This window comes from Eubalaena glacialis, chromosome 20, assembly GCF_028564815.1.
Source record: "Eubalaena glacialis isolate mEubGla1 chromosome 20, mEubGla1.1.hap2.+ XY, whole genome shotgun sequence".
Lineage (NCBI taxonomy): Eukaryota > Metazoa > Chordata > Mammalia > Artiodactyla > Balaenidae > Eubalaena > Eubalaena glacialis.
The window spans coordinates 48,845,218-48,917,306 of NC_083735.1; the positions used below are offsets into that span (position 1 = coordinate 48,845,218).

Here is a 72,089-nt window from a genome sequence, read left to right on the forward strand (position 1 = left end):
AGAGCCCGTGCTCTGCAACAAGAGAAGCCACCACAGCGAGAAGCCCGCGCACCGCAACAAAGAGTAGCCCCCGCTCGCTGCAACTAGAAAAAGCCCACACACAGCAACGAAGACCCAACACAGCCAAAACTAATAAATAAATTTTTAAAAAAATGTTGTGTTGATTTCTCCTATACAGCAAAGTGACTCAGATATATATATATATATATATATATATATATAGATATATAGTTTTCATGTTCTTTTCCATTATGGTTTGTCACAGGATGCTGAATATAGTTCCCTGTGCTATACCGTAGGACCTTGTTGTTTATCCATCTTATATATAATAATTTGTCTCTGCTAACCCCAAGCTCCCAATCCTTCCTTCCCCCACCATTCCCTTGGCAATTACAAGTCTGTTCTCTATATCTGTAAATACGTTTTTGTTTTGTAGATATGTTGATTTGCATCATATTTTAGATTCCACATATAAGTGATATCATATAGTATTTATCTTTCTCTTTCTGACTTACTTCGCTTAGTATGATAATCTCTAGGTCCATCCATGTTGCTGCAAATGGCATTATTTCATTCTTTTTTATGGCTGAGTAGTATTCCATTGTATATATGTGCCACATCTTCTTTATCCATTCATCTGTCCATGGACATTTATGTTGCTTCCATGTCTTGACTGTTGTAAATAGTGCTGCTGTGAACATAGGGGTGGCTGTGTCTTTTCAAATTATAGTTTTCTCTGGGGATATGCCCAGGAGTGGGATTGGTGGATCGTATGGCAACTCTATTTTTAGTTTTTTGAGGAACCTCCACACTTCTCTCCATAGTAGCTGCACCAATTTACATTCCCACCAACAGTGCACAAGGGTTCCCTTTTCTCCACACCCTCGCCAGCATTTGTTATTTGGAGACTTTTCAATGATAGCCATTGCGACTGGTGTGAGGTGGTACCACATTGTATCAATAGTTTCGATTTGCATTTCTCTAACAGTATTAAATGTTAGTCATCCAAAACACACCTTCACAGAAACATCTAGAATAATGTTTGACCAAATACTTGGGTACCATGGCCTAGGGAAATTGACATACAGAATTAACCATCACAACACATATCAGCTGGATTCACCTAGAAATAAACTATAATGGAGAAAAGAGTTTGTTCTCAACAACGTCAAGATTCTTCTGAGCTCTTAGATACAGGCCAGGTAGAATGTACAGTTGACCCTTGGACAACATCGGTTTGAACTGTTGTGGGTCCACTTACACTTGAATTTTTTTCACTAAATGCTTCCTACAGCACTGCACAATCCACAGTTGGTTGAATCTATGGACGTGGAACCTCGGATATGGAGGACCGACTGTAAAATTATTGTGGTTTTTGACTGGGTGTGGGGGAGTTCCTAACCTTGCATTGTTCAAGGATCAACTGTATAAAAGGCAAGAACAGCAATGCCCATTTAGGAATGCCTCCCAGACGACAGGACCTATACCTGTTTTGTTTATTACAGCATCCTAGGGTCTAATCCAGTGCCTGCTGTGCACAACTTATGTTCTATCTGTATCTGTTAACTGATGGAATTAGAAGATATACAAGACCTTTTTGTAATGGGAACCAGAGCTGGGAGAAATAAGCTTTACTGAAGTAATATTCTATAAGTCAGGAAGGTGGGACCTGGTTTTATTCATTCTTAGAAGCTGAATTTTTAAACATACCTTTTCTTTACTCTGTTAAAATAAACATAACATAAAATTTACCATCTTAGCTATTTTAAAGTGTACGGTTTAGTGGTATAAAATACATTCACCTTGTTATGCAACCATTACCACCATCCATCCCAGAACTCTCTTCATCTTGTAAATCTGAAGCTTGTACCTATTAAAAAATAACTCCCCATCTCCCCTCCTCACAGCCCCTGGCAACCATAATTATACTTTCTGTCTTTATGATTTTGGCTAGTCTAAGACCCTTCTATAAGTGGAATAGTATAGTATTTGTCTTTTTTTGTGACTGACATTTCACTTAGCATAATGTCCTCAAGTTTCATACATGCTGTGGCATTTATCAGAACTTCCTTCCTTTTTAAGGCTGAAAAATGTTCTGTTGCATAAATATACCACATTTTAGTAACCCACCCATCAGTTGATGGACACTGGTTGCTCCCATATTTTAGGAACTGTAAATAATGCTGCTATGAACATGGGTGTACAAATATCTCTTCAAGACCCTGCTTTCAATTCTTTTTGGTATGCACCCAGAAGTGGAATTGCTGGGTCATATGGTAATTCTGTTTTTAATTTTTTGAGGAACCTCCACACTGTTTTCCATAATTGCTGCACCATTTTACACTCCCACCAACAATGTACAAGGGTTCCAGTTCTCCACTCCCTCACCAATACTTGTTGTTTTCTATACTTTAATAGTAGTCATCCTAATGAGTGTGAGGTGGTATCTCATTGTAGTTTTGATTTGCATTCTCCTAATGATTAGTGACTTTGAGCATCTTTTCATGTGTTTATTGGCCATTGGTATATCTTCTTTGAAGAAATATCTATTTAAGTCCTTTGCCCATTTTTGAATCGGGTTTTTTCTTGTTGTTGTTGTTGAGTTTTAGTAGTTCTCTATATATTCTGGATATTAATCCCTTATCAAATATATGATTTGCAAATATTTTCTCCCATTCTGTGGGTTGTCTTTTTTACTCTGTGGATAGTGTCTTTTGATGCACAAAATTGTTTTGTTTTCATGAATACCATTGGTCTATTGTTTCATTTGTTATCCATGCTTTTGATGTCATATGCAAGAAATCATTACCAGTGTTGCCAAACTTTTGTCTATGTTTTATTCCAGTAGTTTGTTTTAGAACTTACATTTAGGTCCTTGATCCATTTTGAGTTAATTTTTGTATATGGTGTTAGGTAAGGGTCCAATTTCATTCTTTTGCATGTGGATATCCAATTTTCCCAGCACCATTTGTTGAAAAGACTGCCCTTCCCCCATTGAATGATCTTGGCCCCCCTGTCAAACATCATTTGACTGTAGATGCAAGAGTTTATTTCTGTGCTGTATTCTATTCCACTGGTCTATATGTCTGTCTTTATGCCAATATCACACTGTTTTGATTACTGTAGCTTCATAGTAAGTTTTTTTTTTTAATTGAAGTAAAGTTGATTTTGTAGTAAGGTTTGAAATCAGGAAATGTGAGTCCTTCAGTTTTGTCCTTTTTCAGGATTATTTTGGCTATTCAAGGTTCCTTGAGAGTCCATATCAATTTTAGGATGGGTTTTTCTATTTTTGAAAAACAAAGTCATTAGGATTTCAATAGGGATTGCAGTGAATCTGTAGCTTACTTTGGGTAATATTGACGTTTTAACAATTTAAAGTCTTTCAGTTCATGAACATGGGATGTGTTTCCACTTATTTATGTTTTTAAAAAATTTCTTTCAGCAATATTTTGTAGTTTTCATTGTACAAGTTTTTCACCTTCATAGTTAATTCGTAAGTTTTTATTCTTTTTAATGCTATTGTAAATGTAATTATTTTTGTAATTTACTTTACAGATTGTTCATTGTGTATAGAAATGCAACCAATTTTTGTGTGTTGACTTTGTATTCTGCTACTTTGCTGAATTCATTTATTAGTTCTAACAGCTTTTTTTGTGTGTGGAGTCTTTAGGATTTTCTATGTATAAGATTATATCATCTGCAAACAGATAATTTTACTTCTTCCTTTCCAACTTGAATGCCTTTTATTTATTTTCATTTCTTGCCTAACTGCTCTGGCTAGAACTTTCAGTACTATGTTGAATAGAAGTGGTGAAATCAGGCATCCTTGCCTTGCTCCTGATCTTAGAGGAAAAGCTTTCAGTCTTTCACCATTGAACATTATGTTTGCTGTGGGTTTTTCATATACAACTTTTATGTGGAGGTAGTTTTTTCTATTCCTATTTTCTTGAATGTTTTTATCATGAAACGGTGTTAAGTTTTGTCAAATGATTTTTCTGCATCAATTGAATGATCATGTAGGGTTTTCCCCTCGTTTTGTTGATGTAGTATATTACATTGATTGATTTTCATATGTTGAATGATCCTTAAATTCAAGGAATAAATCCCACTTGGTCATGATGGGATTATAATACTCCTAATATGCTGCTGAAATTTGTTTGTTAGTATTTTATTGAGGACTTTTGCATCAAGATTCATTAGGGATATTGGTCTGTAGTTTTATTTTCTTCTATTGTCTTTGTCTGGCTTTGGTATGAGGGTTATGCTGGCCTCATAAGAATGAGTTAGGAAGTATTCCTTCCTCTGTAATTTTTTCGAAAAATTTTAGAAGGATTGGTATTAGTTGTTTATTTTAATGTTTTGGTAGAATTCACAAGTGAAGCCATCAGGTCCAGGGCTTTTTTTGGTTGGGAGATTTTTTTGTTTATTACTGATTCAATCTCATTACTAAATATAAGTCTACTCAGATTGTCTATTTCTTAGTCTCAGATTTAGTCTTGGTAGGTTTTCTGTTTCTAGAAATTTGTTCATTTCATCTAAGTTATCAAATGTGTTGGCAAACAATTGTTTATGGTACTGTCTTATAGTCCTTTTTATTTCTGTGGGATCAGTAGTAATGTCCCCACTTTCATTTCTTATTTTAGTCCTTTGAGTCTTCTCTCTTTTTCTCTTAGTCCATCTAGCTAAAGGTTTGTCAATTTTGTTGATCTTTTCAAAGAACCAAATTTTGGTTTCATTGATTTTTCTCTATTGTTTTTCTTTTTTTTTTTAACATCTTTATTGGAGTATAATTGCTTTACAATGTTGTGTTAGTTTCTGCTGTATAACAAAGTGAATCAGCTATATGTATACATATATCCCCATATCCCCCTCGCCTTGTGTATCCTTCCCACCCTCCCTATCCCACCCCTCTAGGTGGTCACAAAGCACCAAGTTGATCTCCCTGTGCTATGTGGCTGCTTCCCACTAGCTATCTATTTTACATTTGGTAGTGTATATATGTCCACGCCACTCTCTCACTTTGTCCCAGCTTACCCTTCCCCCTCCCCGTGTCCTCAACTCCATTCTCTACGTCTGCATCTTTACTCCTGTCCTGCCCCTGGGTTCATCAGAACCATTTTTTTTTATTCCATATATATGTAAGCATACGGTATTTGTTTTTCTCTTTCTGACTTCACTCTGTATGACAGACTCTAGGTCCATCCACCTCACTACAAATAACTCAATTTCGTTTCTTTTTATGGCTGAGTAATATTACATTGCATATATGTGCCCCATCTTCTTTATCCATTCATCTGTCGATGGACACTTAGGTTGCTTCCATGTCCTGACTATTGTAAATAGAGCTGCAATGAACATTGTGGTACATGACTCTTTTTGAATTATGGTTTTCTCAGGGTATATGCCCAGTAGTGGGATTGCTGGGTCGTATGGTAGTTCTGTTTTCAGTTTTTTAAGGAACCTCCATACTGTTCTCTATAGTGGCTGTATCAATTTACATTCCCACCAACAGTGCAAGAGGGTTCTCTTTTCTCCACACCCTCTCCAGCACTTATTGTTTGTAGATTTTTTGATGATGGCCATTCTGACCAGTGTGAGGTGATACCTCATTGTAGTTTTGATTTGCATTTCTCTAATGATTAGTCATGTTGAGCATCTTTTCATGTGTTTGTTGGCAATCTGTATATCTTCTTTGGAGAAATGTCTATTTAGGTCTTCTGCCCATTTTTGGGTTGGGTTGTTTGTTTTTTTTCATATTGAGCTGCATGAGGTGCTTGTGTATTTTGGAGATTAATCCTTTGTCAGTTGCTTCGTTTGCAAATATTTTCTCCCATTCTGAGGGTTTTCTTTTCGTCTTGTTTATGGTTTCCTTTGCTGTGCAAAAGCTTTTAAGTTTCATTAGGTTCCATTTGTTTATGTTTGTTTTTATTTCCCTTTCTCTAGGAGGTGGGTCAAAAAGGATCTTGCTGTGATTTATGTCAGAGTGTTCTGCCTATGTTTTTCTCTAAGAGTTTTATAGTGTCTGGCCTTACATTTAGGTCTTTAGTCCATTTTTAGTTTATTTTTGTGTATAGTGTTAGGAAGTGTTCTAATTTCAAAAATATGGAATGCTTCACGAATTTGCGTGTCATCCTCACGCAGGGGCCACTCTAATCTTCTCTGTATCATTCCAATTTTAGTATATATGCTGCCGAATTGAGCCCCTCTGCTGTTTTTCTACTATTTTATCTACCTCTACTCTAATGTTTATTTTCTTCCTTCTGCTAGCTTTGGGTTTAGTTTGTTCTTCTTTTTCTCATTCCTTAAGTTGTAGAGTTAGGTCGTTGATCTGAGTTCTTTCTTGTTATAGCTATAAATTTCCACCTTCGCATCATGTTTACTGTGTCGTGTAAGTTTTGGTATGTCATATTTTCACTTTTACACATCTCTAAGTAGTTTCTAATTTTCCTTGTGATTTCTTCTTTGATCTGTTGATTGTTTAAAAGTGTGTTGTTTAGTTTCCACAGTATTGTGAATTTTTCAGCTTTCTTTATGTGTTTTTTTTTTCTAACTTCATCCTGTTGTGGTCAGAGAAGATATCTGTCATAACTTTGTATGATATCATTTTTTAAGTCTATTGAGACTTAGTTTGTGTCCTAACATATGGTCTACCTGGAAAATGTTCCATGTGCACTTGAGAAAAATGTCTATGCTGTTGTCATTGGGTGGAATGTTCGGTATATTCTTGTTAGATCTAGTTGGTTTATTGGGAGTGAGGCATTGACGTCTCTATTATTGTAGAACTCTCTATTTCTCCCTTCAAATTCTGCCCATTTTTGCTTCATGTATTTTGATAGTCTGTCATTGGGTGTGCAAATGTTTATGATTGTTGTATCTTCTTGCTCTACTGAGCCTTTTATTAATATATAATGTCCTTCTTTGTCTTTTGTAACCTTATATGATTTAATGTCTACTTTGTCTGATATTAGTATAGCCAGTCCTGCTCTCTTTTGGTTACTATTTGCATGGAATATGTTTTTCCATCCTTCCCATTTCAACCTATTTGTGTTTTAGGGTTTCAGATGAGACTCTTGTAGACAGCATATAGCTGGGTCATGTGTTTTTATCCATTCTACCAACCTCTGTCTTTGTTGATAATAAGGAACTTACTTCTGTCATTGTGCTGTTTGTTTTCTATATGCCCTATAGCCATTTTTTCCCTCATTTCCTGCATTACTGTCTTCTTTTGTGTTCTGTGGATTTTTGTAGTGAAATGTTTAAATTGCTTCTTAATTTCCTTTTGTGTATACTCTATAAACTATTTTATTTGTGGTTATCATGGAGATTACATTTAACATCCTAAAGTTATAACATTAATTTGAATTTATTACAGCTTAATTTCAATAACATACAAAAACTGTTCTTTTACAGCTCTGTCCCCACCCCTTTTGGTTATTGTTATCACAAAATTACATCTGTATACATTGTATGCCGAAAAACATAAACTAATAATTCTTTTAAATGTACTGGCCTCCTAAATTATGCAGAAAACAAAATTTGGAGTTACAAACCAAAGTTACAGTAATACTAGCTATTACACGAATAATTGTTGTTTTCTTTAAATGTATTAGTCTCTCAAATCATGTAGAAGACAAAAAGTACAGTTACAAACCATTGTTACAATAATACTAGCTTCTACAATTGCCCATGTAGTTGCCTTTAATGAGATCGTTATTTCTCCATATGGCTTCAGTTTACTGTCTAGTATTCTTTCATTTCACTCCACAGGACTCTCTTGAGCATTTCTTGTAGGGAAGGTCTAGTGGTCATGAACTCCTTCAGCTTTTTTTAATCTGGGAATGCCTTGATTTCTCCTTCACTCTAAAGGACGGTTTTGCCAGATATAAGATTCTTGGTTGACAGTTTTTTTCTTTGAGCACTTTGAATAAATCTGCCCACAGTCTTCTGGCCTCCAAACTTTTTGATGAGAAATCTGCAGATAATCTTATTGAGGATCCCCTTGTATGTGACTATTCACTTACTTTGCTGCTTTCCAGATTTTCCCTTTGTCTTTTGAAAGTTTGATTATAATGAGACTGTGTGGGTCTCTTGGACTTCATCTTACTTGGAATTCATTGAGCTTTTTGGATGTTTATATTCATGTCTTTTATCAAATTTGGGAAATTTTAAGTCATTATTTCTTCAGATATTCTCTCTGCCCCTTTCTCTTTCTCTTCTTTTACTGGGATTCCCACAATGTGTATGTTGGTCCTCTTGATGGTGTTGTGTCACACTTTTCTTTAATCTTCTTTCTTTCTGTTCTTCAGCCTTGATAATTTCCATTGTCTTATCTTCAAGTTCACTGATTCTTCCTTCTGCCTGCTCAGATCTGCCTTTGTACCTCTCTAGTGAATTTTTCACTTCAGTTATTGTACTTTTCAGCTCCAGAATTTCTTTTTGGTTTCTTTTTGTGTTTCCTATCTCTTTATTGATGTTTTCATTTTGTTCACACATTATTTTCTTGACTTTCTCCACATCTTCCTTTAGTTCTTTGAGCATCTTTAAGATGGTTGTTTTAAAGTCTTTGTCTAGTATATCTGCCATTAGGTCTTTTTCAAGGACAGTTTCTGTTGATTTTTTTCCCCTTTGTTTGAATGGGCCTTGTGATTTTGTATTAAACACTGGACATTTTAATCTAATGATGTGGTAACTCTGGAAACTCTCAGATTCTCCCCCTCCCCCAGGGTTTGATGTTTTTTGTTGTCGTTTTTTGACTGTTATAAGCTGTCTCTGTGCCAAGGATCAGCCTGAGTTGTAAACTTAATGTCTTCTCAGGTCTTTTCTGAGCCTTTCCCTGAGCATGCACAGTCACTTTAAAATTTTCTCTGTATATTCAGCTGTTTTTGAATGTCCTAGTCTTTAAGTTCAGGCTCCCAAAAGAGGAAAAGCAAAAAATGATGGGAGGGGGAAAGCGCACTGGCCCTTTAAATATTCTGGCATTCACTTCAACCTGAAGGGGGAGGGATATGAACCAATGAGGGGAGGTGCAACAGCAATGGCTTCACTCTCTTTGTCTGCACCTCTGTGGTCAGCAGTCAGAGCACAGGTCCCCAGTATTTGGGGGACAGGGTCCTTTTGCCCACTCTAGCTCCCACAAGTTGTGTGCAAGCTGCACAGCCTCTTGCCATGTGTCTGGGAGTGGGGATGGGTAACTGCTAATGAGTCAGGAGCTGAAGTTGGCTGCAATTGACTGCAATTTGCCTCCAAGCCTTCTGCCAGAAGTTGCAAGCCTTCAACAGACTCCAGAGTTCCAAAATAGCTACATCAGGTTGATTCTGCCATTGTAGTTGTTGTCTGGGTGGAGAGACAGATTCCTGGTGCTTCCTCCTCCACCATCTTCCCAGAATCCTCCCTTCAGAAGCTGCATTCTGACGGGGGAAGTCAAAGCTTCAACAGAACCTGGCCAGATTCTTTGAAACTGCCTTAAAGTAACAAAAGTATTGCTGAAAGTGAACTTCCACACACTCTGCTATTGAATGCACTGCGTGGATTTTCCCTGCACACACTCAGGTATTCTCATATACGAGATAAAAAGAGTATGCCACGAAGCTTTGTTGTGACCTTCCAGGCCTCCTCACTGAGCGAATGATGAGAGCCTTAGTCCTTAAGCAAAGAGCCCTGGTTCCAATTTGACCTGATTCTCAGCTTCCCACACTGTCCATCTGCTGCCAATGTGGCTCCTTATTGCCTGTCCTGGGAAGGGTTTCTCCCTCTGTGCAGGACCATAGCTCTGCTCCTCCCCAGAGGAGGGACTATTACAACCTTCTTTTGGATGATGGACTTTCTGAGTGAAATGCAAGCTGAAAGTAGTGCCCTCCCCTCATGCCCCCTATGTACTTACCTTTGACCTGGTCGGGGTCCAACACACTATAGTGTCGTTCTATGGTTAAATGTCTTTATTCTGCTCCCCAATGACACTGTACAAAGGCTGTGTCCTCCAGCATCATCTCCTAATAAAGCACAAGCCCATGTCCCAGTAATTCTCCAAAGAGCACCAATCTCACAGCACCTATGTAAACAACTGCTCAACACAGTTAAAAAAGATTTTTTCAATCAGAAAAGAAAAACATGCTCATTAGAAGAAATGTGAGAAATACATAAAAGGAGAAAAAGGGTATCACTATTTATTTCACCACTGTTAACAGTTGAAATACTGTATTAAGTTTAAAGATTCAGAAAAATATGGAGTAATTAAGTCACTCCCTAAAATATCACATGGTAATATTTTGTCATAAAAAGTTTGCAGGGACCTTTAATTTTATAAAAGAAATGGAAGATGGCAAATAAAGTTGAGGTGGCTTTTTTCCTTCCCAGGTCATGTTCCCGGCCCTCCCCAGAGGTAACTACTCTCATGAGGGCAGGGGAGGGGTGGGGAGGGAGGACAGAAGGAGAAAGGTAAGCACAGGCGTCCTACACAGACAGCCAACGAGGAAGCCAAGCTTTGGGCAGCCTCTTGGCAGCCCGCTCAGCCAAGTCTGCTCCAAAAGGAGCCCAGGTACCTTGACACTGGGCTCAGGGTGTCCATCCTGAAGGCCAGGCCTTGAGTCAAAGCGTGGAGTTCCATTTCCCATTTAGCAGTGCTTACGGTTGTTTCCCAGAGCTTGGGATACAAGCCATTTGGGGAACAAAAGGGAGATTTGGGTCAGGGCTCGGACCACCAGGGAGCTCCCGAGCTGGCTCTGCTCCTGGTTCAAGGGTAGCTCGCATCCAGGACCCATGCCAGGTCTCTGTGGGGTGGTTTCCATGGGCCTCAATAGGCCCACATCAGAATTCCAGAGCAGAGACGCGATCCCCTGAGCAGAAAGTGACCTTCTGAACAGAGCGTGTCCACTTCTGTGTGGCCGTTCCCACGTCTTCCCCCATCCCCTTCCGCATGGACGCTCCTCCCTGACTCCATCACCTTGCTCCCTGATGGGGGGCGCACCTGGGAGCCTGGTCTCTCCTGTAGGCATCAGAGGGGAGGGGCGTTGCCTGGAAACCTGGTGGCGCCTGCTCCTCCTTGGAGGAAACAGACTGTGAGGGACCATGGGGCCACCGCATTCTTTTTCTGGGCCGTCTTGTCCGGCTCCAATTCGTGACGCTTCCACTTATGAAATAGGGCAGAGCAGCCCCCGCACTCGGCCTCCACGGAGCGCCGTGGTGAGTGGCTCAGCACTGCCTTTGCCAAATGCCCGGTGTTTTGAAAAAAATCAAGTTCCTTGTAGCTGGCAGCTGGTATATTATCCCCCAGGGAGGGTGTCAAAAGGCCACATTTCTTAGTATGGCATTATCTTCTCATTAAAATTTAAACCAGTTTAGTGAGAAAGACACCTGAAGCCTCAGACTCTCCAAAGCTTAAGAACCCATATTTTACTCCAGACCATGTGACTTGCCCAGGATCATGAGATGAATAAAAGTCACAATGTCTATGGGGCGGCCAATGAATTCCTTTACATTTTGGTCTTTTCAAGTGAAAAACTGAAATGTAAAATATATTACTATTAAAATGTATCGTTTTCATGGATGAGGCACTAAAGATTGCTTATATGATAAACAATATTTTTATAATAATTTTAGATAGCGCTGTACTGTTTTCAAATTAAATACACGTAATCCATTTACTTGTTTTGATTTTCGGCCTCTGCTGCCTGCTTATAATAGAAGGGAACTCCCTGGCAGCCCCTAGTTTAATCTCCAATGTCCTGTCCTTTGTGGACCTGCTTCTGGAGCTGCTCTTCTTTTCCAAAAGAGAAGAGAGCTTTCTTTCACAGCTCTGAAGCATAGTTTCCAGGGGTAGTAGATTGAACCATGTGAAATTGCCATTTTTGTAAGTCAGAAATAGTGGGTTACTGGTAACTTCATATGGTCCGACCTAATATTTTGGTCTAAATGAAATCTGTGAGCAAAAATGCATGCCATTCACTAAAAGTTCACCTTGTTTGAATCCTCCTTTGATGGATTTCAAGAAAGTGAAAACTGTTCCAAATGCTTTAAAAGTATTAGCTCTTTTAGTCCCCCCCACCCTTAAACTCATGAAATGTAGCCCTCTTATTAGCCACCTTTCACAAATGAGGAAACCAAGGCCTAGCAGATTCAATAAATTGCCTTCTCTCACCAGTTAGGATGTGACCAAGCCAGCTTTGGGCCTGGGCAGTCTGGGTCTAAAGCTTGTGCCTTTTGCTCTTCTAGAATGTCTTCTCACCGAAGGAAACCGGAGAGTGGAGAGCTAATGGGAGTGGGCAGAGGCAAGAGAAAAAATTTGCATGAATGTCCAGAGGGGTCTGGATATTTTCAGCTAAAGAAAAGGTAAATTCTCAATAGGAAATATAAGAGCTCCTAGTTAGAGCTCTAGAGACTGGGCAGTGGCAGGGCTCGTTTATAGAACAGCAATGTCATCAAGGGCCAAATTGCCTCTATCTTTACGTTCAGTCACCCTCCACACACGGGCTTGTTTGCTAGGCTGATTCTCCTCATGGGCCCCAAATGGCTGCAGTGGTTCTGGGCTTCATATATCAACAACAATATCCAGGCAGAAGGAGGGAATCAACCCTGTCTTATGTCCCATTTTAAGACTGAGGAAACCTTCCCAGGGTCCTCAGAAGATTTCTCACATCTCACGGTCTCACAGCCACGCTTAAACCAATGATTTTGCAAAGGGAATGAGACAGCCATATTGGGTTAGACGAAACTAAGGTGCCCCCTTGGGGCTGGAGAGGGCCCTGGACTGCTCTGAAGGTCAAGGCCACTCAGAGGAGGGGGAAACAAAACTGGGTTCTGTTAGATGGAGGGAGGTGGGGGGTGGCTGCCACAGGTGTGTTCAGAGTTAGGCGGTAGAAAATGGGGCCAAAAGTTTGGAATCAGCTAGAGGTGGAGGCAGAATAAGGACTAGTGTGAGTAAATGAGGAAAGCTTAGGCAATTCAAACAGCCTTGAGTATTCATGACCAATTTTATTGGATTGGTAGGTATGTGATAAGTGCTGTGCAGAGGAATAGAGTAGCACAGTAATTCTCCAATGTTTGGTATGTATTTATTCCTTAATAAAATAATAATCCCATTATATTATAAGACAAGGACATTTCTTAAGCTATACTTTAAACTATATTTTCCAAAACAAAATTTAGTTGTTCTACATTTTTTACAAATCTCTTTAATGTCTGAGTTAATAAAAGACAGCTCTCATATCTGCTTCTGCATTCAATCTGTTGTGTTGTGTTGGTTGAAGTATATGAAGAAAATCTAGCTTCATACAGATAAACAAGAAAGGGAGGAGCATTTTAATAGTTTTTTCAGATAATTATGGATATTCTTTGATGCTACACCAAAACTCGACAAGTGATAGCATTTAAAGGTTACTTACAATGTGGAATCAGAAACTAAACTAATGAAACTTTTATAACATCTTTTTTTTTAATTTTTTTAATTTTATTTATTTTTTTATACAGCAGGTTCTTATTAGTTATCCATTTTATACATATTAGTGTATATATGTCAATCCCAGTCTCCCAATTCATCACACCATACCATCTTAATGGTTACATTAAAATCCATCAGTCTATTTGACACTTTGAGTGGATATTTTACTCATGAATATTTTTGTAACTTCACACATTTTTTTCATTTGGAAAATATTGGTTTACTGAATTATGAAGATCTTCTCAATGTTGACATACTTCAAACAATACAAAATAATTCATTAATGTCATCACATAACATATAAAGAAAGTATCCGGAAGCTGTCAAACATATGGTGGTGAATTCAAGGTTTACAGTATTCTAATTTTCCCCTAAACGTTCAGTCTTATCATTGGCAAGAAAAAAAGTGTCAATGTTTTCCTTGAAATAAAGGGCTCACTCTTTATTTCCAACACAATGTCAGCCAAATACCCAAGTCTGAATAATCATGATTTGTCCTCCTGCTGTTCTTTCAAGTAAAAATGGTGTTCCATGACAAAAGTAGCTTGCTCAGATCACAAATGAAGCAGTTGACAGGAGCTTTTCTTTGAGACAAACGCCATACTTCACTTTGCAACACAAGTGCTCCCCATTTTGTTGGGGAGAAATACGAAAACGATGTGTATTCAAGGAGTTGAGGTCTGATGAGATTAACAAGTTTTACAGGTTTATCAAGGACTTTCCTAAGTGAAACTGTTTTGTTTTGTTTTTTAACTGCATGGTGAAGAATACAAAGACAGTACAATTTAATGCCACTGCCTCGATTCGTGCTAAGGTGCCAGTAGTTTTACTCACCTTGGCTTTTGTGTCATCGGTGCAAATGTCAACAGACTTGTTCCAGGATAAACCATGAGCCTCAAAAAAGGTATTCAACGTTTCGTGTTTCTTGCCAAGCAACAAGTTTGTTGTCATAAAAGTTCTTCAGCTCTTTGTGTTTGTTGCCACGTGTTCCCATGAAAGATCTTCAGTGTTTATTAGCTGGGGCTGATAATGGATTAAAACATGCAAAACAGCAAACCCAGCCACATCTATAGATTTGTCCCATTGATAAAGCAAAAGTACAATTTCTGCACATGAGAATTCATTTATCACATCGGTAGCCCAAACTTTAATGTAACTAGTTACTGTGTCATTGGAAAGTGGCACTACCACGATTTCGCAATGGACTTCATCCCGCAGGCATTCAGCATTGTCAACTGTAAACGTTTTGTAAGCCTTTCAGCTACGGTGTGCACTTCTTCAGCCAACATAGTAAGATAACTTACCCTGTAGGTTGTTTTGGAGGTTTTCTCATTTCCAATGTGAAAATCTGTAACAAATAACTTTTCACTTTTAAAGAGCTCATCACACCTACATTTAAAATGTTCAATTCCTTTTTCTGTAAATGTTGAGTGACTGGTCTCCAAGTGATACTACAACTTAATTGGCATCATAATACTCTTTCCTTTAATTAATAAACTTTATTTTTTAGAGCGATTTTAGGTCCACAGCAAACTTGAGCAGAAATTATAGAGAGTTCCTATATACACCACATCCACACACACTCAACCTCCTCCACTATCTACATCTTGAACTAGAGTGGATGTGCGTTACAACCAATGAACCTATGTAGACACATCATTATCACCCAAGGTCCATAATTTACATTAGGGTTTACTCTTGGTGCTGTACATCGTATGGATCTTGATAAATGTAAATGACATGCATCCACCATTGTAGTAACATACAGAATAGTTTCTCTGTCCTAAAAATCCTCTGTGCTCCGCTAATTCATTCCTCTGCTCCCCTTCACTCCTGGCAACCACTGATCTTTTTACTGTCTCCATAGTTTTGCCTTTTCCAGAATGTCATATAGTTGGAATCATACAGTTTGTAGACTTTTCAGATTGGCTTCTTTCACTTAGTAATATGCAGTTAAGTTTCCTGCATGTCTTTTCATGACTTGACAGCTCATTTCTTTTTAGCCCTGAATAATACTCCATTGTCTGGGTGTACCACAGTTTGTTTATCCAGTCCCCTACTGAAGGACATCTTGGTTGCTTCCAAGTTTTGGCACTTATGAATAAAGCTGCTATAAACATCCATGTGGAGGTTTTCATGTGGACATAAGTTTTCAATCCACTAGGATAAATACCAAGGGGTGCCACTGTTGGATTATGTGGTAAGAGTATGTTTAGTTTTATAAGAAACTGCCAAACTGTCCTCCAAAGTGGCTGTACCATGTTGCATTTCCACCAGCAGTGAACGGGAGTTCCTGTTGCTCAACGTCTTTGCCAGCATTTGGTGTCTTTTGGATTTTGGCCATTATAACAGGTTTATAGTGGTAACTCACTGTTGTTTTAATTTGTAATTCCCTAATAACATATGATGTTGAACATCTTTTTATGTGCTTACTTGCCATCTGTATATCTTCTTTAGTGGAGGTGTCTGTTCAGGTCTTTTGCCCATTTTTAAATCGGGTTGTTTGTTTTCTTATTGTTGAGTGTTAAGAGTTCTTTGTATATTTTGGAGAACAGTCCTTTATCAGATGTGTCATTTGTATATATTTTCTTTTAGTTTGTGGCTTGTCTTATTCTCTTAACAGTGTCTTTCACAGAGCAGAAGTTTTTAACTTTAATGAAGTCCAGCTTATCAATTACTTCTTTCATAAATCATGTCTTTGGTGTTGTCTCTAAAAAGTCATCACCATACCCAAGGTCATTGGGTTTTCTCCTATGGTATGTCTACGAGTTTTACAGTTTTGTATGATACATTTAGGACTATGCTCCATTATGAGTTAATTTTTGTGAAGGGTGTGAGGTCTGTATCTAGATTCTTTTTTTTTTTTTTGCATGTGGGTGTCCATTTGTTCCAGCACCATTTGTTGAAGAGACTATATTTGCTTCATTGTAATGCCTTGCTTCTTCACCAGACCAGTTGACCATATTTATGCGAGTCTGCTTCTGGGCTGCTGTTCTATGCTATTGATTTATTTGCTTATTCTTTCACCAATAATCACACTGTCTTGAATACTGAAGCTTTATAGTAAAACTTAAAATAATGTAATGTCAGTCTGACTTTGTTGTTCTTCTTCAATATTGAGTTGGCTCTTCTGGGACTTTTGTCTCTCTATATAAACTTTAGAATCAGTTTGTCAATATCCACAAAATAACTTGCTGGAACTTTGATTGGGGTTGCACTGAATCTGTAGATCAAATTGGGAAGATATCTTGACAACATTGAGTTTTCCTATCCATGAACACAGAATATCTCTCTGTTTTTTTCTAGTTCATTTTTGATATCTTTCATCAGAGTTTTGTAGTTTTCCTCAAATAGATCTTGAATATATTTTGTTAGATTTATACCTAAAATTTTATTTTTGGGGTGCTAATGTAAATGGTAATGTGCTTTAATTTCAAATTCCACTTGTTCGTTGTTGGTATGTAGGAAAGCACTTGGCTTTTGTACAGTTACCCTGTATCCTGCAACCTTACTATAATCACTTATTAGTTCCAGGAGTTTTTTATTGATTCTTTCACATTGTTTATGTAGACGATCATGTCATCTGTTAACAAAGACACTTTAATTTCTTCCTTCTCAATCAGCATACCTTTTATTTTCCATTTCTTGTCTTATTGCTTAGCTAGGATTTCCAGTATGATGTTTAAAAAGCAGTGATAAGAGGCGATGTTTTGCCTTATTCCTGATCTTAGTGGGAAAGCTTTGAGTTTCTCACCATCAAGTATGATGTTAGCTGTAGGTTCTTTGTAGATATTTTTTCATCAAGCCAAGGCAGTTCCCCTCTATTCCTAGTTTACTGAGAGTTTTTTTTTTATCATGAATGGGAATGGATTTTGTTAAATGCTTTTTGCATTTATTGATATGATCTTGTGATTTTTCTTTTTTAGCCATGTGATGGTTTTGGTATTAGGGTAATTCTGGCTTCATAGAATACATTAGGAAATATTTCCTCCACTTCTGTCCTCTGAAAGAGATTGTAAGCAATTAGTATAATTTATTCCTTAAATGTGTGGTAGAATTCACCAGTGAACCCATCTAGACCTGGTGCTTTCTGTTTTGGAAGATCATTAATTATTGATTTGATTTCCTTAATAGACATAGGCCTATCAGGTGGCCTATTTCTTCTGTGTGAGTTTTGGCAGATTGTGTCTTTTAAGGAATTGGTCCATTTCATCTAGATTATCAAATTTGTAGGCACAGAGTTATTCATAATATTCCTTTATTATTCTTTTTAATGTCCATGAAATCTTTAGTAATGTCTCCTCTTTTCTTTCAGTTATTAATAATTTGTGTCCTCACTTTTTTTCTTAGTTAGCCTGGCAAGAAGTTTATCCACTTTATTGATCTTTCCAAAGAACCAGCTTTATGTTTTATTGATTTTCTCTCTTGAGTTCCTGTTTTGAATTTCATTAATTTCTGTTCTAATTTTTATTATTTCTTTTCTTCTGCTTACCTTGGATTTAATTTGCTCTTCTTTTTCTAGTTTCCTAAAAGAGAAGCTTAAATGACTGGTTTTAGAAATCTCTTCTTTTCTAATATATGTGTTCAATGCTATAATGTTCCCTTTAAGCACTGCTTTCACCGTATATTAAAATTTTAATGTTTTATTTTTTATTTAGTTCAAATTTATAATTTTCTCTTGAGATTTCTTCTTTGACCCGTGTGTTGTTTAATCTCCAAGAGTTTGGGGATTTTTTCATCTAACTTCCTGCTACTGATTTCTAGCTTAATTCCACTGTGGTCTGAGAGTACACATTGTATGATTTCTGTTCTTTTAAATTTGTTAAGGTGTGTTTTATGGCCCAGAATGTGGTTTATCTTGCTGAATGTTTCATGTGAACTTGAGAAAAATGTGTAACTTGCTGTTGTTGGGTGAAACAGTCTATAGATGTCAGTTATATCCAGTTGATTGATGGTGCTGAGTTCAACTGTATCCTTAGTGATTTTCTCCCTGCTGGAGTCCATTTCTGACAAAGGAGTGTTATATTATGCATATAAGCATACATAACTGAATACATTTTGGTACTGTTATTTTGAACAAACTGTCATCCGTTAGATCAATTAAGAAAAATAAAGTTTTAATTGTGCTTTCACTTATTCCTTCTCCAATGCTCTTCTTTGTCTAGATCTGAGTTTTTGATCTATATCAATTTCCTTCTACATTAAGAACTTCTTTTAACATTTCTTGCAAGGCAGGTCTACTGGAAACAAATTTCCCCAATTTTTATCAGAGAAAGTCTTTATTTCTCTCTTACTTTTGAAGGATAATTTCACAGGGTACAGTATTCTTGGTTGGTGGGTTTTCTTTTCTCGCAACACTTTAATATTTTACTCCACTCTCTTCTTGTTTGCATGGTTCCTGAGGTGAAGCCAGATGTAATTCCTATTTTTGTTCCTCTATAGGTAAGCTTTTTTATCTTCTACCTTCTTTCAAGATTTTTTCTTTATCTTTGATTTTCTGCAGTTTGAATATGATATGCCTATGTGTAGTTTGGGGGCATTTATTCCGCTTGGTGTTCTCTGAGCTTCCTGGATTTGTGTTTTGGTGTCTGGCGTTAATTTGAAGTAATTCTCAGTCATTATTACTTCAAATATTGGTTCTGTTCCTTTCTCTCTTTCTTCTCCTTCTGGCATTCCCACGATACATACATATGTTATGCCTTTTGTAGTTGTCTCACAGTTCTTGGATATTCTGTTTTTTTCAGTCTTTTTTCTCTTTGTTGTTCATTTTTGGAAGTTTCTATTGTAATATCCTCAAGTGTAGAGATTCTTTCCTAGCCGTGTCTAGTCTACTAAAGAGCCTATCAATGGCATCCTGCACGTCTATTACAGCGGTTTTGATCTTGGGCTTTTTTTTAGAATTTTCATCTCTCTTTTTACATTATCCACCATGTCTTGCATGTTGTCTGCTTTTTCCATTAAAGTTCCTAGCATTTTAATCACAGTTTAAAAAAATTCTTGGTAATTCCAACATTCCTCCCATATCTGACTCTGGTTCTGGTCCCTTCAAACTGTGTTTTTTGCCTTTTAGTACACATTGTAATTTTTTGTTGAAAGGTGGACATGATGTACTGAATAAAAGGTATCGCGGTAAACACGGCTTTAGTAAAGGAACGGTAAGTGTGGCGGCGGGGTAGCATTCTATAGCCCTATGATTAGGTCTCAGTCTTTTGAGCCTCTGTGAACAACCCCAGTGCTTCTCAGTTCCTCTCCTTGTCTTTGGTGGGAGAGGATGGGTAGAGGGGGCTGGAGTTGGAAGTTTTTCTTCCCCATGTGGAAAGCTAGAGGGGGCTGCAGTCGGGTATTTCCCTTCCCCACGGTCAGTTAGGCTCTGATAAAGCCCTAGCAGGTTAGGCTCTGGATAAATAGTTTCTCCCAAGGGCAGACCATGTTAAAAAGAACAGAATTCTCTGGGTTTGTCAAAATGGTTACTTTTCCCTTCCCCCTGGTGGAAGCACAAGGGAATTTTTTCTGATATTCCCTGTGAGCTCCTAGAGGTAAAACTCACAAAATCGTGGGGACCCCCTACGACTGGATCCTCCTGCAGTTTTTAACTCTCAGACTGTCCCCTCTGAGTCTCCAGCAATTCATCAATTACAGTTCAGGTTTCCCTACCTGGGCACTGGTTCCCACGGAGTTTTCTGCCAGGGGGTTTCAAATCTGGTAAATCGTGATTCTCTCCATTTACCTGTTTGTCTCTTTAAATTTCTGGACAGCCGTTTGCCCTGTGACTTCACTGCTCTGACGACAGATCTAAGAAGAGTTGTTGATTTTTCAGTTTGTTCAGCTTTGTTCTTGTTGTTAGGATGGCGTGATCACTTCTAAGATCCTGCTGGACCAGAAACCAGAAGTCACACACCGTAATACTTTCAGAAATAATAATGAATTATTAACATGTATACAACCAAGGAAAAGGTAATATTCACCATATTTTTATTTCTTATTCACAATTTCACCCTTTTTCTTTGAAAGTTCCTGCCTTCTGAGCCAGAGAAATGACTATATGCAGATGGTGAAGCTGTGGGCTGAGAAAGTAACCATTCACCTTTAAAAATAAGAAAGATATATTATAAATACATTTTCTTTTATTTTAGAATAAAATTTTATTAAATTTCAAAATAGTTTTACAAAATGTTTAAAATTTTAGAAAAGTTTTTAGTATTTAAAAATATGATTGCAATAGAGCCAATATTTTACAGTAACTATAAATGGAGTCTAACCTTTAAAAGTTATGAATCACTACATTGTTCACCTGTAACTTTTGTAATATTGTACATTAATTATACTTCGATTTTTAAAAATCTCAAAAAAAAAATGATTGCAAATCAAGACAACAAAATGTGCTTACTTCGTTTCCACGTAGGCTGGAGACAAACTTCAGGATTTCAAAATAACAATTGTTTTGACAATAATGAGATTAAAGACATTGTAGCAAGTATAACTGAAGTAGTAAGAGCTCAGCAAAAGTACTGAGAACAAACTTAGTTAATGTCTGAAAATGCACATATTTATATCCTAAGTATACTTTCTTGGAAAATTCTGGAAAACGTTCCTGAGCAAATGAGAGCAAAAGGCAAATAATGTTGTAATATTATTATAAGAATAGTTTCAACCTTGAAAACTTCCTGAAAGGGTCTTGCAATCTCACAGGGGTCCCCAGACCACATTCTAAGAACTGCTGGATTAGCACAAAGGTCTGGAGATGGACAAACAGGGTCAAACACAGCTCCTGGCCTGAATATCAGTGAAGGTGGGATGTCTTGACCAGGTGTTTTCACTCTGGTGCTTATGGTGGAAACAGTGGCTATTGCAGGTGCTCCTCTGAAGTGTTGAGACATTTTAAGTTAAAGGAGAAAAGACAGTGTAAGTTGGAAGAGGCGGCACCCACTCTGGCATCCAAAGTCTGCAATTTTAATTCATCACTTTTCGACTACTTTGGCCTTCTTCATCTATAAAATGAAAGCTTTAGACTACGTGCCTGATCTCAAAAATCCCTTGCTGTTCTAACCATTTCTAATGAATTAATATGCTGAAAGCATAGTGATTTTTATACTCCCAGCACTGCAGAGTTGTATCAATTCACAAGAGGGCATGAAAATATGGCCTTAGCAATTTCTACAGACATACAATCATCCACACCAGTGGGGTCCTCGGAACAGATAACAGCGCTGCTGGCCTGCTTCCTGAGTGCTTGGCCTGGAGACTTGATGAGATCAAACTCCAGTTTTACCAAAAATATTTCCACTATTTGGCTTGAAGAAAAAAAGCATAAACAAAAACCTTGATTTGACTAAAATACCAGCAAAGAGGGACACCATCTGTGACCTTGCTGAGGAATTTTGAAACTGAGTGGCTAAGAGAGAAATTTGCAAGAGAGCTGTAGTATTAACTTACTGTTCTCAAGGCTGCCTAGGAAACTTACCAAGAAAAAAAAAAAAAAAAGCAACGATTACTAGGCTGGAACACTTCAGGTGGGTCCTGCCTAAGAGCCCAACTGGGGAAAAAAAAAACGTATAAATTATAGCCAATTGGAGGAAAATATAATGAAAGAAAAGACAGACATTTCAATTGTCCCACAAAAAGATAAAGTAGCTAGAAATAAACTTACCAATAAATGTGCAGTTTCTACAAAGAAAATTTTTAAATTTACTTTTGGACACAAAGGAAAAGCTGACCAAGTGAAAAGTGTACTGTTCTTAGCTGGGAAGACTCAATATCATACAGATATCAAGTCTCTATAAATTTAACATAATTCCAATAAAATTTTTAAATGAATTTTTAAATTCGAGAAGTTGAGTCTAAACCTTGTATAAAAGACAGAGAAAAACAAATACCGTTATGATTTCACCTATATGTGGCATCTAAAAAGCAAAACAAATGAACAAACAGAAGCAGAGTAATAGATACAGAGAGCAAACAGGTGGTTGCCAGAGGGGAAGGGGGAGGAAAGAAATCGATGAGGGTTCAAACTTCAGTTACAAAGTAAAGGAGTGAAGGGTATGAAGTGTACAGTGTGGGGAATAGAGCCAACAACTATGTGATATCTTTGTGTGGTGACAGATGGTAACTAGACTTATGGTGATCATTTGAAATGTATAGAAATATTGAATCACTATGTTGTACAACAGGAACTAACATAGTGTCATAGGTCAATTACACATCAAAACAAACAGACTCATAGAAAAAGAGATCAGATTTCTGGCTACTAGTTGGGGGAGGGGAAATTGGATGAAGGCAGTCAAAAGTACAGACTTCCAGTTATAAGATAAATAAGTACTAGGGGTGTAATGAAACACATGATAAATATAATTAGCATTGCTGTATGTTATATATGAAAGTCATTAGGAAAGTAAATCCTAAGAGTTCTCATCACAAGGAAAAAATTTTTTTCTTTTTCTTTTATTTTGTATCTATATGAGATGATAGACGTTCACTAAACTTACTGTGGTCATCATTGCATGATGTATATGAGTCGAATCATTATGCTGTACATAAATATACAGCTGCATGTCAATTACATCCCAATAAAACTGGAAGGAAAAAACAAGATTTGCCACTAACATTTTGAAAAACAAGTAATTAAGGGGGATTGGACCACTTAGATATTTTTTAATGTTGTAAATTTCAATAAATAAATTGTTATATACAAATCAGTAGAAAGGATGAGAAAGTTTAGAAACAGACCCAAATACATATAGGAATGTATAGTATAATATGTATAATATGGTGAAGATGGCATTAAAATCAATGGGGAAAATACAGAGTATTCAATAAATGGCCTTGGAACTACTGGGTAAACAAATGGACAAATTCCAAAGGGGCTACATATTTAAATACAGAAAAGCAAGCTGTAAAAGCAGATGAGAAAACATGACAGAATTTTTTCTAAGCTGAGAGTGGCTACAGCCCACCTCTTCACTCCAAGGAGGTCAGCCCACAGACGAGCCACAAGTCTTGTGAGCTACAAAAGCACACGGTGGTCCTGCCCTCACCTTCCAAGGTCAAAACAAGCAGCTGCATCTGTACATCTGTCCTCCAATCTCATGTGACCAAAATGTCTTCTGTGATCCACCCTGCAGGAAACATACATGACAGGGAATTGTGAAGCCCGCGGTTCAGCCTAATCAAGGTGACACATTTCAAAACCACCACCGTCGGATGACATGCAATCAAAATTCTCTATTCCGGCATTGTTAGTGAAAGCAAAATATTGTAAATAACTTTTATAGCTATCACAAAGGGTCTGGTTAAACAAATTATGGTAATCTAGAGATGGAAATACTGTACAGTCATAAAAAGAATGAAAAAACTCTTGATTTATTGACATGACACAATCTCTGAAATATTGTGTCAATTGAAAAAAGGAGTTGAAACCAGAGAGTTTATATACATATGTGTGTGTGTGCATATATATATATATTTTTTTGCTCGCATACGCATAAACTATCTCTGAAATGATATGCAAGAAAGTGTTGATTTTCATTGATTCCAGGGAGGAAAAATAGTGGCTGAGGGACAGGGATACCAAGAAGATATCCTTTCACACTCATTGAATTTTGAATCATATGAATTGACCTATTTTTAAATGAATTAAATTTAAGAAACAAACGGAAACAATCAAAAGGGTGTGTGTAGAAGTGAGAGAGTGGCATGGACATATATACACTACCAAATGTAAAATAGATAGCTAGTGGGAAGCAGCCGCATAGCACAGGGAGATCAGCTCAGTGCTTTGTGACCACCTAGAGGGGTGGGATAGGGAGGATGGGAGGGAGACGCAAGAGGGAGGAGATATATATGGGGATATATGTATATGTATAGCTGATTCACTTTGTTATAAAACAGAAACTAACACACAATTGTAAAGCAATTGTACTCCAATAAAGATGTTTAAAAAAAAGAAAAAAAAGGGTGTGTATAGAATATCCAATATGTACCTGGCACGGTGCTAGGTAATATCCGGGCCACAAGGATAACTCAGACCTGGAGCATCTCCTGCCCTGAAGGACCTAAGAATCCTCCTGGGTTTTAAATGTCAGTGTCCTGCCAGGTTCTGGGGACCACTTCTTTTCTCACTCTGGGGTAATCCCAGCCACTCTAGTAGATTTAACTATCATCTGTATGCTGAATTGTCCCAAACACATGTCTCTAACCTTGGGGTCACCCTCAGTTTTAGACACGTGTGTCTATTTCCAGTTCATTTTGACAGAGCGGTTCCCACAAATACCAACACTCCCCAAATCAAATCAATCATCTTCCCCTCCCCCAAAGACGGCCCCTGGAAGCCCTAACCCTGATCCTCCTCCCAAATTCCCTATCTTAATTGATTTTTCATTCTGTGCTTTATTGTTATTAAAACGGAAGAGTTAATTTTTACAAGTCTGTCTTTTTTGTCTTCTGCTTTGGTTTGAATGGTAAGAAAGGCTTTTCCTATTCCCAAATCAGATAAAAATGTATCCATATTTTCTTCTATTTCTTTTATGGGTTAATTACATCTTTTTTTTCTTTCTGAAATGTATTTTGCTGTGAAGTAGGGATCTAACATCCCAACACCACTTATTGAATTAAAAAATTCATCCTTACTCTTATTTGCTTGAATAAGTTTTCAGCTGATTCTCTGGGGTTTTCCAGGTAGTTAATGTAACGAGTGAAAATTTTTCTCTCCTTTCTTACATTTACACCACCTGTATTAGTGAGAATGTTTTGGTGACCCACAAGAGAAATCCTCCTGAAACTTTCTTAAGCAAGAAATGAAAGTACCAGAATGGACAGAAGTTGCTTCCGTCATGGTTGAATTTGGGGATACGTATGATGTCTTAATTTGTCTCTCTGGCCCTCCGCTCTTCTTCTTTCTGTGTGGTTCTCATCTTCAGATGGGTGCGCTAGAGCAGAGGCAGGGTGCTCAGTCACCCATGGGCCCTCACTTAACAGACTTTTCTTGGCCTGGTGACATAACTACACGGAGCCTTAGTAGGCTGCCTGACAATGTTATTTTATTTTATTTTTTTAATTTTTATTTATTTATTTATTTATATTTATTTTTGGCTGTGTTGGGTCTTCGTTTCTGTGCGAGGGCTTTCTCTAGTTGTGGCAAGCGGGGGCCACTCTTCATCGCGGTGCACGGGCCTCTCAAGACCTCACCTTCCAGACAGGATTGGAGGAAAATGACTCTGTTCTTAAATCTCTATGGACTTATTTATTTATTTATTTATTTATTTTTGGCTGTGTTGGGTCTTCGTTTCTGTGCGAGGGCTTTCTCCAGTTGCGGCGAGTGGGGGTCACTCTTCATCACGGTGCGCGGGCCTCTCACTGTCACGGCCTCTCCCGTTGCGGAGCACAGGCTCCAGATGCGCAGGCTCAGTAGTTGTGTCTCACGGGCTTAGTTGCTCCGTGGCATGTGGGATCTTCCCAGACCAGGGCTCGAACCCGTGTCCCCTGCATTGGCAGGCAGATTCTTAACCACTGCGCCACCAGGGAAGCCCTATGTACTTTTTTTTAAGTAATGCTTTTAATTTAGACTACAGAGTTCTAAACGGTATTCTGTACAATTAAAAAAATCATAAACAAGCTGCTGCATGGGAAAAGAGAAACCTATGAATGTTAAATATGACACGCTCGATTCCAGATTCACTCCTGATTTTTAGTAAATGTACTCCGCATTCTTATGTAGTACACCTTCGCATTCTGCTTTACTCACTGTGTCATTTTATGTATCCATGCCCCTAACTCATTTTCTAAGCTGCCATTCCCCCACCCCCCTCCGTTTTTAACTTCACACTCCATCGGGTCTGTTCTGGCCATGTCCCTGGACTGCTTAGATTCTCTTGGTTCTCCATTGTCTTTAAAATCAAAGCCAAGCTCACAGAACACCTTCTGAGCTGGCCTCTCTGCTTTGTCTCCCTCCCCCTGCACTGGATGCAGAGCATTAATGCAGACTTGATAAGCACTGCTGAGCTCTCTCCAGGATGGATACCCTGATTAGTACTCCCACGCCAGAGCTGACAGCCCACAGCCCCTGCCCACACCTGGCACTATCCAGCTTGCTGATTTTGCTGGTCTAACTGGTATAAAATGTTTAGGAATGAGTGATGCTTAATGCTATGGTTTCCTCCTCTGGTCATTGCTTGCTTACAAACTTTACCATCCTCACTTAGAGCACCCATCATTTTCTTCCTGAGTTGCCTTAGATCCTTGTCAGTTTTAGATATTGCAAAAATCTTCTCAAGGGATTAATCTCCAAAATATACAAACAGCTCATGCAGCTCAATCTCAAAAAAAAAACAACCCAATCAAAAAATGGGCAGAAGACTTAAATAGACGTTTATCTAAAGAAGACATACAGATGGCCAAGAAACACATGAAAAAATGCTCAACATCACTAATTATTAGAGAGATGCAAATCAAAACCACAGTGAGGTATCACCTCACACCGGTCAGAATGGCCATCATCAAAAAGTCTACAAATAAATGCTGGAGAGGGTGTGGAGAAAAGGGAACCCACACTGTTGGTGGGAATGTAAATTGATACAGCCACTATGGAGAACAGTATGGAGGTTCCTTAGAAAACTAAAAATAGAACTACCATGTGACCCAAAAATCCCACTCCTGGGCATATACCAAAAGAAAACCATAATTCAAAAAGATACACGCACCCCAATGTTCATTGCAGCACTATTTACAATAACCAGTACATGGAAGCAACCTAAATGTCCATCGACAGATGAATGGATAAAGAAGATGTGGTACATATATACAATGGAATATTACTCAGCCATATAAAAGAACGAAGTTGTGCCATTTGCAGACACATAGATGGACCTAGAGGCTGTTATACAGAGTGAAGTGTAAGTCAGAAAGAGAAAAACAAATATATTAATGCACATATGTGGAATCTAGAAAAATGGTATAGATGAACTTATTTGCAAAGCAGAAATAGAGACAGACATAGAGAACAAACATATGGATACCAAGTGGGGGAAGAGGGGGTGGGATGGATTGGGAGATAGGGATTGACATATATACACTACTATGTATAAAATAGATAACTAATGAGAATAGATTGCATAGCACAGGGAACGCTACTCAATGCTCTGTGGTGACTTAAATGGGAAGGAAATCCAAGGAAGAGGGGATATATGTATACATGTGGCTGATTCACTTTGCTGTACAGCAGAAACTAACGTTGTAAAGCAAATATACTCCAATTTTTAAAAAAAATCTCCTCTTGGACCCGTCAAGACTTAATCCATAGTGTCCTTCACTGAAAAGATATTCCCAATTTTGATGAAAGTAAATTAACATATCTTTTGCTGGAGTCTGTTTGTGAGTTTTAATACTCATTCTTCAAGATTATTCTACTATAATCTGCTCCATGAAATTAGTCGTCACCTCCTCTAGGTTCTTGAAAGACTTTATTTATACTTCCTTTATTTTATCTGCTTTAAGGAATTTCTTGTGATGTTCTGTTTTGCTTTCTGAAGTCTGACCTCCTCAAGGGTAAGGACTGAGTGTTGTTCATCTCTGAATCCCCAGTGCATTCTGACTCATGGTAGTTCCATGTTGGTGGAATGAATAAATGACTCATGGTAGTGGCCGTGTCATTATCTATGTGGAATTCCAGCAAGTCATTTCCTCTCGCCCCTACAATGCATTAGCAGAGAACCTTCCGCTCCCATGGTCTCTTCTGTCCACAGTTACTTGGAATTGGAACTCAGACAGAGTGAGTAAAAGACAGCATCAGATGCTGGCTCCAAGAGATCTTGAAGCAGGGCAGCCCTTTGGGGCACGTGTGCTGCTCTTCAAGGAGGGGAGGTGGTCTGCAGGGAGAAGAGAGCAAACGTCCAAGGAGCCAAGGGAGGGAGATCAGGTTTTCCTTGGTTCTTGCCAGGTTTTCTGCTTCTGATCCCTCATGAAGCTTTGGTCATAAGGTACCTCTCTATTCCTTTACCTTGAGAAAGCTCCAGTAAGTATCCCAAAGATACCTAGTCACATGTTTTCTACTTAGTAACAGAATAATTGCAACTTTCACATTTTCATTAGAGGTAATAGTAACCTACTCAATATTATGGCTAAGGCATCTTTTTTTTTCAATATCTTTATTGGAGTGTAATTGCTTTACAATGGTTAGTTTCTGCCGTATAACAAAGTGAATCAGCTATACATATACATGTATCCCCATATCTCCTCCCTCTTGCGTCTCCGTCCCACCCTCCCTATCCACCCGAAGTGAGAGAGTGGTAAGGCATCTTTTTATTCTTTTAATAACCATACAAAAGTGAACTCACATTCAACTTGTCTTCCACTGATCTCTTTTTAACTGGCTACACTTTTTGTTCTTTAGTTGGGCACACAATACTTATTGCATCCAAAATTTTTCACATGCAAGTGGAAAACTCAGATAACAATTTGGTGTGTTGGTGGAAGGACCAAATAAAAAGGTAGGAATCAATATCACTCATTTATTTGTGTGTTAATTCTATTTTATATGTTTTTAAAACATAATTAAACCTGAATCAGTCTTCTTTGATTTCACGTTTGTAGTAGTTCATACAGTAACTAGGTTGAGTGAATTTTTTTTTTGGCCACGACTTGTGGCTTGTGGGGGTCTTAGTTCCCCAACCAGGGATTGAACCCGCACCCTCGGAAGTGAAAGCGCAGAATCTTAACCATTGGACCGCCAGGGGTTTCCCAAGTTGAGTGAATTTTAAAAATTTTTTTAAATTGAAATATAGTTGATTTACAATGTTTTTTGTTTTTTTATAAATGTATTTATTTTATTTTATTTATTTTTGGCTGCACTGGGTCTTTGTTGCTGTGCGGGCTTTCTCTAGTTGCGGCGAGCAGGGGCTACTCTTCGTTGCGGTGCGTGGGTTTCTCATTGCAGTGGCTTCTCTTGTTGTGGAGCATGGGCTTTAGGCGCACGGGCTTCAGGTGCACGGGCTTCAGTAGTTGTGGCTCGCGGGCTCTAGAGCACAGGCTCAGTAGTTGTGGTGCACAGGCTTAGTTGCTCCGCAGCATGTGGGATCTTCCCAGACCAGGGATTGAACCCCTGTCCCCCTGCACTGGCAGGCAGATTCTTAACCACTGCATTACCAGGGAAGCCCCATTTACAATGTTTTTTTAGTTTCAGGTGTACAGCAAAGTGATATATATGTATATATGTATATTCTTTTCCATTATAGGTTATTACAAGGTATTGAATTTAGTTCCCTGTGCTATACAGTCAGTCCTTGTTGTCTATCTATTTTATATATAGTAGTGTGTATATGTTAATCCCCAACTCCTAATTTAGCTCTCACCCCCACCCCCTTTGGTGACATAAGATTGTTTTCTATGTCTGTGAGTCTGTTTCTGTTTTGTAAATACATTCATTTGGATCATCTTTTTAGATTCCAAAAATAAGCGATATCATATGATACTTGTCTTTCTCTGTCACTTGTCTTTATACTTCTCTTAGTATGATCATCTCTCGGTCCATTGATGTTGCTGAAAATGGCATTATTTCATTCTTTTTTATGGCTGAGTAATATTCCATTGGGGGAATGAAAATATATATATATACACATATACATATATATATCTTCTTTATTCCTCTGTTGATGAACACTTAGGTTGCTTACATGTCTTGGCTACTGTACTGAGTGAAGTTTTTATTTTAAAAAAATGTTATTGTATAATACAACACAGACACCAAAACCCACACTAAACAAATGTATAGCTTAATTAATAATGATAAGGTGGATACACCCTTGTTATTACCACTCAGGTCAAGAAATAGAAACTCGCTCCCCCCCACCCCATGTGCCCATCACAGTCACACCTCCCTTCAGGTTAAGTTTTAATTATACAAATGACAAAAGGATTAGGTAAGCAATTATGCAAATAATTTTGCAAGGAGAATGTTTACATATATCGTATTGATTTTTAGCACTTAATTTAAAAATCTTGCAGCAAAAAAATTTATCATAATATTGGAATAATCACTACTCTATATAGTTTATTGTGTGGTCTCTCTCTCTCTATAGATAGATAGGCAGATAGATAGATTGATAGATATGTATATAGCTTTAATATATTATCCTAGACCGATGGACAGACATATATTTTGTTTTAATATCTTATCCTCACTACACCCCTTCCAGGAGTTTATTTAACAAACAATGAAGCTAAAGATCAAAGATAAAGAAATTTGCTCAAGGAATAAAGGTAGAATTGAAATCAAGCAGATCTAACCCCCTTTCCATGATATCCTGCTATGATAATTCTAAGTGGTTCTTATTTGTTGATTAAACAGGTTTGTCATAATCTATGCATGTTCTGTTACTGTATGTTACTGAAAGTAAGAAACTCCATTATTTTAAAAATTATATCATACAAATATTTCATTCCTGAGAATGGTCTTTTTTCTTGATTCATCCTAGCAATGCTTTACTTTATTTTTAGCATAAAATAAATAGGCTGGCTCAAAGCGAGTAACAACAATTCTTACGGAACACATACTGTCAGACACTATGCTGAGCAGTTAACATGGGGAATTTCATTTAACCCTGAAAGTAGTTCTTTGCGGTGGGAGTTATTATCTCCATTTGATAGGTAAGGACACAGAGCGCTGCCGGTAGAAAAAGAGCTGGGTTGGAAATCAGGTCTTTCTCGGGCCACAGCTCACACTGCTAGCCCCTCGGATGCACGTCCGCCACACACACCTCCTGACTTTGTGCTCACTGGGTCACTGATGGTACCTGCACTGTAGGAGTCTTCTTCTTTTTTTAACTTGCATATTCTTGAGTAACTGAACTGAAACTGGAGCAGAAAGAGATACTAGAAAGAAGCAAATGAACCAACCCCACATCCTATATGTGCTCCTAAGCCTATGTCTCTTGGCTCTTTTCCTGATTTACAGCGTGTCAGGATAAGTGCTTTGGAGGAAAAGCAAGACTTCATCCAATCGTCAGTAGAAAGCCTTGGTGGCTGCAGTTTCTGTGACTTACAAAAAGGATACACAGGAGAAGAGGTAGGGAAAGCTTTGTGTCATACTTATTAATTACTGTGGATATTTTAAAAAAATATCAAAGAGTGTTATGACAGAGCGGCAATGAAAGAATAACTTTTTCAATATGAACTAGAGTTATTTTGAATTTAGTTTGTGCAGCAGCTTATGTAAACCTGCCTGTCACTGTGAAAGCCCTTGTCTTCTTTTGTTTTCAAAGTCATAACTTAAATGACAAACAAATATGTTAAGTGGCTTTTGTGAACTGGCTACAAGCTTTGCATGCCCAGACTTGTCTGGTACAAAGTGTACAAAACAGACGTGTGATTTATAAACTATGGGGTAATCAAATGAATACAAAGAAAAGGAAAGAATCCTCTATATTTGAGTATTTGGGAATGATACTCTAAAAATACTGTAAGGAAAACTTGCTGCAATTTGCTTGACTTTTCTTTGATCTCCAAGGGACTTGAATAAGGTTGATAAATTAGGTGTGCTAATTTATTCCCCAGCAGTAACATCTGCATTATTTTCTACTGGAAACAGTGCTTGAACCTCCAAACCATTCTGTTTCTATGAGAATCATAAGAAACACAGAGTGACAAGGATCTCAGGAGACCACATAATTCTGGTTTTTAACATTGGGCCTCTCTATGCCCATATTTCCATCTGGAAAAAATGGAGGTATTTTCATTACTTGAAGGATGACACAGAGACCAAAGGTGTTTAGATGTCGTGAGATACCTAGCTGTGTGTTCACATGTGGCAGTTTTGTTTGATGCTTATTCCTGTACTTTATACGTTTTCATGAGCTGGCTGCTTTTCCTGGGACTGCAGAGAAAGCTGAAGAATACATGCTGTAGCGGCCAGGAGGCTGTAGGGACTCCATCCTTGTCTGATTCTGCTCTTTCGAGCTCTTAAATATAGACATTGATTACACAGTAAAAAAATACTGAACACCACCAAGGATCATTCCATTGCCTTCCCAGGGGATCAGGTGGTATAACATTTAGGATGTGAACATCCCTGGGGTAAAGGCAGTCTTATTTCCATTTAACAGGTGAACAAATTGAGGCCTGGTGAGGTTAGTGAGCTAAGCTCAAATTCAAATACATACCACACAGATAGAAATAGGCTGGAACTCAGGTTTCAAATTCTGTGTTCTATTAACTAAACCATTACCTAGTTCATTTTGTATCTCTACTGGTGCTTTCAAAATTGTCCTGAAACATACAGAAATGAAGAATTGTCTTTGTATTAAATGTGACTTGATACAAACTAAATCAAATTCAAATTATATTTTAACTTCTTAAGAGAAAGATGAACTAGATCCTTCTGATTGGCCAAAAATCACAAGTTATAATAGAGTTCAAAAGGAAATGGATTGTTTGGACCATGAAGTGGCTTCCCTCCATTCAGAACTGTTTCAAGCTAAATTTACCCTCAAATAGCTTGAAAAAGCAAACGTCAAGCGTCAGTCAAAGCTGTCAGCTAGCAGAACAGTAAGTGTATGGTTAATACATTCAGCTCGAAGTTCTCCACAACAGTAATTAAGGACTAGTGTTTTAAAAAATTTTGTAACTCTTTTGAAGCATACTTGATTTTCCGCCATCTTTTTTCCTTTTAATAAACAAACAAAGCATATATTTTACAAATATTAAGTTAGCATAACTAAGAGTTGTTATTAATTCTATTTCACCATGGCAACAGGCCACAGGCTATTAAGTAAGGCACCTAAGAAGTAGCCAAAAACATCCAGAACCGTAAGTAAATTAGAATGCAACTAAATAAGCAAATTTTGAGTAAGTAACCACTTTTCCAACCACTTTGATTCACTCATCTGTAGATAAATGAAAATCTGCCCTTGGAACTGGCATTTCTAAAACCCAATCTCCAGTTGTCTGCAGAAAACATCACGGGTCTTGAAGATGAAAAGAGAAAACTAACTCGGATGATCAAAAGTCTCAAGGAAGAAAGGGAGTGACCCCTTTCCCAAAAAGATTTGCTGATAAAGGCCTTGATAGCTCAAAACAGGTGCTTGAAGTTTGTCTGCAATTAGCCAGGCCAATGTCCCTTCCTGTGTTCTCGACTGTTGACATATTTCCTCAGCCTTAGTTGGTTTCCAATCAACAATGCTTTATTGATTGATATTTTGCTGATATATAAGACAGTAATGTCATTAGATTTTAAAAAATTTTTATTTTATATTGGAGTAGAGTTGATTTACAGTGTGTGCTATTTTCAGGTGTACAGCAAAATGATTCAGTTATACATATACATATATCCATTCTTTTTTCATATTCTTTTCCCATATAGGATATTACTGAATACTGAGTAGAGTTCTCTGTGCTATACAGTAGGTTCTTGTTGATTATCTATTTCATACATAGTACTGTTGTGTGTATATGTTAATCCCAACCTACTAATTTATCCCCCCCTCCTTTCCCCTTTGGTAACCATAAGTTTGTTTTCAATGTTTGTGAATCTGTCACTGTTTTGCAAATACGTTCATTTGTATCATTTTTTTAGATTCCACATATAAGTGACATCATATATATGTCTTTGTCTGACTTACTTCACTTAGTATGATAATCTCTAGATCCATTAGATTTTGCTTAAGAATTATAAATTGTGGGAGATGGTGACTTAAGTAAATTCAAAATGTGATGCTGTGGTAATCTACTAAACCTGAATGTAACAACAGAGAAATTAATTTGTAAAAACCTGCACCATGACTACTCTTTCAAACGACGGAATTGGTCCGCTAAAGATTGTCTGAAACCAACCAGCAAATCTGTAGATTACCTGCAATCCCTTCACAGCCCCAGGCCAGCTTTGTTCCCTTTGGAATTCAAAGAGCTTTGCATTTGCTGGACTTTACTGTTAGGGTGAATGAGTTTAAGAAATCACAAACCAATTAAAATACTGGTGTAGCAAAACGAATTTGGAAAGGCAAATGTGTAACCACACACACACAAAAGGTTAATGTTTTGGGACTGTTTGCTTTTTTTGACTTTCCATGCGACCATTTTCATTGGTACGATGAACTGAGATTTAACTACCAATGTTTTTTGAAGAATAATTATATATATATTTAAAATTGTAACACCTTAAAAATATATAGTATACTTACTGTGCTCTGGGATATTTTAAGGAAAATAAATCCATCCTTTTTTTTTTGCTTTTGGGAGGGTATTAACATGATACAGCTCACATGGTGAAGAAGTGAGGTCTCCCGCCATCAGCATGTGAGGGAGCCACCTTGGAAGCAGCCCTTCCAGCCTTTGGCTGAAGGTGACCCCACCTGAAGGCTGACGTACTCACTGCTACCTCGAGAGACCCTGAGCCACCCAGAGACCCTGTTCTCAAATTCTTCAACTGTGAGAAAATAAATGTTTGTTATTGTAAGCCACTAAAAAAATAAAATAAAATAAACTACTATATGTTGTTGGAGTTTAATCACTGTCACAAAGTATACAGGACTTCTAGCAAGGGCTGCAAGGATGGTAGAAACACCATTACTCTCTTGCACTGGGAAAAAATAGAAAACTATTAAAACAGTTCCATAGGCCTGGCTGCCTTCTTGGATGATTTAATTAAGTGATTATTTGTTAAACACCTAGAATTTTTAAAGTATCCACTGTAGTGGATAAAGAAAAAACTTGACAGCAAACTATATGTTTGTCAGAAACTGCCTTTTTATATACCTGCCTTCGTACCTCTCTCTGTTTGCCCCTGGAGACATTTCTTCCCATTTAATCTTTACATTTCTCAGTATTGCAGAAGTTCAGGACTGGAAGAGTCAATCTCGTTGTTCTCTTTTCCTCATTTGTAAAATGGTAACCAAAAGCTCATCTCTCTTCCTACCTCACTGGGATGAGACAGAGTTGACTGTTTTAACAGATACAAAACTGTAGAATCACTCTCTTATTTAGGGATTCCAATGCATTTAATCATTTTGGTGGGGAAGAGGTGACATTCTGATTGCTAGAGTTTGAACTAAGATGATGGAGAAGGGCAGAATTGGATGTGGTAGCCAAATGAATAGGTGGAGTTTAGTTAATTGCTTACACAATGATTTCAGAGGCCGTAAAGGCTCTCTTATGCCTAAAAATTAAACTTCTCTGTAATGCCTGAAAACTTCATTCCTTTCCAGCTGAAGGCTCTCTCTGTTAAAATGCAGAACAAACAAACACCCTGTTTTATCAGTCATTTATACTTTTGTGGAAGTGTGTTTTAGATTCTTTCTTGGAATAGATTTTGATAGACAGAAGGATATTGGATACTGTGTGAAGAAGTAGAGAAGAAAGAAGCATAATGTTGTCCAAGACACCTTCAGACACACTGCCTGTTTTTCAGTTTTGCCAATGATTGGTGTGATACAAAAAATAGATTCTGGTTGACTAAGAAATTGACTGACAAATACTTTTTCTATAACTTAAAAAAGGAATTTCAAGCTTATAGAAATGTTAAAATAGTATAAAAAGTCCTATATACTCTTTATTCCCACTTGATAAGAGCCCTTACTTGCTCCATCATTGTCTTTCCCCAACTGGTCATTCATTATGCCTAGACTTTGCTTAGATTTGAGTTTCCAGCTGCTGTCACTTCTCTTTTTTTTCCCCCCAAAGAACTTCCTTTAGCATTTCTTTTACAGCAGATCTGCTGATGATAAAGCCTTTCAATTATCATTTACCTGAAAGTATTTCATTTATCTAAACATATTTGTAACAGCTACTTTGAAGTCTTTGTCTGATAATTCAACATCTGGGTCATCTTGGAGTCAGTTTACATTGACTGTTTTTTCTCTTGATGGACCACATTGTCCCATTTCTTCTCTTGACCGTGGATCACATTTTCCTGCTCTTCTCATTCCTGTAATTTTTGATTGTATGTTGGGCATTGTGGATGATGTGTTAGAGACCCTAGATTCATTTATCTTCTCTGAAAAGTGTTGAGTTTTGTTCTAGCAGGTAATTACTTTGGCAGGATTCAAATTGTATCTCCAGTGGTAGGCAACAGCTGAATACCCAGCTTAGTTCTTTCAGCCTTTCAGCTGTTTGTTTTCTGCCAGTCTCCTTAGGGTCTCTCATGTAGATTCGTAATTCAGGGATCAGCCAAGGACTTGGCAGAATTTACATGTATATTTTGGGGTGCCCCCTTCTGGGGTTCACTTCTTTCTGTGATGTTCCCCTCACTTTTCAGCCTAGAAGCTCTGAACACTGCCCTGTTCCTCAAACTAATTTCACTGTAGCTTTCTCCTTGAGTTCTAGCTATTCTCAACGGGTGGACTAAGAAATACCTTCAGGCAAAAAACCCATATAAACACAAATCTCAGCCAGTGCCGTTCCTTCTTTCAAGCGTCATCTTCTTCCTGGTTTGTCTGCTTATGGTTTCATTCAGATAGCTGTTTTTATGTTTTGTTCTGAACTCATTACCTGTAAAAGAGTTAGTCTGACACAATTATTCCTCCATTACCAGAAACAGAACCTACAAACACTTTTTAAAAATATAAAAAATAAACATCAATTCTGTAAATTGTTGCCAGTAAATTAATTATTTCAGCAACTACCTACCAAGTATTTACTTTGGGCTAGTTACCGTTCTAGTACTGGGCACTAGAAAGCATTTCAGACACAAGATTTATATTAGCTTGTAGTTAACTTAAATGGGCCTTTTTTTAAAACCTCAAGATAAAATGTTATTCAGAGACACTTGCAATCCCTTCCCCCAAAATGAATATAATAAACATACATTAACTTGTTATGTGATAAATACTTTACATTTATGTGGTGCATTTTTTTTTTCAGATTTCTGAGGCCAAAGGCATTTGCAGTTGAGTTTAATAACATCAATATTGGTTGCAGTTAAAAAGCCCCAACTATCTTCGGCTAGCTTGCAATTTGTCAAAATATTTTTTTCATACAACTCCCTGGGATGGAGCCACTCTTTCGTAACAGTGAGACCTCTGTCATTTCTTGATTTGGAAGAGAAGAAAGAAACTTTGGAACTAGAAACATCAAAACTAAAAGACGTGAAGAGCACAGTGGTCCTTCAGTATCAAATTTGGTGCTGAACGGCTACCAATAACCCCAGACAGTGATTGGCTTCCCCTTTGACTTATCACCTTCCTACCTCGGGTGTGGAATGCTGCATAAATGGCTTTAGCTTTTCACTATATCTAAATAAAATAAAGGTCAGCATAGACTCCAGTGCTAAAGGTCACTCGTTTATTTTGGGGCGAGAGGTCCAGGATAGAAGAAAGACGATCTGCTGCTGGAAGTTTCCATGTTCTTCCACCTCCTTGGTTCTTGGCTTAATTCCTCATCCCCACTCTTAAATCCTCAGTCAAGACCTGTCTCGCCCAAAGAGACTGATAGGAGGCTGAAGAGGGACAAAAAGACAGGTGGGAAATGTTTCTTGCTTTGTAGTTTTGTGTGAGTCTGGCTCTGGATTTATTAGGGTGTCAAGTGGGAAATAGTTTAAGACTAAGCTCCAGTCCCTCTTCTATGAGCCTCACTATTTTGCATACAGGTTGGATATAAGCCAGGTGTCCTTTTTACTTCCGGTTCTCCAGCACCTATTCCTATTCTGATTCTGTCTTTAGAATCAAATAGCCTATAGAGGATGACATATGGCTAGCACAGAGTTTGTCCTCCATACCTGTGTGTTGAATGAATCACCTGGCTCCCTGTAATATGCTTTGGTCCCTTCTCTCTCTCTTTTATTAAAAAATAAATGTATTTATTTATTTATTTATTGGCTGTGTTGGGTCTTCGTTGCTGTGCACGGGCTTTCTCTAGTTGTGGTGAGCAGGGGCTGCTCTTCATTGTGGTGCACGGGCTTCTCATTGCAGTGGCTTCTCTTGTTGCGGAGCACAGGCTCTAGGTGCGCGGGCTTCAGTAGTTGTGGCTCGCGGGCTCTAGAGCGCAGGCTCAGTAGTTGTGGTGCACAGGCTTAGTTGCTCCGCGGCATGTGGGATCTTCCCGGACCAGGGCTCGAACCCGTGTCCCCTGCATTGGCAGGTGGATTCTTAACCACTGTGCCATCAGGGAAGCCCCCTTCTCTCTTTAATTGTATTTTCTAAGATACATTTATTCTTTTTAAAAAGTTTTTATTTTATATTGGAGTATAGTTGATTTACAATGTTGTATTAGTTTCAGGTGTACAGCAAAGTGGTTCAGTTTTACATATACATATATCCATTCTTTTTCAGATTCTTTTCCCATATAGGTTACTACAGAATATTGAGTAGAGTTCCCTGTGTGATACACTAGGTCCTTGTTGGTTATCTATTTCATATATAGTAGTGTGTATATGTTAACCCCAAACTCCTAACTTATCCTTCCCCCACCCCTTTCCCCTTTGGTAACCGTAAGTTTCTTTTGTAAATAAGTTCACTTGTATCATTTTTTTAGATTCCACATATAAGTGATATATGAAATTTGTTGATTATTTTATATATAGTACTAAGATACATTTATTCTTAATATCTGAAATTATTTTTATTACCATTTTCTCTCTTATTTTTACTCAATACTTAAATATATTTCCGACGTTACAGCAATTTCACCCTAAACTCTGCATCTCGTTTTCTGATGAATCCTATCAGGAACTCCACCTGAAACGGTGTGGGGTCATTAGCAAGCATCTGTGCCCCTTGGAGCAGCGGGCTGGGCCCAGCTGTGCACCCAGGGAGGCTGCCCCTCCATGCTTACCGCGGAGCGTCTCATGCAGTAAGAGAGAAAAGAGGAAACAGAGAACACAAGTGTTCCTGACCTGTTTATTAGTCATGCCTTTTTTCTTCCAAAGAAAATAGTTCCATTGAACCCTTGGTGGATTCAGGGGCAGAAGCAGGACAATCAACTGGTGTCCCTTTGAAGTGTGGCTGCAGGGCATCCCCCGCTTTCCCAGCTCAGCTGTGGAAGCAGAGAGGAAACTTCAAAGGCGGACTTGCTGTTGATCCTGCTGGTGGAGGCGTGACTCCCATCAGCGGGCTTTAGAGAAGAAATGAGGAGGAATCTTCCTCTCTCACTTGCCAGAGTTCCACGCTCACCAAATGACCTGTCAGGTTTTAGTCGTGACTGTCTCTGTCTAGTGGATGCAAATAAAAAACCATCACAGTCCATTTCGTTGTGGTTGATATTTATTTAGGTACACCGTACAAATCAGCTGAGATAGCCAGTTTTCGTAATTTGTCCAGATTTGTGCCACACATCAGGGACAGCAGGTAAAGCGCTCCCGCTCCTGATTACATGAGAGCAAAGCAAAGTTTAAGAAGATTGTCCCCTTGCTGCTCTGCTATCCCCAGGCCATAATTGTAACTGTTTACAATCCTTCAGTCCGAGTATTCATTCTACATACAGGCGGTGCATTCAAACTCATCTGTGAGTTAAGAAAGAATTATTCCATTTGGTCAACAATTCACCTTGTACAACATAATATATATATTTGAAAGATTTAAATTTTAAAAGTAAATGCAACTTCTCTGAAATGATTTTATTTGGTCTAAACCTTTTCATTTAAGATTTATATTCTTTACTTCATAATTATAAAGGAAAAGGCAAAAATGCTTGAAATGTTAACTCTAACTCTTATAGTTTTGATTCAAAAACGAATTTATGGACAGTTACATGGACAATTGAACTTCCCTGCCACTATCTCCAACCAGCTTTTATTTAAATAAATATGAAAAACTGGGCGAAAACATTTCAATGTACAGTACAAAAATGGTACAAGATATGAGACTCTGCAGGGAAGCTTATGCTAAAAAAGCCTAAGAAACCATACAGTTACATTAAAGACTGATGGTCACATGACCCAAAAGCAAGCCGCTGACACCAGTCAGAGCTGCCCACATATGCCGCAGTATAGCCCCAGCACGGCTGAAAGAAGACTCTTCTGGTGGAAGAAACTCCTGGGAATACAATTAAGGGGAACAAACTCCAGTCACAGAAAACGTCTACAATTAACAGGGGGGTGCGTATCACAATTTCACAACGCAGAAAAGACAGTTTACTGTGCAAATTCTGAAGTAGCAAAGACGGTTAATTCGGTTAGAGGTAACAACAGCCGTAAGAACACAAGTTAGTCCGTTATCCATATTATATTTATCCCAGAACACAGTCGAAGAGGAAGTTATTCCAATGATTAGATTTTTATTTTTTAAGTTGGCAAAAAAGTTCCAAAGTGGCATCAGCTCCAGACTCTTGCTTCCAAAGATGTGTTTTTATTTCCTGATTGTATCCTGAAGGGATCAAAGTCTTCACAAGGTAAAGTCACCGTCTCTGGTGATAGTCTATCTTCCTAGGTACGTGCAGACTCTCTGTGTTCAGGCCTTTTGAGGAATTTCTAATTTGTGGAACAAATGATTTGGAGATGAGGTTTCAAAAAGTGAAACAAAACACACCAAAAACTTGGGGAAAAGTCACAAATAAAATGATTTTATGGAGACAGAAGTTTTAAAAAAATGCTGCTCGTGATTTAGCAGCGTGAGGAGACTGCACTCTTGAACAACAATCATTTCTGCGGCTCATTTTCTGAGATTTCATTCCAATGAGAGCTGTACACTGTCAGCTTGGCTCTGTGGCTGCTGATAATCATACTTTCTGGCTATTGAAAAACAAACAAAACAATAAGCAAGAAAAAAGGAGATACGATTAATAAAATCGCAAAATAATTATGAGCTCACATCATTAAATCACAGTCAAGTCATGATTCTCAGTAAAGAATTAGCTTAGAATTAAACAATTTTTTATTCATTAGAGGAAATTTATTATACTTCATGATCCTCTAATTTCTCAGCAGTGCTGATATCCATTTTTGGATGTTTATTATTATTGTTTTGTACATCAGGATTATTCAGAGCATTGAAATATAGGGTAAACACTAATTAAGCTACTAAACTTAAATTAACATTCTGTAATGTCCTTCTTTCTTATTCTGCATCTCCACCTCGAGATAAGTTAATAATAGTGCTTTTGTCCACATCGTAAGGAATTTGACTATATTTTAAATGACAAGTCTAAGAGATTTACTGAACATTGTCAGTAATATAAACTAGAAGAAAAAACAGCCTTGCAATTCTGTGTTCTTTTTGTGCTTCTGAGAAATATTTATTGAAGGTCTTAACCTGAAACTAGAGACAGTGCAGGGCTAAAGTCTTTGCAAATGTCATTCACTGCTTGGCTTTCAAACTTTCAGTCTCTTCATTAAGTTTTTACCAGCCAAGGAAGAAATACTATTTGTTTATATACTCAGGGTGGATCCAGATTATTGTGGCCGAAAGCTTTACAATTTTGGGAGTCCTCTTTAAGGAAAAGAATTTTGTTTGCTATTTCCTTTTGAACCTCCAGACTAAGTCAGGACTAGATATGCCATCAGCACTAAGAATGATGCAATGTGATGGGACTCTTTATTTTTATTTCTTTATTTTTTAAATAAATAAATAAATTTATTTATTTATTTATGACTGCATTGGGTCTTCGTTGTTGGGTCTTATTTGCTGGGCGCGGGCTTTCTCTAGTTGTGGCGAGCGGGGGCTACTCTTTGTTGCGATGCGCGGCCTTTTCACCACGGTGGCTTCTCCTGTTGCAGAGCTCGGGCTCTAGGCACGCGGCTTCAGAAGTTGTGGCACGCGGGCTCAGTAGTTGTGGCTCACAGGCTCTAGAGCACAGGCTCAGTAGTTGCGGCGCACGGGCTTAGCTGCTCCGCGGCATGTGGGATCTTCCCGGACCAGAGCTCAAACCCGTGTCCCCTGCATTGGCAGGCGGATTCTTAACCACTGTGTCACGAGGGAAGTCCCTGCGATGGAACTCTTTAAATGTGCAAATACTCACTATTTACAAGTACAATGGCTTCCAAAGATGTCCACATCCTAATCCCCATAATCTGTGAATATGTTACCTTCTGGGGCAGAAGGGACTTTAAAGATGTGTTTAAGGTAAGGACCTTGAGAAGGGGGATTACCCTGGATTATCTGGCCCAACCTGATCACAGGGGCCCTGAAAATCAGAGAACCTTTCCTGGCAGAGTTCAGAGAGAGAAGGAGCTATAAAAATGGAAGAATGATCAGAAAGATGCCGTGCTACTGGCTTTGAGGATGGGGGAATGAAGCCACAAAGCAAGCAACACGGGTGGCTTCTAGAAGCTGGAAAAGGCAAAGAAACAGCTTCTCCTTTAGAGCATCCAGAAAGAAACAGAACTCTGACGACACCTTGATTTTAGCCAGTGAATCTGCTGTAGGACTTTTAATCTCTAATTTTAAGATCTGTGTTGTGTTAAGCCACTGAATTTGTGGTAATACAGCAGCAACAGAAAACTAACATGCCTTACAAACACAGGTGTTCTGATAAATTTCATTTTATGCCATTCTCATCAAAGAAGAAAAACAGCTGTACACTGGCTTTATAATTGTATATGCTATACTACTGAATATTTTTTGATAGGATCTAACTTCTGGTTTTTGTTTGTTTTTTGTATTTGGCTGTGCCGCCAGGCATGTGGGATCTTAGTTCCCTGATCAGGGATCGAACCCGGGCCTCTGCAGTGAAAACACCGAATCCTAACCACTAGGCCACCAGGGAACTCCCACAAACTTCTGTTTTGACTAGGCATCAATGAAAACCTAACTCTTTACTTATAATTTTCTATACAGAGCTTCTGGTTCCTTGTTTTTGTTTTTTAAATACTTAAATTTTCTTAAGGAAATTTTTTTTTTTGAGGTGAAATAGAAAAACATACAACTTGCCATGTTAACCGTTTTTACGTGTACAGTTCAGGGACATTAACTGCATTCACACTGTTGTGCTGCCACCACCAGCACCCTTCTTTTGATCACCCCACACTGACCTCTGTCCTCATGACACAGTAACTCCCCACTCCTTCCTCTCCCACTCCTGGTGACGATTCTGCTTTCTGTCTCTGTGAATTTGCTACACAGAAGAGAAATCACACAATATTTGTTCTTTTGTGACTGGCTTCTTTCACTTCACAATAAAAATAATTACGAAGCATAATGTCTTCAAGGTGCATCCGTGTTGTAGCATGTGTCAGAATTTCCTTCCTCTTGGGATTTCCCTGGTGGTGCAGTGGTTAAGAATCCGCCTGCCAGTGAAGGGGACATGGGTTCGAGCTCTGGTCCGGGAAGATCCCACATGCCGCGGAGCAACTAAGCCCATGCGCCACAACTACTGAGCCTGCGCTCTAGAGCCCACGAGCCACAACTACTGAGCCCACGTGCTGCAACTACTGAGCCCGTGCACCACAACAAGAGAAGCCACCGCAATGAGTAGCCCGTGCACCGCAACAAAGAGTAGCCCCCGCTCACTGCAACTAGAGAAAGCCCGCGCGCAGCAAAGAAGACTCAATGCAGCCAAAAAAAAAAAGAAGAATTTCCTTCCTCTTAAAGGCTAATAACATCCTATGTACGTATAGACCACATTCTGTGGATCCATCAGTAAAGGACACTTGGGTTGTTTCCATCTTTTGGGTACTGTGAATAATGCTGCTCTGTTACATTCAGTTTTACTTCTTATTCTGAACTAGTAACACATGAATGCAAAAGGGACAAAAGAGGAAACAGGGAAGGTGTACCTTCCTCCCACCTGATTAGTCCTGCAGCTCCTTTCCCCAAAGGAACTGCTGTTACTACTTCTCAGGATAAAATTTATGCTGAAGAAGTTTCTAGAGGTTCTACTTGTGTAAAAAATATATATATGTTTTTTCTACTTTTCACCTGAAATTCCACTCTACCCGAGACATATACCAGTAACATCTTGCTGATCACTCTTTCTTGCTTCTTTTTATGTGTGCGCGCAAACACACAGACATCTTTCTTTTAAAAATATCCAGATGGAAGGGATTAACCAAGATGGCGGAGTAGAAGGACGTGCTCTCACTCCCTCTTGCGAGAGCACCAGAATCACAACTGGCTGCTGGACAATCATCGACAGGAAGACACTGGACTTCACCAAGGAGGACACCCCACGTCCAAGGACAGAGGAGAAGCCACAGTGAGACGGTAGGAGGGGCGCAATCAGAGTAAAATCAAATCCCATAACTGCTGGGTGGGTGACTCACAGACTGGCGAGCACTTATACCACAGAAGTCCACCCACTGGAGTGAACGTTCTGAGCCCCACGTCAGGCTTCCCAACCTGGGGGTCCGGCAACGGGAGGAGGAATTCATAGAGAATCAGACTTTGAAGCCTAGTGGGAATTGATTGCAGGACTTCGACAGGACTGGGGGAAACAGAGACCCCACTCTTGGAGGGCGTACACAAAATAGTGTGTGCATCGGGACCCAGGGGAAGGAGCAGTGACCCTGGGGGAGACTGAACCAGACATAACTGCTGGTGTTGGGGGGTCTCCTGCAGAGGCGGGGGCTGGCTCTGTTTCACCGTGGGGACAAGGACACTGGCAGCGGAGGTTCTGGGAAGTACTCCTTGGCGTGAGCCCTCCCAGAGTCTGCCATTAGCCCCACCAAAGAGCCCGGGTAGGCTCCAGTGTTGGGTTGCCTCAGGCAAAACAACCAACAGGGAGGGAACCCAGCCCCACCCAGCAACAGTCAAGTGGATTAAAGTTTTACAGAGCTCTGACCGCCACAGCAACAGTCAGCTCTACCCACCTCCAGAGCCTCCCATCAAGCCTCTTAGATAGCCTCAACCACCAGAGGGCAGACAGCAGAAGCAAGAAAAACTACAATCCTGCAGCCTGTGGAACAGAAACCACATTTACAGAAAGATAGACAAGATGAAAAGGCAGAGGGCTATATACCAGATGAAGGAACAAGAAAAAACCCCAGAAAAACAACTAAATGAAGTGGAGATAGGCAACCTTCCAGAAAAAGAATTCAGAATAATGATAGTGAAGATGATCCAGGACCTTGGAATAAGAATGGAGGCAAAGATTGAGAAGATGCAAGAAATGATTAACAAAGACCTAGAAGAATTAAAGAACAAACAAACAGAGATGACCAATACAATAACTGAAATGAAAACTACACTAGAAGGAATCAATAGTAGAATAACTGAGGCAGAAGAACGGATAAGTGACCTGGAAGACAGAATGGTGGAATTCACTACTGCGGAACAGACTAAAGAAAAAAGAATGAAAAGAAATGAAGACAGCCTAAGAGACCTCTGGGACAACGTTAAACGCAACAACATTCGCATTATAGGGGTCCCAGAAGGAGAAGAGAGAGAGAAAGGACCAGAGAAAATATTTGAAGAGATTATAGTCGAAAACTTCCCTAACATGGGAAAGGAAATAGCCACCCAAGTCCAGGAAGCGCAGAGAGTCCCATACAGGATAAACCCAAGGAGAAGCACGCCGAGACACATAGTAATCAAAGTGGCAAAAATTAAAGACAAAGAAAAATTATTGAAAGCAGCAAGGGAAAAACGACAAATAACATACAAGGGAACTCCTATAAGGTTAACAGCTGATTTCTCAGCAGAAACTCTACAAGCCAGAAGGGAGTGGCATGACATACTTCAAGTGATGAAAGGGAAGAACCTACAACCAAGATTACTCTACCCGGCAAGGATCTCATTTAGATTTGATGGAGAAATCAAAAGCTTTACAGACAAGCAAAAGCTAAGAGAATTCAGCACCACCAAACCAGCTCTACAACAAATGCTAAAGGAACTTCTCTAAGTGGGAAACACAAGAGAAGAAAAGGACCTACAAAAACAAACCCAAAACAATTGAGAAAATGGTCATAGGAACATACATATCGATAATTACCTTAAACGTGAATGGATTAAATGCTCCAGCCAAAAGACACAGGCTTGCTGAATGGATACAAAAACAAGACCCATATATATGCTGTCTACAAGAGACCCACTTTAGACCTAGGGACACATACAGACTGAAAGTGAGGGGATGGAAAAAGATATTCCATGCAAATGGAAATCAAAAGAAAGCTGGAGTAGCTATACTCATATCAGATAAAATAGACTTTAAAATAAAGAATGTTACAAGAGACAAGGAAGGACACTACATAATGATCAAGGGATCAATCCAAGAAGAAGATATAACAATTATAAATATATATGCACCCAACATAGGAGCACCTCATTACATAAGGCAATTGCTAACAGCTATAAAAGAGGAAATTGATAGTAACACAATAGTAGTGGGGGACTTTAACACCTCACTTACACCAATGGACAGATCATCCAAAATGAAAATAAATAAGGAAACAGAAGCTTTAAATGACACAATAGACCAGATAGATTTAATTGATATTTATAGGACATTCCATCCAAAAACAGCAGATTACACGTTCTTCTCAAGTGCGCACGGAACATTCTCCAGGATAGATCACATCTTGGGTCACAAATCAAGCCTCAGTAAATTTAAGAAAATTGAAATCATATCAAGCATCTTTTCTGACCACAACGCTATGAGATTAGAAATGGATTACAGGGGAAAAAACGTAAAAAACACAAACACATGGAGGCTAAACAATACGTTACTAAATAACCAAGAGATTACTGAAGAAATCAAAGAGGAAATCAAAAAATACCTAGAGACAAATGACAATGAAAACACGACAACCCAAAACCTATGGGATGCTGCAAAAGCAGTTCTAAGAGGGAAGTTTATAGCTATATAAGCCTACCTAAAGAAACAAGAAAAATCTCAAGTAAACAATCTAACCTTACACCTAAAGAAACTAGAGAAAGAAGAACAAACAAAACCCAAAGTTAGCAGAAGGAAAGAAATCATAAAGATCAGAGCGGAAATAAATGAAATAGAAACAAAGAAAACAATAGCAAAGATCAATAAAACTAAAAGCTGGTTCTTTGAGAAGATAAACAAAATTGATAAGCCATTAGCCAGACTCATCAAGAAAAAGAGGGAGAGGACTCAAATCAATAAAATCAGAAATGAAAAAGGAGAAGTTACAACAGACACCGCAGAAATACAAAGCATCCTAAAAGACTACTACAAGCAACTTTATGCCAATAAAATGGACAACCTGGAAGAAATGGACAAATTCTTAGAAAGGTATAACCTTCCAAGACTGAACCAGGAAGAAACAGAAAATATGAACAGACCAATCACAAGTAATGAAATTGAAACTGTGATTAAAAATCTTCCAACAAACAAAAGTCCAGGACCAGATGGCTTCACAGGTGAATTCTATCAAACATTTAGAGAAGAGCTAACACCTATCCTTCTCAAACTCTTCCAAAAAATTGCAGAGGAAGGAACACTCCCAAACTCATTCTATGAGGCCACCATCACCCTGATACCAAAACCAGACAAAGACACTACAAAAAAAGAAAATTACAGACCAATATCACTGATGAATATAGATGCAAAAATCCTCAACAAAATACTAGCAAACAGAATCCAACAACACATTAAAAGGATCATACACCACGATCAAGTGGGATTTATCCCAGGGATGCAAGGATTCTTCAATATACGCAAATCAATCAATGTGATACACCATATTAACAAATTGAAGAATAAAAACCATATGATCATCTCAATAGATGCAGAAAAAGCTTTTGACAAAATTCAACACCCATTTATGATAAAAACTCTCCAGAAAGTGGGCATAGAGGGAACCTACCTCAACATAATAAAGGCCATATATGACAAACCCACAGCAAACATCATTCTCAACGGTGAAAAACTGAAAGCATTTCCTCTAAGATCAGGAACGAGACAAGGATGTCCACTCTCACCACTATTATTCAACATAGTTCTGGAAGTCCTAGCCACGGCAATCAGAGAAGAAAAAGAAATAAAAGGAATACAAATTGGAAAAGAAGAAGTAAAACTGTCACTGTTTGCAGATGACATGATACTATACATAGAGAATCCTAAAACTGCCACCAGAAAACTGCTAGAGCTAATTAATGAATATGGTAAAGTTGCAGGATACAAAATTAATGCACAGAAATCTCTTGCATTCCTATACACTAATGATGAAAAATCTGTAAGAGAAATTATGGAAACACTCCCATTTACCATTGCAACAAAAAGAATAAAATACCTAGGAATAAACCTACCTAGGGAGACAAAAGACCTGTATGCAGAAAACTATAAGACACTGATGAAAGAAATTAAAGATGATACCAACAGATGGAGAGATATACCATGTTCTTGGATTGGAAGAATCAATATTGTGAAAATGACTATACTACCCAAAGCAATCTACAGATTCAATGCAATCCCTATCAAATTACCAATGGCATTTTTTACGGAGCTAGAAAAAATCATCTTAAAATTTGTATGGAGACACAAAAGACCCCGAATAGCCAAAGCAGTCTTGAGGGAAAAAAACGGAGCTGGAGGAATCAGACTCCCTGACTTCAGACTATATTACAAGGCTACAGTAATCAAGACAATATGGTACTGGCACAAAAACAGAAACACAGATCAATGGAACAAGATAGAAAGCCCAGAGATAAACCCACGCACCTATGGTCAACTAATCTATGACAAAGGAGGCAAAGATATACGATGGAGAAAAGACAGTCTCTTCAATAAGTGGTGCTGGGAAAACTGGACAGCTACATGTAAAAGAATGAAATTAGAATACTCCCTAACACCATACACAAAAATAAACTCAAAATGGATTACAGACCTAAATGTAAGACTGGACACTATAAAACTCTTAGAGGAAAACATAGGAAGAACACTCTTTGACATAAATCACAGCAAGATCTTTTTTGATCCACCTCCTAGAGTAATGGAAATCAAAACAAAAAGAAACAAATGGGACCTAATGAAACTTCAAAGCTTTTGCACAGCAAAGGAAACCATAAACAAGACGAAAAGACAACCCTCAGAATGGGAGAAAATATTTGCAAACGAATCAACGGACAAAGGATTAATCTCCAAAATATATAAACAGCTCATTCAGCTCAATATTAAAGAAACAAACACCCCAATCCAAAAATGGGCAGAAGACCTAAATAGACATTTCTCCAAAGAAGACATACAGACGGCCACGAAGCACATGAAAAGATGCTCAACATCACTAATTATTAGAGAAATGCAAATCAAAACTACAATGAGGTATCACCTCACACCAGTTAGAATGGGCATCATCAGAAAATCTACAAACAACAAATGCTGGAGAGGGTGTGGAGAAAAGGGAACCCTCTTGCACTGTTGGTGGGAATGTAAATTGATACAGCCACTATGGAGAACAGTATGGAGGGTCCTTAAAAAACTAAAAATAGAATTACCATATGACCCAGCAATCCCACTACTGGGCATATACCCAGAGAAAACCGTAATTCAAAAAGACACATGCACCCAAATGTTCATTGCAGCACTATTTACAATAGCCAGGTCATGGAAGCAACCTAAATGCCCATCGACAGACGAATGGATAAAGAAGATGTGGTACATATATACAATGGAATATTACTCAGCCATAAAAAGGAGCGAAATTGAGTCATTTGTTGAGACGTGGATGGTTCTGGAGACTGTCATACAGAGTGAAGTAAGTCAGAAAGAGAAAAACAAATATCGTATATTAACGCATGTATGTGGAACCTAGAAAAATGGTACAGATGAGCCGGTTTGCAGGGCAGAAGTTGAGACACAGATGTAGAGAACAGACATATGGACACCAAGGGGGGAAAACAGCGGTGGGGTGGGGATAGTGGTGTGCTGAATTGGGTGATTGGGATTGACATGTATACACTGATGTGTATAAAATTGATGACTAATAAGAACCTGCAGTATAAACAAACAAACAAAACAACTAATACTAAACTTTCATTGGGTTATTTGTATGAAAATATGTTAATATAAATGTTTCAGACAAAAAAAAAAAAAAAAGGATGGAAGACCAGCAATGTCATTCTGGAGCAATTTCAAGAACATTCAAGGCTAAAAGTCTGAGCAATTTTAATAAATGTTACATGTGTTAGGCTAAGTTTTCAGAGTCAGTTTTTTGAAAGTTGAATGGTTAAAAAATAATAACTTATCTCTGGAGAAAGGAACACAGCAGATGAGCCTGGGGTGCTGACACCAGAAGAATAGTTGAACTCATAAATCTTTGGATGTGACACTGGAAAGACTATTTCCAACAAAAGAGGCATATTCCCTAAGAACTGAATCAGCTCCAAGAAGGCCAGACTGACACTGACATGGAAAGAGAGAGCCCATGACAATTGTTTCCCACAGCCTTGGAAATGAAGAAAAGCCTTGGGTGTCTAACACTTCAGGGGTCTTCTCTGGTGGAGGGAAGTGCAGTGGATGACCTAAAAAATGATGTTGTTTATATAAGCCTCATATCAGGGAAAGGGTAATCTTATAGACATGGATTCAGGATATGAAAAAACAATATGATGGTTGTCTATCCAACCAGAGTTGAATGACCCAGTTGGTCATGATGTGTTGTTCATTTTATATACTGTTGAACTCAGTATGCTGATATTTTGTTTATAATATTTGCATCTTTGTCATGAAGAATATTGGTCTACAGCTTTATTTTCTTGTAATATCTTTGTCTGGTTTTTTTATCAGGGTAATGCTGGCCTCAAAACATTAGCTGAGAGGTATTCTCTCTTCTTTTTGGAAGAGTTTAGTAGAATTGGCAGTGTTTCTTTCTTAAATGTTAGTAGAATTCACCAATGAATCCATCTGGGAGTAGAATTTTCTGTGTGGGAAGATTTTTTTTTTTTTTACTAGAAATCACATTACTGTGGTTGATATAAAGCTATTATATTTATTTTTAAATTAGGTTTTCTAGTTTGAGTCATTCAAGGAATGTGTCCATTTATTCTAAGTTGTAGAAATCATTGGCATGAGGTTGTTCAAAATATTATCTTATTAACATTTTAGTATGTGTAGAATGTGTGCCAATGTCACCTCTCTCAATTCCAATATTGACAATTTTGTATCCTTTCTTTTACTTTTCTGATTAGTCTGGTTAAAGATTTGTCAAGTTTTAAAAACCTTTTCAAAGACCAGAAAAAAAATATTTGGTTTTAATGCCTTTCTCTATTTTTTTCTGTACTCTAGTATACTGATTTCTGCTCCAATACTTATTCCGTCCTTTTTTTTTTTTTTTTTTTTTTACTTACTCTGCATTTCATTTGCTCTTAATTTCCTAGTTTCTTAAGGTTGAAGCTAAGGTCACTGGCTTTATACATTTCTCTGTTTTTCAACATAGGCATTAATGCTGTAAATTTCCCTCTAACTATTGTTTAAACTTTATATATATAAATACATATGTATATTTATTTATTTATATAAATTTTGATACGTTGTACTTTCATTTACATTCAGGTCAAAATGTTTTCTAATTTTTTTTTTGCTTCTTTTCTGACATGTATTATATAGAAGCATGGTATTCAGTTTCCAAATATGTGGAGTTTTCTAGAGATCTTTCTATTTCTGAATTCTGATTTAGTTTCCTTTTGGTCAGAGACCATATTTTGTATGACTTAAATCCTTTTAAATTAATTAGACTTATTTTAAAACCAGAATATGTTTTTTCCTAGTAAATGCCCCATGTGCACCTGAAAAGGAAGTATATTCTGCTATTGTTAGGTGGAGTGTTCTATAAAGTTCAGGTTGGTTGATTGTTGTGATGGTTACTTTTATGCATCAACTTGACTGGGCTAAGGGATGTCCAGATAACTGGTAAAACATTCTGCATTTCTGGGTGTATCTGTGAGAGTATTTTTGGAAAACTTTTACATCAGTAGACTGAGTAAAGAAGATGGCCTTCACCAATGCAGGTGAACATCATCCAATCCACTGAGAGCCTGAATAGAACAAAAAAGGTGAAGAAAGGACAAATTTGCTCTTTGCTTGAGCCAGGACATCCACCTTCTAATCTTGAGCATCAGCACTTCTGGTTCTTGGGCCTTTGGACCCCGACTGGGACTTACACCATTAGCTCCCCTGGTTTTCAAGCCTTCAGGTTTGGACTGAAACTACACCACTGGCTTTCCTGGGCCTCCATCCTGAAGATGGCAGATCATAGGACTTCCAGCCTCCATAATTGTGTGAGCCAATCACTCACAATAAGTTTCTTTCTATATATCTATACATATCATGTTAGTTCTATTTCTGTGGAGAATCCTGATTAATGCAATTGCATTATTGAAGTCTTTTATATATGTAATGATTTTCTTTTTACTTTTTTATCTACTATTGAAGTAGGAATATTGAAACATTTAAATATACAAAAAAAAAAAATATATCCAGTCTTTTCCCTCGAGTCCCACAGTGTTCCCATCAAGGTAATGAATGTTAATAATCTGATGTGTATCTTTCCAAGCCTTCCTCCAGGCTTGTGTAATTATACAGAACATTTTTAGAAACAATCCAATCAAAAAATGGGCAGATGACCAAAATAGACATTTCTCCAAAGAAGACATACAGGCACGTGAAAAGATGCTCAACATTGTTATTTATTAGAGAAATGCAAATCAAAACTACAATGAGGTATCACCTCAACCGGTCAGAATGGCAATCATCAAAAAGTCTATAAATAATAAATGCTGGAGAGGGTGTGGAGAAAAGGGAACCCTCCTACACTGTTGGTGGGAAGGTAAATTGATACAGCCACTATGGAAAACAGTATGGAAGTTCCTTAAAAAATTAAAAATAGAGTTACCATATGATCCAGCAATCCCACTCCTGGGCATATATCCAGAGAAAACTATAATTTGAAAAGATACATGCACCCCAATGTTCATTACAGTGCTGTTTACAATAGCCAAGACATGGAAGCAATCTAAATGTCCATATACAGATGACTGGATAAAGAAGATGTGGTACATATATATATATACAATGAACTATTACTCAGCCATAAGAAAGAATGAAATAATGCCATTTGCAGCAACATGGATGGACCTAGAGATCATTATACTAAGTGAAGTAAGTAAGACAGAGAAAGACAAATATCATATGATATCACTTACATGTGGAATCTTAAAAAAAAAAAGATACAAATGAACTTATTTGCAAAACAGAAATAGACCCACAGACATAGAGGACAGACTCCTGGCTGCCAAAGGGGAAAGGAGTTGGGGAGGAATGAATTGGGAGGTTGGGATTAACATATGCGTACTACTGTATATAAAGTGGATCATCAATGAGGACCTACTGTATAGCACGGGGAACCATACTCAATATTTTGTGGTGACCTATAGGGAAAAGAATCTGAAAAAGAACATATATATATATATATATATATATATATATATATATAGCTGAATCACTGTGTTGTATACCTGAAACTAATACAACATTGTAAATCAACTATACTTCAATTAAAAGAAAATTCTATAGAACATTTTTATTACACGTAGATGGGGATGTTTTGGTCATTTGATTTTAAAGGAGCAGTACCCTAGCATATATATAATTACATCTTGCCTTTTCTCATTTAATGATACACCACGGAAACCACCCCTCATTTTTTTAAATGGTGGCATCAAAGGCTGTGGCTTGGATGTACAATTCATCCTGGCTCCATGCCCTTTAACCTTTGTTTCTTCTCCACCACTTACTCACAGGGTTTAATACCACAGGACATGTTAATAACCTCTGGCCTGGAAGCCATTCCTATACTGCTATGGCTGCAGCACATAGTAATTTAATTGTAATAGAAGTGACTGCAAACTCTATAAACACAAAATTTCAAACCTAAACTAAAGTAGGTTCAACTCAACGTCCCCTCAGCCAGATCCCCAAAATGCTCTTGGCCACCTCAACGCCACTGCAGACGAGGGAAGTGCAAAGGAGGGAAATTAGAGAAGGATGAGACAGCAGCCTCACCGATTGTTAAGGCATCTAATTTCTGCCAAATTTTCAAAACGTGAAACACGTTACTAGGGCTCTTCTCAGGGTCTTGGAAGGGCCCCAAATAAGTGAAGTGTCCTGAAACACTAACTTCATGCAAAACGGGTTTGCTGATACTGTGTTGAGCAACTAAAAAAGGCCCTACGTTTTCATTACCAGCTATTTCTTTCTTAAAATAAAAAAAAAAAATTTTTTTAATTGAAGTATAGTTGATTTACAATGTTGTGTTAGTTTCTGGTGTACAGCAAAGTGATTCAGATATACATACATATATTCTTTTCCATTATGGTTTATTACAGGACATTGAATATAGTTCCCTGTGTCATTATTAGCTATTTCTGACAACCTTTGCCAATGAGACTCAACCCCAAAGAGTTTATTTTAAATATGCTTACGTATGTAATTAAGCACAGAATATACTTACAAATGGAGTACATTTCCAGTTGCTGTCTTAAACGAATTTTGCTTATTGTGTCATAAAAGTTGGGCTCTGACAGAGTGTCTGTTGGAGGTGGCACACTGAATATCCTCATAATTTTCCTTTTATTTCTAAAACACAAAACCAATGCAGAAAAGAGATTTGTATTCATAGCTGTAGGACTGTAACATTCACACGATCCTAGTAACCAGAAGCTGCATTAAAAGGACGTTAAGTGGCCATGAGTCCATCTTCTATTTTGTTCCCGTGAGATGCTTCCTGGGCTCAAGTATTCTTTCTTTCACTAGAAGTATGAAGCTGTACGTGTACAGTCACAGGATTATAAGAAAGAAAAGGCAGTAGCTGAACACGCCCACTTCATACAAGAAAGTGTCTCCCCTCAATCCCCGCAAAAGAGCCCTGTTGTACGGAAAAATGCTCAGACAAAAAAAGTATGATTTTTTTTTTCCCTCCCTCTCATGTCATGCAAATAAAGCTAAGTTATTGCAGGCAGAGAATAAACAGAATGTGAGCAGACCTTAATTTTGAAAAACAATGAATAAACGATTTCTTAAATAGAGTAGCATGGCCTTAGTGGGTCATCTAGTTAAAATTAACAACAGCCTGTCTCTGCCTTTAAAACAGTGGGGTGGGGAGGAGACGGTGGCTATTTTTAGGGGAAGGCTGTTACCTGCCAGTGGCTCCCCCATGCTCTGTGGAGGCCTCCTCTCGCCTCCCGCCCCCCGCCCCCCCAAGGGTCCAGGCGGACAGTGGGCCAGCGGCTCAGGGGTCTCAGGGTCGGGAAGGGCGAGCCTGCAGGTCCCGTGGCAAGTGTGGGTCTGAACTGTTCCCCGGGCCGAGCATCAATTATTCTTGGTTGACTAATTATCCTGAACTGTCTAATGCCTTTGACCTTGGTACAGGACGCCACGAAGCACGTGGCTACGGGCAGGAGCAGCTCAATCCAACTACTGCTGTTTTTCCTCTTCAAAGCACGCCCCTCACCGTGCGTTTTTTTTAACTTGTACTTGAAGGAAAGGAGCCAGGGAGTGTGGAAAAGAACAGTTGAATTATGCTACAGCATCTGGAATCACAGCAAGAAATATTTATTGAGGATTTACACCATGTGGCACATCAGGGACACAAAGGTTAAATAGAAGTCCTTGTTCTCAGGGGACTGAGTTTTGGGGGATGGACAGACAAGTAATTGGATCATACCAATATTATGCACAAGAAACAGAAGGGAGGGCTTGAAATGTGCGAAGACAGAATTGCAGAACACATAGGAGTTAGAGTTTGTGCGTTTCAGGGACATTGGCCCCAAATACGTGCTCATCCAAGGGTGACAGTGAAGCTGGCTGAATGAGAAAACTGAGCTGTACCAGAAATGATAGAATAGGAGTATAGAGCAGCTGGTCTGGGTGCCAAGAGCTGCACTTAAATCCCCATCTCTCAGAGCAACTGGGTTTTCCAAGCCAAATCCTGGTGTCCAGTATGTGAGGGCTGACCCGACTAGACAGTGATTTCATAGCAGGAACAAAAATGCTGATGAAATTATTTTTGTGCATTTAACTTAGATCAAACAAAGAAATCTGCAAAACTTATAAATGCCCAGGTTCTTATCAACCCTGAGAATCTAAAGCCTTTACCTCTTGGCATACATGAAGAGCCCAAAGCTGACAAGGATCACTACCAGGTACACGTTGGTGGCTTCATTCCAGGCCTCGTGAACGCTGTAATCGATGGAGCCCTCGTCACCCATCACTCCGTAACCGCCAGGCATGGGACTGTAAGGCAGAAAAGAGGGCAGGGTTTCTTTCAGTTAGTGATGGTGTGATGGCTGGACAAGGGCTGGCAAACAGAGGGCCTGCTGGCCAGCTCCAGCCCCCTGCCTGTCTTTGTATGGCCCAGGAGCCAAGAATGGTTTTACATGTCTAAACAGATACATTTTAAATGGAGCATCTTCCATTTTTGCCTCACAGCCCTCAAAGCCTAAAATGTTTACCATCTGGCCCGTTAAGAAAATGTTGGCCAACCCTGGTCTAGATCACTAAGACATGGAACACATTTTCGCCTATTTCTGACTTTGAAACACCACAGCTCCTACATAAAGGTTCAAACTCGGGATTAAAAAATCATATTTCTAAAAGGATATGGGTTGAAATGTCACTGCACGGTTTCCAAACTGTAACTATCACCCAGATGAAAGCAACTGAATGCTTAAAACAGAGGTCCACACAACTGGCTGGGATGCTAAGAGAGAAGGACAGCGTTAGACTCGTGACAGCAGTCTGGATGAGATGCGCCAGCCAGGACCGCGCTCTTCCACAGGCCCCTGACACACCTGGAAAACGAAAATGTCTGCAGCTTTATCTAGTTTTGGCCTCCTGGCCCACTGTGGAAGCTATGGGATAAAAAGTTACTTTTAGCTATTTACACAGCTGTGACTTCTATTCAAGGAAATGCATTCTTTGGACATTCCCACAGAAAATGAATGGTAACAGCAAGTGTATCAAGTAGCAAGGGACAGCTACTGGTTTCTTATCTGCATTTGGGAAGTTCATTGAATTTTTCCTTAAAGAGAAAGTTCTGCTCTTGTAAGTCTAAGTAAAATGACCTAATATGTGAAAGAAATTCAGAAGTGTTGTTTTAGATACTCTATCAAAAGGAGAAACACTGAACAAATGACAGGTGATAACTGTACTGTAGTTTCTACTAAGATAGTCATTTTCTAATACCAAGGAAAAAAAGTACCTGGAATGTCCAAGAAATTGTTTTGCAACTTTCTCTAGACATCCTACAACAGTGAAGGCATTGCAGAAATTCCTCCACTGAAATATCTTGCAATCTGTCCTGTGAGCCTCCAAAATGTTTTTTTTTTTTTTTTAAAGGAGAGTGATGGTCTTTTTCTTTTTGTTTTTTAAATATTTATTTATTTAGTTGGTTGCACTGGGTCTTACTTGCGGCAGGTGGGCTCCTTAGTTGCCTCTCCAGGGCTCATTAGTTGCGGCTCGCCAGCTCCTTAGCTGTGGCATGTGAACTCTTAGTTGCAGCATGCATGTGGGATCTAGTTCTCTGACCAGGGATCGAACCCAGGCCCCCTGCACTGGGAGCACGGAGTCTTATCCACTGTGCCACCAGGGAAGTCCCCAAAATGTTCTTTAGTGTAGATTTGGCTCAGTAAGTTAATAAGTGTACATTAAGGGCAGAGTCTGTTTTCTTTCTTACAGTTTGCCTCTGCATAAAATGAATGAAATTTCCTTGGGGTCTGCTCCCAGGCCAGGTGGCATGTTGGCCCCGTTCTGGCACCTGAAGTCTCTGTCAGACGTTTGCGGACAGACTGTATTAAAGTGAGTATCGTGAATGGCCATATAACTTAAATTCTAGACATTGAGGGCAAGAGTCATTCCTCTGAAACATCTATTGGTGTCTGATGAGCATTAAGATTGGTCTTTTAAAAATTAGCCAGAGAATAATAAAAACAGAACTTAAAACTTTATAGATGCAAGATCTAAATATTATTAAATCGTTAAACATACCCAATTCCTAGATATTAAAGATTGGCTATGGATTTTTTTTTTTTAAGAGAGTGGGAGGCGCAGGCGGATTTGGCATTATTCAGAGTTTCAATTCTTATTCCTTAAAATTGAACTCCAGAGTTTCTCTGGATGTAACATTATTCATAGTAAGTAATCAGCCTACCTTAGGAATGGAAACTTTTGGAACATCAGAGACTATAATTGTCTTTACAATGGAATCTAGAATTTTTTTCTAGATTTTCATTGGTGCCAAAACAAAATAAAGATGACTGTTTTTGGCCATAAGAGATGACTTCAGAGGTCTGATTTGAGGTGCTGCGGAAGGGCCGGCACGGCCATGCAGTGACGGTGGCAGGTTTCAGGATTGGGCGTTACTAACAAATTGGAGAAGAAAAGGGGAGCAGACTTAACAATGGCTACTGAAACATTTTGCAGGTGCCCTTTATCTGACACACTATGCAAGTGTTTCCTACCTGTTTCCTAACACCTGACTGGATCTGAGCCAGGTGAATTTCTTGCTTCAGTGTTCCACAAAATTCTGTTCATGTGCCACTCAATAAATGGTGTATTCTTACAGACCTGTCTTCCTCCTCTTACAAATATGCCAGTTTTTCATTATACTTAGAGAAGGATTCTGAAATTCTGCTGACCAAGAATGGTGAAATCTTACTGTGAATTATACAACTTGATTGGTACCCAATGACACTACTGTTCTGGGGACACGCACTTGAGTTATTTTTAGTAGTACAGTTGTGAAAGACTTGCACCGAGGGTAGGCCTTTCCTGCTTGGTCCTCCATCATGACCAATGGCATGCCTTTTTAAGACTGCCAGGAATAAGGAACGGTCCTGTACAAAGTCACAGTACAGACCACGGCTCCCATGTGGCCTGAACTATGACCAGTGCCCTCCCAGCTCGCCACAGTCTAACCAAGTGTACACACACACACCTGCTGAGCGGCTACTGCACACCTCACAGCCTCCCTCTAAGTCTAAAGCACCCAGGGGCGTTACAGTGGTTCGTTCCTGGCAAGTTAATGGATGTTTCAGCAAGACCATCATGTGCTTGGATTGTCATTCAAGGCTTTTCTGAGAAAACTGCACCTTTTTCACATATTTTTCCTGTAAATTAGTGCTTGAACTATTTCAGTAAGGAGTTGCTAGGATGAGCTGAACGTAACTATCCAGAGATAAAGTTGGCAAAATGTGACAACTGGGGCTTGATTTCAGTTTGACAAACTTTTAAGTAGAGAACTAGTACTCTTCTTGGGATCAAGCGGCTGTATCATTAAGTTTTAAATTTTTTCCCGTATTTGGGGTTCCCGATGCCATGTCTAGGTGGTTCCGTTTTGAGGATCACTTGTCATCATGTCTTGAATGTTATCCATTTCGTCTCTCACTTAGAGCTTTGCTATTTTGAAACAAGTTCAGATTGGAGTCACTCATACAGGTCTACAAGCTCCTTACAACACAACCCATCGCATCAATGTGGTTTTCCCTCAGTCCTCTGAAACGCTAAAGGCTTGGGTTGCTGAAGTGGGAGGGTACAAGGTCACAGGCCTTCAACCAGCAAGACGAAGGTAATTAACATCTGAGGGGCCTGTGCTGGGCAGTCCACATATGCATTCCTTGTCACCATCACCCTGCTGGGAGGCACGAAAGCTCCACCTGGCAGACGACGCGGGGTGGGGGGCTGGGTACACAACTCGTCCAAAACCACCCAGGCTAGCGAGTCGCATGCTGGACTCCCAAACGTGGGCGCTTCCGGCCCTGCCCAGACTCGTGAGACCTGCCAGTCCCGGAAAGAGGAGCAGTCTAGCGGGCAGACAATGTAACCGCCACCCCGGCAGGCGGGGGGGGGGGGCCGGAGCCGCCAGGGCTCGGCCGCCGCAGGCTGCGCGCGGTGCGATCCTGAAGCGCGCCCGCTCCACCCCCCATCCCCCCCATCCCCCCATCTCCCCCATCCCCCCATCCTCCCATCCCGGGTGCCCTGCGCTGCGCAGGCGGCGGCTGCCGCCTTTCGATCCGCGATTCTGGAGCTGCGGGCCTCACTGTTCCCTCCGGCCTGGGGCGCGGCGGCAGAGGAGCTGGGACGGCCGGGCGCGGGACTGGTGGCGCCCTCGGGCTCCCTCCCCTCCCTCTCACCCTCCCCGCGCATGGAGGGGCGGGGCGGGGCCACTCACGCCGCTCGCTCTGCAGGCGGCACGCGGCCCGGCTGCTCCGCTTGGCGCTCTTTCCCACGCAGTCGCGGCCGGACGTGAGGAGCCGGTTACCGCACGGACCGGACGACCTCTGCTTCGTCATTTCCTGCCGGCCCGGCGGCTTCCGGATTGAACGAGGAGCCAGGTCTTCCCCCCCCCCCCTCCCCGCCCCCCTCTCAGTGTGCGAACCGGAGGGACGCCGCGACGGCCCCGGTGCCGCCCCCCGGGCGCGTGAGTGCAGCCCGGCTCCCTTCCCCGGCCTCGCGGCGCGGCGCTGGCCCCGCCCCCGCCCCTCCCCCGCCCCTCCCCCGCCCCTCCCCCGCCCCTCCCCCGCCCCTCCCCCGCCCCTCCCCCGCTACCCCGGGCGGCGACCCCGGGCGGCGACCCCGGCGGCGGGTCTGGCCGCCCCCGCCTGGAGTCCACGTGGGTCTGGCCGCGCCGCGTCCGAGCGCGCGGGGAGAGGGGACGGGTCCTCCCGAGAGCGCGAGCAGCTTCCAGCCCCACCTCGGCGCGCCCGGGCGCCGTCTCGGCGTGGGAGGTGGGAGTGTGCATTGGCCCCGGGTCGAGATTAAGCTGGAAACGCGAAGATTTTCCTTTTTCGTAATGAGGGCATAGGGTTATTTTTAATATTTGCTTAGGAAAGCACGTGCTCTCACTGGCTTTGCATTTTCCCTGTCATAATAAATGATGCGTGGCGGAGGCTATTGAAGTGTTCTAAAAACTGGATGTGTCCAGGATGCTGTGGTCTTGTCAGTTTAAGTGACTTTTGGATATTTAAAATTTTTGTGTGTAAGGACTTGCAAAATTCTAGCATGAGACAGGTAATGAATTTATGTAGGATTTCAGCATGAGTATTGAAGTAATCAGATTTCAGTGGTTGGCGCAGCCTTGCAAATAAATGGCCACTTGTCCACGTGCTTGAGGTCTTAACTGTTCATTTTGAGCGAGTTCTCTAGGATCAGCTGACTGCTGATTATAATTGATACTAGACCATGTAGAGGTTGTATCCTTAATTGATAAGCAGAGATTCGAGGTAACATTTAACATCCTACCCCTTAGCCAGCTTTCTCTGCTTCTTTGTGGATCATTCTGTTAAAATTAAACTCACCTCTGTCTGGATGAAGAGCATTGCTTGGTACATAACATAAAAGCTTTATTTCTAGTAGTAACACATATTAGTTTATATATATATATACATAATCGTGTGCATAACTTTATAACTGTTTAGTATGATTACAGAGTTGGAAAATTAGGAACGATAATAATGTGCAATGTTGAGTATTGATTGCTTGCCAGGCCTTTGCCAAATGGTCTACATGCTTTATCTCATTTAATCTTCCGGATAACTTTTTGCATAAACATAGGTTGCTTAGAAATACTTGAGTACACGAGTTTGATTTGAACGTGTCCAAATGTGGAATATGTACATTAATTACTTCTGTTTCTGTTTTTTGTAAAATAAGGGTGTGGGCAATATAAAATGACTCATAGAGTAATTTAGTGTGTTTTTCAAGTTGGAAGAAGGCTTTACATTTGCACAGAACTGCAATTAGTCCCTTTATTGGGGTATTCAATAGTTTCCAAAGCCCTGTGTCTCTTCTTTATCAGAGTTCCCATTACATGTCATTGTCACCCAATGAACAGGCTATGCTTGGATGTTGGAAAAAAGTAAATGTTGGGAAAGCCTTAATGGTCCCTTCTGAAAGGTGCCCTATTTCCATATATAGTTTCTAAGCAACATTCCTAATTAAGGGTTAACGAATGACAGTCAAACAGGAACGTGATTTTCCAGTACCAAACCAAGGAAATAAAAAACTGGGTTGGCTATTACTTTGTTGATGAGTCTAACTTTCATGGGTATGTAAATGTTGAGAATGTTAAGTAATCTACATTGTAGGGGTTCTACCTTACTTTTCAGTTTGCCTTTACATGTCTTAAACATATTTGAGTCCAGTACTTTGTGCATGAAGAAGTTAAGTTTTTGACTGGATTTAATTGGGTAGTTTTGACTTCCTTAATCAAGAAGTTTATTCTGTGTTTCCAAAGCTACAATGTAATAATTTGTGTAGACGTACCAATGATGAGAATGATGGTGGGATCCAGCAGTTTGCATCTTGGGAGAGTAGGATCGGGTGAGAGGCCTGCAGAGGATGAGCGAAGCGCTTGGAAATGTGTCATATTTGTGATTAGAACATATTGGACTTAACGCATCTTCAGATAGTGGTCCGTCATCGGAGAAGAAAGGAGTGAGAATGCTTTGCCAGTCAGTATTTATAAGAGGGTTCCTTTACCTGAAGGCGTTCTCTTCTGGGAGGAGATGAGTGGACGGATGTAGGAAGAAAAAGATGCATGTGTTAATACTTCCACCCATCGTGACTAACTGATTCCTGCCAACACATGCATCTTCAGGCACTTTTCTAGTAGATATTTGATATCTGTGGGCAGCCACTAGTAGAAGAAGAAGGGGAAAGGGCGGGAGGAGACAAAGCACAGGGCTTTAATGAATAGGCTTTCATTTGGGCAAAATTGAGCAGCTAGGCCTCCACAGCCTCTATTATGAAAACTGTTCCAGTAATACTGACTGTGTGTATCTGTAAATCTCTTACGTTATTTGTATCCAGAAATATGGAGAATATCTCTTTAATGTGCTTCATAAACAATGGAAGATATTTAGAATACAATACATGAAAAGTTATTAATTTCTGTATGTTTGCCATTGTTGGAAGCCGGAGTGACTGTAATGCCAGCATTGGCTCCTGTTCACAAGACATTTAAGGGATGTTGTGTTTCATCGGGTTGGAGGACAGGCCCTTCTTCCTTACTTCAGAACTTGGCTCTCACGTGGAGTGAGTGCCCTTTTAGGTCCCGGGGTGCAGGGGCCGTTTCTGGGTCCCTCGTGGCCGTATTCCAAGAGCCAAGGACAGAGGCCGGCCTACGGAAGGTGTGCGGTAAATATTTGTGGAATGAGCAGATACCCTGGAATCCTCTCTCTGTTCCCACCTGTCGTGGAAATCCAAGTCCCCTCTAGGGGCAGGGCCACTGCAGGCTTGCCCTCTCCAGAGTCCCAGCTCACAGTGAGTCCTTTGAACGGTAGCTGTCTAAACCACATACTTTGGCATTTAATCTTTTATGGCTTTATATTGTTGCATGAGCGTTTCCTGTGTTTTGTTTCCCCACCCAAAATACAGGCTACTCGAGGGCAGGGAATACATGTTTACACAGGTCTGTGTTTGAGAACTTCCTTGTTCATCCAGTATAATAATTTGTACCGAGTAGGTTTATTTTTACCTATTGAGTGAATATTAGGTGCCATGGCGGGAACATCAGAAATATTCAAACTGTGGTCCCAGTCCTCGCATAGGTAGTATTTTAGTTGGGCAAACATTGTGTACACACGTGGAACAATACGAGAATTTGGAGTTACATAAAGCAAATAATGATAGCTAACGTTGATGTAGTGCTTAAAATGTGCTTTTACATGTAAATGTATTCGACTCTCACAACAGTCCTTTGACGTAGGTACAGTTATAATCCCATTTTTCACATGAGGAAAGTGAGGCACAGGGAGGTAATTAAGTCACCTGCCCGAGACCACAATGTGAGTAGTAAGCAGGGAGGTGGGATATGAACCCAGGCAGCCTGGCTCTTGAATCAGTGTGGGTTCTCTGGGGAGTTTTACTTTATCAAAGACAGAAAAGAGAGCTAAAAGTTGACCCTAGTTTCTCAGCTGCAAAGGAAGCTCTTTAAAAATTTCAAGGTAGCATACATGGTGGCAGTGACTCTGAGCTGCAGAAACAGTGCTGGATTTTCCAGGCAGAAGAGGTTGATAATGAAATGGTTGAGGGGACTGTATTTTGAAATGACTGAAGGCAAGAGGAGAAAAACCAAATTTTAAACCTCAAAGCTGAGGGGGACTAGGACCCTTGGTAGGTGTTGAATTCTAGGGCAGTGATTCACCAGGACAAAGGGCAGTGACTGCTTAAGATACTAATTCAGTGTCAAATAACTCATGTGAAAGAGCTCTTCTTTTTTCAACACTTTTAAACCCCTAGTGAATGCAATTTACCAGGATGGGAGCAATACTGAAGGCTTCTGGTGCCCATCTGTCCGTTTGTCTTGTCCTTTTGTGAAATCTTGACCCACTTTTTCAGCTTGTCTTGGACAGTAGAGCACACTCTTGGGGCCCGGAGGCCTCTTCCAACCAAGCAATATTTCTTTGGTGGAAAAAAACTTAACGGCACTGTTGGTTTGGTGACAAACCTGGAGTGAGGTCACTTTGAAGCCATGTGGACTTGGATGAGGGCCTGCAAACAAAATCCAGCAAGATGAAGGGAAGTGGTATACTCTGAAAGTCCAGTTTTGTATCCCTTTAGTCGGGAGCTGACAATATTATTTTGGGGGTGTTGGGCACCAACAGAGCCCATTGAATCCACATGACTCGGCCGATAGGGGAGCACACATGTCACCATACCCGCTGTCCAGGAATCAGAGGAGGAGGTGCCCTGGGGTGAAGCCTGGGCCACAGCCCCGGTTAGCAGCTCTGCAGGTACGGTGTTCTGTGTGACATTTCGCTTCTGCTGGGGAGGGGGGTGTGACGTTTGTCTTGGGGGCAGCTTTATAATTTGAGTAAGAAATGGCATGTTGCTGCTATCATTTTAACATCAGCTCATATTTTGGGATGGCCTGTCAGAGCAGCAGCTTATGACTGTGAATATCGTCCTGCGGTTGTGTTCTATTTAAATATCCAAGGATATAGTTGGGACAATTTGGGCTAAAAATAATCTCCATTGAAGTGTTTAACCAATTGGCACATTAGCCTTAATCTTAGTTTTGGCATCTTCTCTGAACGGGGGATTTTTAGGGAAGGAGAAAATGACACAGTGATTCAGTTTGTCTTAAACCTATCAAGCTGGAGTAATGGCATCCCTACTGCCCTGTTTTATGACTCTTAGGGCTGTAGAGCTGCATCCTGAACGTGACCTAGTGTGGTGGTTCTTTAAGTATGAGTGTAGACAGAATGACCCAGGGTTCGTTATACAGTAACAGGAACAGATGCCTTAGCCTAATCCCAGAGGTTAGAGCTCTTTAGAGCTAGAGCTGGGCAGGCATCTGTATTTTAAGCCATCCTCAGGTGATCCTAGTACCCATCTCCCCATGTAAGAAGAACCAGCCCTGTATTTTATAGATGAGAAAATCAGGGCAAAGTCAAATGGCTTGCCTACAGCTGGTTCAGTGGTGTCAAGATTTTATCACCAGATAGTATGCAATTTCAGAATTTTATGGCTAGAAGAAATTTTCCAGGTCATCAGTTCTGTAGCACACTTTATAGCTCAGTATAAATCATGCTTGTTCATACCATTTCCAAATAAGATATGAACGCAGAGAAATAGTGTTTTCTCAAAGCCCATCTTCTATCCTGGCCATGGTAAACATCAAAACGTCAGTCACCAGAATTTCTTTACAATTTTAATGGATATTTTTTGTTAATTTCAGGAACAGTCAATTATTTGCAGTATTTTTTATTGTATAACCTGTGATGCCCTATAAAATTTTTTTGAAAATAGATTTAAAGTTGAAGTGAAGGATTGAAATTTTTTATCTGAGTTACTTATTTTTCAGTCTTAGCGAATGTGTAACACTGTGTGAGAATTTTCTCTACTTTATTAGAGTCTTTTTGTTTTTAAAATCTGATTGATTTTTAGCTTTTTTTTTTTTTTCAAGACATCTTACCTTGGAAACAGCACAGCTTGGCTTCCGTGTCATCGCTGAGTTCAGAGAATCCTAGTTTCACCGTGTCCTCAGTAGAGACCAGAGAACCAGGTTTGTTCCTTCAAGAAGTGTCCCAGTGCCTTGGAATTCAGCAGCTGTTTCCAGAAGTAAATAATCACGTCAGATGCCTGTGAATGGACTGTATGGCCGAGTGACCCGTTGCGATATTCATGGAAGAATGGTTTTAAAAAAAACACAAAACTGAAGAAAAGGCAAATTTCAAGAATCGGCCCAATGCCATTTAGGATTTTTGAGCAGCTGAAAGAAGATAGTTTTGCAAATATGAGCAACAAGACTCTAGCATATTTCTTTACATGTTTCTTACATTGTCTTTGTTAACCCATTGCTTTTGTGTATAATATTTGAGTTATTTTTCCCCTGCTGCTAAAGCTGGTAATCTGCTTACGATCAGAGTTTCAATCTGTGTGGATAGAGAAATAGTAGATACAATAGGAGAAATGGGAGCTTATAATAGGATGTTGGCCCTCAGAAATTGACTTTCACTGAAGAATTCCTCAAGGCGCGGGATGTTGAGAAACTGCTTCTTCTCAGTGATTGTTCAAAGCTTTGCGGCTTTAGGTTCATCTTCCTTTATCTTCTTCTCAGCCTCTGTGTGTGCCTTTTTTTCTTGCACAGTTTTTTGGACCGAAAATCTGATGACTATATTTTTTCAGCTTAAAAATAAAGAGTTATATGAATTACAGCTTCATAAATAGACCTTTGGTACGGTAGCTCTTCTACCCTTGGTTATTTCCTAGGATTAAGAGTAGAATAATTTCCCTTCTTTTTCAGAATGGCTCTTCCTTATTGTTTTTATGTTCTTGTTAAGTGTTTTGTTTTCTCTGTTGTTTCTAGATGGAAATGAAGGATGATCTCTGTGTTCTGTTTTCAGTTATGTAGGAGTCCAGAATAAGGTGGGTAGTAGAAATTTGCATCTTTTCACTGTTATTGTTTTAACCCTGTGTTAAGCTTCCATCAGACTTTTTTTTTTTTTTTTTTTTTTTTTTTAGCAGTATTGATGTAAATGTCACCTTCTTACTCTGCCCTTTCTTTTTTAGGGCAGTAGTAAGAAGCAGGGATTTCTCCAAATACTGTTAAGCACAGAGAGAGAAAAAGTGAGAGAGAGAGAAAGCTTTTGTGATTAATAAATAAAGCAGTTGGTCACTAAGGTCATTGATGTGTATGTGTCAGTGTGAAAATTAGTTTGTGGAACAATAAATGCTGGAGAGGGTGTGGAGAAAAGGGAACCCTCTTGCACTGTTGGTGGGAATGTAAATTGATACACCCACTATGGAGAACAGTATGGAGGTTCCTTAAAAAACTAAAAATAGAACTACCATATGACCCAGCAATCTCACTACTGGGCATATACCCTGAGAAAACCATAATTCAAACAGAGTCATGTACCACGATGTTCATTGCAGCTCTGTTTACAATAGCCAGGACATGGAAGCAACCTAAATGTCCATCAACAGATGAATGGATAAAGAAGATGTGGTACATATACACAATGGAATATTACTCAGCCATAAAAAGAAACGAAATTGAGTTATTTGTAGTGAGGTGGATGGACGTAAAGTCTGTCATACAGAGTGAAGTAAGTCAGAAAGAGAAAACAAATACCGTATGCTAACACATATATATGGAATCTAAAATAAAGAAGGTTATGAAGAACCTAGGGACAGGACAGGAATAAAGATGCAGACGTAGAGAATGGACTTGAGGACACGTGGAGGGGGAAGGGTAAGCTGGGACGAAGTGAGAGAGTAGCATGGACATATATACACTACCAAATGTAGAATAGATAGCTAGTGGGAAGCAGCCGCATAGCACAGGGAGATCAGTTCGTGCTTTGTGACCACCTAGAAGGGTGGGATAGGGAGGGTGGGAGGGAGACGCAAGAGGGAGGGGATATGAGGATATATGTATATGTATAGCTGATTCACTTTGTTATAAAGCAGAAACTAACACATCATTGTAAAGCAATTATACTCCAATAAAGATGTTAAAAAATAAAGATAATACAGGAGGAAGGAAATAGGTATGGATGAAACAAGTTGACAGAAAAAAAAAAGAAAGAAAATTAGTTTGTGGATTAGAGCTAAGATGGTTAACTGACATAAGTAAATTTTATTGTTTTCAGCTCTTCTTACTTTTGCTACTAAGTCAGTTGACCTCATCAATACTTTTCTCCTCTGGAGATTGTGGAAACCATTGTTCTCAATCAAGTTTTACCCAGCAGAGAGAAACAAACAAAAGAACAGGCTTAAAAATTTAATTTAATATAGTGAAATTCCAGAAACCATTTGTCTTTTTTTTAATATTTCCTTTCCCAGAGGTTTCTTTTACTTTATCCTTGTTTTTGCCTTTCTACCCTACCTATTTATCACCTGGTCTCACTTTTACATTTTTCCTCATTTGTCCAGAATTTCTTGTTTGGTGTCTTTGCATTTTGCCTCCTTCCTTCCTTTTTCTATGACTCAGTCTCCCATTGAAAATGCTGTCTGTTCCTTGGGCACGCCTCCTTCCTCGCCGGCCCCGCCATTCTTTCTTGTCCCCTCTTGTAATTCAGTTCCTGTCCTCTCGCCCCCTGCCTGGTTCCTCCTCGCCTCTGCTCACTTCTGTCGCCTCGCGTCGGTGACGACCTCTCCTCCACCACCTCCGTCTGCTTCTGTCTGTAGAGCTCACTGATCTGTCATGGCTTTCATGGAGCTCTGATTCCTGCTCAGCCCTACATTTATGCTGTTTTCTTCCTGTACCTTTTGTGCATTTGCTCCGTGAGCTCTTTTTCTATTTTCCTTGTCCCTGGGTGGCAGGTATTTCTAGACGGCTTTGTTGTCTGTATTTGCGTAGAACACAGGTCCTTGCTGTGTATTTCCTGGGTAGCCAGGATGAATCAATTATTATTAACTTTTCTTGGAACATTGAGCTTCCTGTGTTTTCTGCTTCGAAGAATTAGACTGGTATTCTAGAAGACTAATATTACTTTAAAGAGAGGAGAGTCATATGATTTTAACATATGATTTTAACATTTTTAACTCTTTATTCAAGAGTTCATGCCATTTCACTTCACTGCCTTGTCTTGAAAAATTAAAGAAGACAGACATCCAAAGCAGGTTTGGGGGTAGGGGTGGATGGAGGATGAGAAGAGAAAGATAAATACCACAAAAGGACTCGCAGTCAGTTTCTATAACTGGAAGGAAAACGGAAACCACAAACCGCAGACTCTAACATTTAGTAGGTAAAAGGTCCCCTAAAAGAATAAAAAGTATCAGTAATTCTGTTAACTAATATGAGTACCAAGTCATCTGTATTTTTATATGTTCCTTGAAGTTCCAGGACTTTAATAACAAAACAGATACTTAATCTTTTAAATATTCATTTTATTTTGAGAGACTTGATGTCTCCTTAAGTATTAACCTGTGTCATTTTGTAATTACACCGTACCAGTCTCCAAATGTCATGAATAACCAACCCTGTTAGTTTCTTGTGTGGGAAAGCGTATAAATTGTGTGATCTTGCCCCTCTGGACTCTGGAGTCGTGTTGTAATGAAAAGGTAGCTTTTTGGCAAAATCTTAACGTTCTGCTGTTGATGGTTTACATTGTCGTGTATTTTTCCTTCATTCCTGCATGCACTATGAGTGCCGTGCTGTCCTGTAATTTCGTTTTGTGCAGTGAACTACTGGAGGTGGACTAATGTGAGTGCAGATGCAGCTTTATTCAACGTGAAGAAGAAAAACCCTATATGCCACATAATGTAGTGTCTAAATGCTATGTTAAGAACAGCCCTACAGATTCAGGCTGATCATATTGAATCTCCTTTCTGCCTGCGTCTGCCCTCCTTGAGGTAGTGGTTGGCAGATATCTTGAAGCTGGTTCTGTAATGTTCACCACCCATGAGCAGCTAGCAGAATCAACATCAGAACCACTGTTAAGTACTAACAAGAAATGCATGCAGATGTGCTAAATACAGGACTGTGTTCTGGGATTACAGAGATGAGCAAGGTGTGAGCCATTCTCTCCGGAAGCTCATCATTGAGTAGGAAATGTTGATAAGTGAACGACTGCAATACAGTAGGGCAGATGCAAAAATATACGTAAGTAGCTGCTGTCATACGCAGAGATTAATTGGGAGAGTCAGAAAGTAGAGGTCAAAAACCTCAAAAAGTCAGATATAATGTGTAGGTAACGGGGGATGTGCGTGTGTATGTATTGTGATTATGAAGTAATTGCTGGTCTCTCCTTATTACCTGTGTGAACTGGGCAACTTACTGAAAGCACTCAGGCTCAGTGTCTTCACTTTGAAATGGTGATAATTGTCTAGTAATGTTACACAGATTAAATGAGGTAATATATACGAGGTGCCAGTATGGTCCATTATTCAGTTATTGTTTAAAAATTGGAGAAGGAAACACCCGGTAGAGAACACTGCAGATGAGCATACTCTTATTATTGTAGATAATGTTGCTGCCCCACGTGCTTGGAATTCCCATTTCAAATTTGCTTTTATAGTTTTTAGGAAAACTTAACCTTACTAAAAACCTTGTAGTCAAGCCACTCTTTTTTTTTTTAACCAAAAGAAGCTTATTTCGCTTAGTCTACTTGCCAGGTGTAGTTCTCAGTGACGGTGATTTCTTCCCATACATCACATCCATTCTCAAACTTAAAATTTGCTACAGTTAAGTATATTTGAGCTAGAATGACATCACTGGGCTAGATCTCCGTAACAACTGCTCTCAGGAAAATTGGAGTAAGATTTATTGGATACAGACGCTTTGGAGTGTGTTATAAAATCCGTCTTTGTAGAGTTGTAATCACAACACTGGGTTATATATATGAACCTAAATTTAGTTCCTGGATTATATCTATGTTTTTGTTATTTTAAAAGCTGTTTAAATTAACTTCTTTTAACAGAACCAAACTGAACAGTCTGCATTTTCTAGTGTAGTAGAAAAAATTGGCACAGTGATTTAATATTATTTTGCTTATATTATGGTTGATTAATTTCTTTAAAATCTGGGTCTATGTCCTAGACCATAGGATAAACCAGGCCGGGTAAACTTTTCACTTCTTCTGTTCTGGGTTGTTGAGTCTTGTTATAAAAGTCCACTAATTCATAGCATGATTAGACTTGTCTATTCTGTCGTAATTTTGTGTATTATAAGTGTTGTATTTGGGGTAATTTTTAAATATCAGTATTGGGATAGAACTACCAGCCCAGAATTTTGATCAAAATATATGTCTTGTCTAAAGCATCTTTAAAGTTCCTTATTTACAGTCAAGGGATTTAAATCAGTTTAGTTTGTATTTTATGGCTGGTGTTAATTTGTATTGATGTTACATTCATTTCCATAGCAAGGGAGACTTGGTGCATTAATATTCCAAAGTTTAGTGTAAGCTGGCTGTGATTAGACAAGTGGCTTTCACTTGTATTCTCTGGAAGATTCTCCACAGCAGTCCTGTGGGCATGTTAACACGTTTAATCACCCTAATGAATGTCTAGTTAGCAGAGGGCTTCGGGACATCACAGCAGATGGTGTAGAACGAGCTGAGGTGTTGGTTTTGTCTTTCAGTGCTCCATATTATATACTTTGAGAAATGAAATTTTTTTCTGATAGTGTTTTAATTTTTCTTGGATTTTTGTATATTATTGATAACAACAACAATTACCATTATGGAGCCTCAGTAGGGCCAGACTCTTGACATATATCGAACTCTTTGCTACTAGTCAGGTAATTTTCTAATAAAATTTGAGGTTATGAAATACATTTATGTAATATACATTTATGTATTATGTGCAATATGTGTTTATATTGATAAATAAATAGGCAGATAAATGTTAGGGCAGTTCTGCAGATGCATAGGTTTGTGGTGAGCGTTACATCTCCCCACTGTGAAAG

At 39.3% G+C, this 72,089-nt stretch overlaps 1 protein-coding gene, 2 long non-coding RNA genes and 1 other non-coding gene across 4 annotated transcripts in view; 2 read left to right on the forward strand and 2 right to left on the reverse strand.

The window, feature by feature from the left end:
• Positions 1-6,096: 6,096 nt before the first annotated feature.
• On the reverse strand, positions 6,097-6,203 carry LOC133081502 (U6 spliceosomal RNA). The gene has a single exon (XR_009698840.1). It is a non-coding gene; the product is annotated as a U6 spliceosomal RNA (small nuclear RNA).
• A 14,149-nt stretch (positions 6,204-20,352) lies between these two features.
• LOC133081408 (uncharacterized) lies at positions 20,353-34,864 on the forward strand. Its single transcript, XR_009698807.1, has 3 exons — positions 20,353-20,386; positions 31,371-31,481; positions 34,649-34,864. It is a non-coding gene; the product is annotated as an uncharacterized LOC133081408 (long non-coding RNA).
• Positions 34,865-39,585: 4,721 nt separating this feature from the next.
• Positions 39,586-60,548, reverse strand: LOC133081214 (small integral membrane protein 19). The gene is made up of 4 exons (XM_061177298.1): positions 60,402-60,548; positions 56,330-56,467; positions 54,687-54,811; positions 39,586-41,069 (listed from the first exon to the last, which is right to left on the reverse strand). Exons 2-4 carry the CDS (start codon positions 56,461-56,463, stop codon positions 41,005-41,007), a joined length of 324 nt encoding a protein of 107 aa, XP_061033281.1. The 5' UTR covers positions 56,464-56,467; positions 60,402-60,548; the 3' UTR covers positions 39,586-41,004.
• A 4,257-nt stretch (positions 60,549-64,805) lies between these two features.
• LOC133081330 (uncharacterized) overlaps positions 64,806-72,089 on the forward strand; it is an 8,130-nt gene continuing 846 nt past the window's right edge. Inside the window, exons 1-3 of the long non-coding RNA XR_009698780.1 lie at positions 64,806-64,965; positions 66,141-66,239; positions 67,044-67,102. This is a non-coding gene — a long non-coding RNA (uncharacterized LOC133081330). The remainder of the gene's footprint in view (positions 64,966-66,140; positions 66,240-67,043; positions 67,103-72,089) is intronic.

Coding starts and splice junctions, on each gene's coding strand:
- LOC133081214 (XM_061177298.1), bottom strand. CDS start 56,463: ATGCCTGGCGGTTACGGAGTGATGGGTGACGAGGGCTCCATCGATTAC. Junction 54,812..56,329: donor CTCTTCATGTATGCCAAGAG/GTAAAGGCTTTA, acceptor TTTGTGTTTTAG/AAATAAAAGGAAAATTATGA. Junction 41,070..54,686: donor ACTGGAAATGTACTCCATTT/GTAAGTATATTC, acceptor GTTTTTCAATAG/CCAGAAAGTATGATTATCAG.